At 34.4% G+C, this 72,089-nt stretch overlaps 2 protein-coding genes and 1 long non-coding RNA gene across 9 annotated transcripts; all 3 read left to right on the forward strand.

The window, feature by feature from the left end:
* Positions 1-15,308: 15,308 nt before the first annotated feature.
* Positions 15,309-20,861, forward strand: LOC141692830 (1-acyl-sn-glycerol-3-phosphate acyltransferase PLS1-like). The gene is made up of 11 exons (XM_074497774.1): positions 15,309-15,595; positions 16,036-16,158; positions 16,643-16,682; positions 16,772-16,845; positions 17,070-17,129; positions 18,131-18,208; positions 18,361-18,519; positions 18,757-18,882; positions 19,670-19,762; positions 20,029-20,115; positions 20,311-20,861. The coding sequence occupies exons 1-11, from the start codon at positions 15,485-15,487 to the stop codon at positions 20,512-20,514; spliced, it is 1,155 nt and encodes a 384-aa protein (XP_074353875.1). The 5' UTR covers positions 15,309-15,484; the 3' UTR covers positions 20,515-20,861.
* Positions 20,862-27,780: 6,919 nt separating this feature from the next.
* Positions 27,781-39,672, forward strand: LOC141689004 (uncharacterized). Of its 7 annotated transcripts, none has more exons than XR_012562218.1 (8): positions 27,781-28,056; positions 28,170-28,242; positions 29,232-29,344; positions 29,744-29,891; positions 29,978-30,080; positions 37,019-37,088; positions 37,174-37,669; positions 37,757-39,672. It is a non-coding gene; the product is annotated as an uncharacterized LOC141689004 (long non-coding RNA). The 7 variants fall into 7 exon arrangements; XR_012562219.1 differs by lacking the exon at positions 37,019-37,088 and having other exon boundaries at positions 37,174-37,273; positions 37,495-37,669; positions 37,757-39,671; XR_012562221.1 differs by lacking the exon at positions 37,019-37,088 and having other exon boundaries at positions 37,174-37,273; positions 37,511-37,669; positions 37,757-39,671.
* A 1,642-nt stretch (positions 39,673-41,314) lies between these two features.
* On the forward strand, positions 41,315-57,535 carry LOC141688919 (DNA-directed RNA polymerase I subunit 1). The gene is made up of 21 exons (XM_074493063.1): positions 41,315-41,443; positions 42,068-42,237; positions 42,486-42,645; positions 42,744-43,016; positions 44,843-45,088; positions 45,194-45,376; positions 45,543-45,705; positions 46,081-46,262; positions 47,846-48,097; positions 48,330-48,418; positions 48,500-48,647; positions 48,790-49,005; positions 49,213-49,515; positions 49,684-49,822; positions 50,623-50,828; positions 50,964-51,166; positions 52,760-52,958; positions 53,117-53,376; positions 54,446-54,586; positions 54,846-55,623; positions 56,808-57,535. The coding sequence occupies exons 1-21, from the start codon at positions 41,423-41,425 to the stop codon at positions 57,414-57,416; spliced, it is 4,941 nt and encodes a 1,646-aa protein (XP_074349164.1). The 5' UTR covers positions 41,315-41,422; the 3' UTR covers positions 57,417-57,535.
* The last annotated feature ends 14,554 nt before the right edge of the window (positions 57,536-72,089 follow it).

Below are 72,089 nucleotides of genomic sequence, written 5' to 3' on the forward strand. Positions count from 1 at the left end.
GTGCAGTATTAGGCTTCATATCAACAATATCACCATTGTGATTTCTGTACTTTGGAACATATCTGCTGTCAGACTTAACAGAATAAAGTCTTTTCTGTCTCTGAATCTGTTCCTTTAAGTAGTTTGCAGCAGTCTCTGTTATTCTGTCATCCACTTGAAGTAAGAATAATACATGCTCCAATTCTTCAAAATACTTCAATGGAATGGCATTTTGTCTTATATGATAAACCCTACCATCTGTCATGAAATACAACATGATGTATTCTTTCAAGTAGGTATGGTAAACCATCTGTACAGATTCTAGTTGATTCAATCTCTCAGGAGTTGCTCCAATACCTGGTTCACTCAAGGAAGTTGGATCATCAGTAGTGTTGTGTACTCTTCTTTCATCAGCACTTCCCAATCCAGTTTTATCTCTAGCTTCCTTTCCAGTAACTACTCTTGCTTCAAAACCACTTAAAGTAGTCTTCAAAGATTGAGTCTGTTTTGCTTTAGTGAATCCTGGTAGGAGTGTTTTAGATTTATCTTCTGATATCAAGTTAACTTGAGCACTGTCAGAGGTTACTTGCTTCTTCTGAATATCAGAACTTACAATTTCTTGACTCTGAACAACTTGAGCCATGTCAGAGGTTGTTTTAAGAATTTTTCTTGAAGTCAGAGCAAGATTATGTTTTCCATCAGTAATTTCTTCTTCCTCAGGAGGTACATAAGGCTTGATAGGTTCACCAACCTTTTCTTTACCCTTGGATCTTGGATCTATCTGTGGTTGTGATCTAGCCAAAGTTTCTTCAGTATTTATCCTCTCTTTGATCACAATGCCTTTAGGTTTTGGAAGTAACTTTTTACCAGAAGCTTCAGATTTAGATGTGACTTTCTCTGATTTAAGTCTGGCTTCTTCTTCCTTTAAACTTTCCAAGTCCATCCCTGGATTTTCTTGAAGAAATAACTGTCTTGACATTTCCTCATCAAGATCTAGAAGTTCATCAGAACTTATCCTTTTACCAGCAGCAGAACTTATTCTTTTCCCAGTATCAGAACTTGTTCTGTGACTAGCTTGTCTTGATGTAAATCTTCTACCTTGACTATGACCACTACCCATTCCAGAGTTTCCTTGGTCATCTTTTCCATCATCCTTTCCTTGCAGTGACTTGTTGGTTTTGCATTTGGACTTAATTACCTTCTCCCCCTTTTTGGTATCAGCAGGTAATAAAAGAGAGATAAGTAGTTCCACTGAGGTCTGGATTTCAGTAAGTTGCGATTGCTGAGAAGCTTGATTTGTCAGAATTTGATCAATCTGAGCTTGTTGCTTCTCTTGAGTTTTCTCAATATAAGCAACCCTGTCAATGGTAGGTTGGAAGAACTTTTTCTTATCAAGTTTCCAAACTTGTTCCTGTTTAATAAAGTTCTCCTGAATCTTGTGTAGCTCTGCATGAGTGTTGGAATGAAGACCTTGTAGATGTTTAGTACTCAATGCAGTGACTCTAAGCTGGGTTTTAAAATCATCAGAATTTAACATTTCATCAGCTTTAGTCAAGTGCTCAGCAAGATGTAAAGCATTTGGAACACATGAAACTGAGTTCCATTCCTTAGTCCACTCCTGTCCTGCAGGAGTTTCACTCCAAGGTACTGGTGCATCCCTGATAACAAACTCCTTTAGCAGTTCAGACTTAGGAAGAGTCAGTGGAGGAGTATGTCCTGAAGGACCTGCTGCATCAGCATCTACAGTTGTAGCAGCTTCACCAGTATCTCCAACATTTGCAGGATCAGAACTTAAAGAATCAGTATCTTCTGATAAGACAACTGTATGAGTAGCAATGGAGGCTTCAACATCCTCTAATTGCTGTTCTGATACTAAGTTCTGATCAACAGCCATATCCTGATGCTCACCTAAAATCTGATCATCATCTTGATGCAGAGAAGGTGTTAGTGATAACTCAGGAGTTTGAACAGCATCAGTAACAGGTGTTGTGGAAGGATTATTTGCTGTTGGAGCTTCTAAGAAAAGTATTTCAGGCACAACCAAGTTCTGAATATCAATTTCAGCACTTGTGCCTGGATCAACAAGAGATAAAGAAGGTAAATTAGCCTTGTCAGATACAGGTTCCTGAAATGGAGTTGATGGAGAAGAAGTGACTGGAGCAAATTCCTTGTCTTGTGAGATCAGAGATTCCTGATCCCCTTCCTTAGCTGCTTCCTCCTCATCATCTGAAACTGGCATCTGTGCCCTCTGTTTCTTGTACTTCCTTGTTGATTTGGATTCCTTGGGAGTTGCAGGAACAGTCATACGTCTAAGCCTCTTGAGAAGCCTAGAACCCCCAATTGCAGAATCCTTCTGAGAAGTTGCCTTCTCAGCTTCATTTATCATAGGTTCTGAAGAAGGAACCTGATCTTCAGAATCTGTTTCATCTCTCAAAGTAATCCTCCTCTTCTTCTGAGATGTTTGAGGAACAGTCTTTGTTCTCTTTGGCTTAGAGGATGTAGGCTTCACAGTAGGTGCTGAAGAAGAAGGTTGAGCAGTCTGTGAAGTGGAGAGATATGATTTGAGATAAGTTCTGAGGGTAGGTTGAGTAGAATGAGAGGTAGGGACTGAGGTTGATGGATTTTGGTTATGGTGAGTTGGTTGAACATTTGAGTAAACAGATTTGTAAGTAGCTGGATCAGCATTTACCAGAATCTGTTTCACAGACTGAGGAATCTGTAATTGTCTCACCATTGATTTCTTTGTGTCAGCATTTATCAGGTCGTTAAAGTACCATTTTGCAACCTTAAAAGGTGGGGTTTGAGTGCTGACTAACTGGGGTTCAGCAGTACAATACGTATAAATAAGTTGACAGAATCTAGCAAAATAAACAACATCTCGATCCTCTGTCATCCTATCCCCAATAAAACCAATTATTCCAGTTGCAAAATCAAAATGAGTTTGATGGATAATAGCATACCCGATGTGCTGACTCAGAATTGGGATAGCATCATAATTAGAACATTTGTTCCCAAAAGCCTTGGTGATGCAATCGAAGAAGAAACTCCATTCTCTTCTGATATGAGCCCGTTTCAACTGTCCAAGTTTCGTCAGACTCTGTTCATATCCCAAATTAGTCATTAACCCCCGAAGTTCTGATTCCTCTGGTATAGAGAAGGTACAATCTTCTGGAAGATGTAATGCTCTTCGTACTGTACCAGGAGTGACTACATAGGAAGAATCACCCACTTGGAAGATAATACTGGGAGTTCCTCGTTTACCACCATCATCAAAAATTCCAGTCCTCCAGAACCGCAGAACTTGTTGACTTGAAAAGAATTCAGGCTGAGTTAAGGCGTACCCAACCTCACTATGTGCAAGAAGATCTTGCACAAAATGCAATTCAGATGGAGCGTCAGCATGATCAAGAATTGCAGCATAGTTGTTTGGAACAAACTTTGCTCCATCAATGATTAAATCCTTTGGTGCCATGTGAAAAAATATTGAAATTCAAGTATGCCTGTTAGGTGTTTGAGATAATATCTGTATGAAAACAACGGAAATAGTAAAGTGAAGGAGAGTAAAAGTAAGAAGAGAGATAGAAGATGAAGAAATTAAAAAGATTAAAGAAATCTTCTCTCTGCTGTACTTATACAAAAGAAATATTACCGTTGGACACCTGTCAGACATGCAGTAATAACGGATAGTTACTGGTCTCGAGAAAACGGTAATCATGACTTACCCATTTGCCGAGTTTCAAGGAAAAACTGTTCCATTTATCAAGGGAAACAATTCAAATTTTAACCCGTTATCACTGATTGGATTATTTTGCACTGCAACATTAATATTCTGAAAATGAATCATGTTAAAAATGACCGAGATAATTTCGATGAATAAGTGCTGACAAAGAATCAGAACTTAAATCAGAACTTAAGACAAAATTTAAATGGTCATCAGAATATCAAGCAGGATTTAACAACACAAGATAAAATAACTCAGAGACAAAATCTTGAAGTAAAAACAGTTTTCATTAATATATCAAGTCAATACATAGATGAAATAGAAATTACATCAATACAAGATTTTCCCTAAGCTTCTAATCCTAACGTCAACAGCTTTAGTCCTAGCTAAGAAGCCTGACAAAGCTGAGGATGAAGAAGAACAGGAAGAAGACGAGATTAAGTCATCTTCCTCTTCCTATCTTCGACAAACAAGATGGCGAGTCGAATGATTCGCTCTTGCTGACGGATACGACGAAGGTGAAGGTCTCTTCGAACGGCCACCAGATCACGTTTGATAACCTCTGGAAATTGAATCCAGAGATTGTGAGGGATGTTGGTGATAGGGTAGGGAGTTGAAATTCCATTCAAAAAGACATGCACAGTCTCATCACCGTAATTGTAGAACCAGCCAAATTCAGCCATTTGTGATAGTAAATGAAAAACAAGACTGAATTTGTGATACAAGTGTGATGAGAAGACTAATGTGAAGTGGCTGATTATATAGGCAAGAGAATGCCAGGAGACGCGAAGATATTGAATGCAGACAGGTAGAATTAATTCTACCTCGTCTCCCTAGACTTTGAAAAAGAATAACAGTCATTGGAAAAGGAATGTACACATGTAACAAGAGTGAACTGTTCAAGGACGAGTGCCATTATGTTTTAACCATAGACTATTAATCTTCCACTTCAACATTTCGAAATTAATCTGAGACTGTTACCAAATTTTATTTACAGATAAGTCAAGTAAAGGGTTAGACTGAAAAGTCAGAACTTAGACCTATACCAGAACTTAACAGTCATCAGAACATAATGTCTTAACTCGAACAAGGAATATCTATCTTAGTAAATACTCATACAAGTTCTTAGTTATGAATGTCAGAACTTAATCATCAGAACGTGTAACTAGAACTTGTCCTCAGAATTTGTGCATAAGTGACACAATGACTGTTTATCTAAAATAACATAGACCACCACAGAAATTTCATCATTCATATGGAGTGATGTGTGTGTGCATTAAGCTAAATAACAGACAAAGAGTAAAGTCTGATCTACTTCAGTACATCTTAGAAATAAGTCATAATTAAAATTTTGCTAAAGATCTGTCATTATCCTGAAACCTACTGATAAATGAGTTCATGCATGAGTTCACCTCTACTATTTTTGTGCTAATTTTATGCATCTTTTGAAATTCTATTTTACAGAGGCTTCTCAGTGTAAGTGAGTCACGACTGTTTATTAGAATTTATGCTATTATCAGAGTATTTCTCCAGTAATCATAGAGTGTGAAAAGTCAGCAAGAAAATATTTTGCTTTTCTAATGCATATTTACTTAATACCAGCAATGCACTTGGGTCGTCCCTTTCACATTTTTACTCTAGATCTCAAAGGAGTACCTGATATTATTCTTTGATTATTGTTCTTCTTCTTTTGATAAGTGAGGTTTATCAGCACTTAGTACATTCAGCAGTTTTACTAGAATCAGAACTTAAACAGATGAGTAGCATTATTCTAATTTGTGACTTAGTAATAAGATATACAAAGTAAACTTAACTAAGCTCAGTTATCAGAATTTGCTTGTGTCATAAGATTTCCACAGAAATAACTACTTCTTTCATGGGATCATTTGTTTATTGAAGACTAGTAGGTCAGTATCTAGCACAGTTATCCTCATAGGATAGAATAGTTACTGAAACAGACATATCACTTATCAGAGTTTAGACACATATATCAGACAACAGTCAGTACTTGAAGACATTTATCAATTAATGCACAGAATATACAAAGAGATTAATTCTGTAAATACTGATCATAAAGTCTGATAACATAGAACAAGTTTAAGCAGATTTAGAGAAAGAACCTGAAATCATTCCAAGTTCATTTACCAATTTTGAAAAGGTAGCTTCACACAGTGGTTTTGTGAAGATATCTGCTACTTGTTGATCTGTGGGAACAAAATGCAATTCCACTGTACCTTCATCCACATGTTCCCTGATGAAATGGTACCTGATGCTGATGTGCTTTGTCATAGAGTGTTGAACTGGATTACCTGTCATAGCAATAGCACTTTGATTATCACAGTAAATAGGGATTTTGAAATATGTTAACCCATAATCCAGTAACTGATTCTTCATCCAGAGAATCTGTGCACAGCAGCTTCCTGCAACAATATACTCTGCTTCTGCAGTTGATGTGGAAATTGACTTTTGTTTCTTGCTATACCAAGAAACCAATCTGCCTCCAAGAAATTGGCAGCTTCCACTTGTGCTTTTCCTGTCAATTTTGCAACCTGCAAAATCTGCATCTGAGTAACCTATTAATTTAAAATCTGATTCTCTAGGATACCATAATCCTAGATCAGCTGTTCCTTTAAGATACTTAAAGATTCTTTTTACAGCTGTTAAGTGAGGTTCTCTTGGATCTGCTTGAAATCTTGCACAAAGACAGGTAGCAAACATGATATCTGGTCTACTAGCAGTTAGATAGAGAAGTGAGCCAATCATACCTCTGTAATCAGTAATATCTACTGAATTACCAGTATCCTTATCCAGTTTTGTTGCAGTGGCCATGGGAGTGGATGCACTTGAACAGTCTTGCATTCCAAATTTTTTTTTTGGCAAGTTTCTGGTGTACTTAGATTGACAAATAAAAGTTCCTTCTTCACTCTGCTTGACTTGAAGGCCCAGAAAATAACTAAGTTCTCCCATCATACTCATCTGATATCTTGACTGCATTAGATTGGCAAACTTTTTGCAAAGTTTGTCATTTGGAGACCCAAAAATGATATCATCAACATAAATCTGGATCAAAAGTAAGTCCTTGCCATGGTTGAGATAGAACAATGTTTTGTCAATAGTTCCTCTGTTGAATCCACTTTCCAGAAGAAACTGAGCTAAAGTCTCATACCATGCTCTAGGAGCTTGCTTAAGTCCATAAAGTGCTTTATCAAGCCCGTAGACATAATCTGGATGTTTGGAATCTACAAAGCCTGGAGGTTGTTCAACATATACTTCCTCTTCCAATTCTCCATTGAGAAAAGCACTTTTCACATCCATTTGAAAGACAGTAAACTTTTTGTGAGCAGCATAAGCCATGAATATCCTTATGGCTTCTAACCTAGCAACTGGAGCAAATGTTTCATCATAGTCAATTCCCTCCTGTTGAGAATATCCTTTTGCAACCAGCCTTGCCTTGTTCCTTACAATTATGCCATCACTGTCAGTTTTGTTTCTGAATACCCACTTTGTACCAACAACCGATCTATTCTTGGGTCTTGGCACTAAGGTCCAGACTTTGTTTCTTTCAAATTCATTCAACTCTTCCTGCATTGCTTGCACCCAATCAGCATCTTGAAGAGCTTCTTCCACTTTCTTTGGCTCAGACTGAGAGAGAAAAGAATTGTAAAGACATTCATTCGAAGTACCTGTTCTAGTTCTGACACCTGCCTCAGGATTTCCAATTATTAAATCAGGTGTATGTGATTTTGTCCACTTCCTTGCAGATGGAAGATTTTCTCTAGAACTGGATGCTCCCCCATAATTCATGCTGTCTTCGATTTCATTTTCTGATGCTCCCCCTGAAACTATGCTCTCTGAGTTGGATCCTTCAGTATTTAGATTTTCAGCACTGTCAGTACTTGGCTTATCAGAACTTGACGAATTAGAATTTGACGAGCCAGATGTATGTTCTGATGCTTCTTGAGATGTGATAAAATCTTGAGTATGCTCCCCCTGCAATGGTGCATCTTCCTTTGACGTAGTCACCACAGTTTCAATAACATCAGAGTTTAATCCATCAGAATTTACAGTATCAGGACTTAGACTGTCAGGACTTGAGGTATCAGAATATGAATCTTCATTTTCAAATCTCAGCTTATCATGATCAATGCAATCTTCAAGTCCAGTGATCTTCTTGTCATCAAAAGAGACATTGATAGATTCCATGACCACTTTTGTTCTCAAATTATAGACTCTGAAGGCTTTTGTAGAAAGTGGATATCCTACAAAGATTCCCTCATCAGCTTTTAGATCAAACTTGGATAGCTGTTCAGGATGAGTCTTGAGAACAAAACACTTACATCCAAATACATGAAAGTATTTTAGATTTGGCTTCTTGTTCTTCACCATCTCATATGGTGTTTTTCCATGCTTGTTAATGAGTGTTGCATTTTGAGTAAAACAAGCAGTCTGCACAGCTTCAGCCCAGAAATAGGTTGGAAGCTTTGCTTCTTCAAGCATTGTTCGTGCAGCTTCAATTAGAGTTCTATTCTTCCTTTCAACAACTCCATTTTGCTGTGGAGTTCCAGGAGCAGAAAATTCCTGCTTTATTCCATGATTTTTGGAGAACTCTTCCATTATCAAATTCTTGAATTCAGTGCCATTATCACTCCTCAAAATTTTCACAGAATCTTTGATCAGTTTATCCAGATGTTTGACATGATCAATCAGGATAGATGCAGTTTCACTTTTTGTGTGCAAGAAATACACCCATGTGTATCTGGTGAACTCATCTACTATGACCAACGCATATTTCTTCTTTGCAATAGACATGACATTCACTGGACCAAATAGATCAACATGAAGTAGATAGTAAGGCTCAAGAATTGATGATTCAGTCTTGCTCTTGAACGAAGATTTTCTTTGTTTAGCCTTCTGACATGAGTCACAAAGACCATCAGGAACAAACACTGATTTTGGCAGTCCTCTCACAAGATCTTTCTTGATCAGTTCATTTATCTTGTTGAAGTTTAAATGAGAGAGTTTCTTGTGCCAATTCCAGCTTTCTTCAGTTGAGGCTCTACTCACTAAACAGATTGCAGAACCATCAGAACTTGTTGAAAGCTTAGCTTCATAAATGTTACCACGCCTGAATCCCTTCAGAACAATTTTTCCTTTAGATTTACTAACTATTTCACAATGTTCTGCAAAGAAATCAACATGATAACCTCTGTCACAGATTTGACTTATACTCAGTAAGTTGTGTTTAAGTCCTGAGACCAGAGCTACATCTTTAATAATGACATTCCCAAGATTGATATTGCCATATCCCAAAGTTTTTCCAATGTTGCCATCTCCATAAGAAACACTTGGGCCAGCTTTCTCCACAAAGTCTGATAGCAGGGCCTTATTTCCAGTCATATGTCCTGAACATCCACTGTCCAGAACTAGAATATTTTTCCTGTTGCCCTGCAATCAAAAAGACCACTAATTATTAGTTTTAAGGACCCAGACTTGCTTGGATCCTTTGGCCTTTTTAGGTTTGTTAACATTTGCAGCGGATTTAACATCAGATTTTATGTTAACAGTTTTCTTATCAGACCTTATACTAGAAGGAACAACAGAAACTTTCTTTAAAGAAGGTTTTATTTGATAATAATCATAGTACAAACTATGATATTCCTTACAAGTATAAATGGAATGCCATAAACTACCACAATGAAAACAAGGATTTTGTGGTTTGTATCTAACAGACTGACTCTTAACTCCTGACTTTGTAGATAAGGAGTTAATATTCTTATTCTTCCTGCAAAAAGAAGCCAGATGGTTAGAACTTCCACAGTTATGACATGCTTTCCTAGGAGCATCAGGAACAGATTTATAGTTATTGCTTTTATTCACACCTTCCTTTCCATTCCTGTTTTTCCTAGGTGATTTTACCTTGTTTGCATCCTTAACATCTTTCAGCTTATGCTTAAGTTGCTTCTTCGTCATTAAGCCTATGTTAACTTCAGCTGTCTTTTCCTGTTTTAGTTTGTCAGAAGCTAATTCCTTTTTAACTTCTGATTTCTCATTTTCGGATTTTTCAGTTACAAACTTAACAGGTTTTAACTTCGGCTTTTGCTTATCAACAGGCTTAATTTCTACAGTTCCTTTTTCATTTTCTCCATAGCCTAAACCCTCTTTCCAGTTTCCACTGCTTAGCAAATTTTGAGTTGTTTTGCCAGAGTTAGTCCAAGTTCTGATAATCTCTCTCTCCTTTTCTAACTCAGTTTTTAGAGATTCATTCATTTTTAGCACTTCATCCCTAATATAAAAAGCATTATCTCTATCCTGCTGAGTTTGATGAAACATGACTAACTCTTTTTCTAAGAAATCATTTCTTTTCTTAAAAGCAAGATTTTCAGAAGTTAATCTTTCACATGTTAAAGTTTGATCTCTATAACTAACAAACATGGTTTTAAGATATCTTCTCAACTCATCAATATCATCAGTATGAAAAGCATAAGTAGTCTGAGGTACCTTTGTTTCAGCAGCTTCAGAACTGCTCTCAGAACTTGATTTATCAGCATTTGCCATCAATGCATAGTTCTCCTCACTTTCAGAGTCTGAGGTGTCTGTCCAGCTTTTCTGCTTTGTGACAAGAGCTTTGCCTTTGTCATTCTTGGTCTTCTTGCAATCAGGAGATATGTGGCCTTTCTCACCACAATTATAACATTTAACATTAGCGTAATCTCCTCTGTCAGACTTTCCTCCTTTTCCTTCAGATCTTCTGAAATTCTTCTTATCAGAACTTATGCCTTTCCTGGAAAACATCTTTCCCTTCCTGAACTTTCTGTATGCAATCTTTGTGATTCCTTTCACCATAAGAGCACACAGCTTCATCATCTCCTCATCAGCATCAGTTTCAGGCAAGCTTTCAGAATCTGAGTCATCATCACTCTCAGAACTTGATGACTCAGTATCAGATTTTATGATAAGAGCTTTACCCTTATCTTTCTTTGAGGAAGGTGATTTGGGGGATTCCTCTTCAACCTTGAGAGCAACTGTCCTTGACTTTCCTCCTTTTCTCTTGCTTCTTTGTTCCATCTCAAGTTCATGGGTCTTGAGCATTCCATAGATTTCATCAAGAGTTGTTTCATCAAGATTGTAGTTGTCTCTTATTGTTGTTGCCTTCAAATCCCAACATTCAGGAAGAGCTAACAGGAATTTGAGGTTTGTATCTTCAAGATCATACTCCTTATTTACTAATGACAAGTCATTCAAGAGTTTGACAAATCTATCATATACATCAGTCAATGACTCATTAGTCCTAGAGTCAAAGTGTTCATACTCTTGAGTGAGTATTGTCTTCCTGTTCTTCTTAACTGTTTCAGTTCCTTGACACCTTGTCTCCAGTGCATCCCATATCTCCTTAGCAGTCTTGCAGTTGATTACCCTGTTTGACATTACATTATCAATGGCACTATGCAATAAGTGACGTACCTTGGCATCCTTAGCAATAGATGATATATCTTCAGCAGTGTAATCAGTCTTTTCCTTTGGTACGGTCATTGCTGCTTCACCTGCAACTACAACAGCGAGCTTGGTAGGTTTGTGAGGCCCTTCCCTGATTCTATCAAGGTATTCTGGATCTGTTGCTTCCAGAAACATGGTCATCCTTACCTTCCATATGGGATATTCAGATGGTCTCAATATGGGAACTCTGATAGTCTCATATCGACTCTGAGTTGATATCTTTGATGATTCCTCAGTTTTGGTAGGCTTAGTTGGAGTTTCTGTGTCAGACATGATTGTGTTTGGATCTTTAACTGTATGTGTGTTAACAGATAGCTCTGATACCACTTGTTAGGTCACACTTTCACTGTAGAGGGGGTGAATACAGTGTTTATTACAATCAAATCAAACTTCAAGAACTTATGTAACAGAAAACAAACTTTATTTAAACAATAAACTCTGTTACAATCTGGAACTGTTATCTCTCAGTGATGAACAAAATATCACGAGAGCTTCTAGAGTTATAATAAATAATATTCTCGATAATGATAACACCTCTAGTGTAAACTCTATTTCTGTGTTTATATACTACACAGTTACAAGATATTCGCTAATTGATATGGAATATAATTCTGCTTCCTAAAATATATCAATCAGATATCTTCTATTCCAAGTATTCCATTCTTCACGGAATTCCTTCTTCATGCATATCTCTTCTTATGTTTATCTTGATCTTCTTAACTTTAATCAGCTACTGTCCTTATCTGATCGTCCTTCAGCACTTAAGTTCTGATATCTATCTCCTGATAACATAAGTACTGATATCCCTTAAGTTCTGACTTCCAGTACCTTAAGTTCTGACTTCCAGTATAAGTACTGATCAGTTAAGTACTGATTTGTTCTGTTCAAATAAGATCTGAAATCTAAACATAAAACATATTAGCCATGACATTATCAAATATATCTAACAGGTGATGATACTAATCAGATAACACGAAACTAGTAAACGCCAACTTTTATTGTACGAATACCCTACTACCAAGCATCCACAAAAGAGATAAAAGTTGAATAGACATCAATTATGCTTAGTACTTATATGTCTATAAGAATTGAAAACATAACGGTTTAATGCGCAAGTTATTTATCGTGATTACATAGGGCAAGTAAGATGGTTAAAATTACCTACGAATCATGCATAACAATTATACATGAACCTATGCTAGCATGGAAAGTTCTAAACCTCTATATTCACTGTTGCTTCAATAGAGATTAACACGTTATCTTATATGTTAGCTACACACATAAGGCGAATACGCACAACCAATACTAGGATATCAATCAATCACCACACACCAAGGTATCGAAACAATTTAACTAAAGAAATCCATAAATAAATCTGCTAGAACCCCACGATAATGATTAGTTCATAATCGAACTCATCATCACCATGGGTTCCAATGAAAGCATGATAATAAACAATATAAGAGTACTAGGGTTCAAAGACAAATCAAAAACAAGCATCCAAGTATCGCCTAAATCAAAGAAAATAAAAGTCTTTTCTCCGTAGCCTTCTCGTGCTCTCTAGGTCTTCTTATTGCTCTCCTAAGCCTCCTTGTTGTTAAAAACATTTTTTTATTGGTATATATAGGCTCCAAGATGACCAGAACTCTCAAAATCTTCAATTTCGACTAAAATCAGGATTCTGGTGCAGAAACCGGGCGCAGCCCGCAGGTGCGCTGCTACAGGGCGCGGCCGTACTGGAATAGTGTTTTCAGCGGTGCGGGCGCGCTGGTTCTGGCGCGGCCGCGCTGACATTCTGGAAAAAATCTGACAATTCTTCTTTTGGCCGTATCTTGAGTTCTGCTCGTCAGAATTAGGCGATTCAACTGCCCACGCGAAGCTAACGAGATTCTCTACAACTTTAGAATGTCCTAGGATTCCAATTCTGATCTTTTTTCAGCATATTTCTTTGAAAAAATTCTTTCTTGATTCACTGATGCCTGAAATGCAATAACACAAAAATACATTAAAAATACCAAAATTTTGAGTCCAAAACACCAATTTAAGCCTGTAATGAAGCGTTCCAAGTAGATATAAAATCCACTTAACACACACAGAAATTATAAAATAATGTGCATTTTGAATGAGTAAGGGTATTTTTGACAAATGCAAAAAACTTTCATAACTTGAATATAATACAACCAGTACAAACCCTCAACTGTCGATACAACCAGGTGATAAAATAAATAACATACTAAAAATAATTAAATGATTTATTTCTGATTGTTTAACCACAAAATTTAAAAATTCTTGAAGCTAAAAACGAAATCAAAGACATACCTAGCGATCCAAATTGCACCAACATCTCTGAAAATAGCAAAATTGCAATTGACCATATCATATAAAAACCATTTTAACCCAATATTTAGAAACACCAATCGCATAAACTGGGATTGGAGAAGCGGTACCACATTTATCTACATGCCGGACACTAACTATAGATATGTTGAAGGCCTCGTAACTATCTACATGCCGAATATCAGTTATAGATATGCCGATAGTGTAAATCCGTGAAAGATGAACAATCTTTGGTTGTGAAATGCGAGTTTTTGCAATAATCACCACCGCCCCAGATTCGATGCGGGCTTTGCATATCACCAAAAATATCAATAAACTCGTACTCAACCGATTCAACACCAAATAAACCCAATCATAACTAAAAAAACATAACAAAACACTCAAAAAGAATAGACAAAACACACACTCTTGGAGAGACACACAAACAACCAAAAATGGTTTTATTGAAAAGAAATTAACGAGAACAAAAGAGAATAAAGGGGTTAGGACTTTCCACTGGAGAAAATCAATGGAATCCCCTCGATTTAATTACTTGAAAACGGACAAACCCTAGGAGATGAGATGAGGGAGGCGGCTATTGATCCAACAAAAATACGAGTAGCCTCTTTTAGTTAATATTTAAACTATAAAATTTTTACCCGTGAGAGAACATGACAAATATTTTAAAAAAAAATTATTTTGAAAAGTGCACTATTAAAATGGGATGAAGAGAGCAAATACTACCAATCCATTAATATTATATGTAAATAGATTAAAGGCTAGAAACTTAAATTTATCTATGTGCTTTATAGATTCTAATATTTTTACGTGTTATTTTTGTATCAAAATAATTAAGTAAAATTCTGAGAATTTTTATTAGTTCGTGTACGAGTTCCTAAGCGTACTAATTTTTGAATCAAAATTCATATATTTCTTATAAACAGTAGATCAAAGAACATGTATAAACTATTTATGAACATGTTTACAAATTCATGAGATAAAATTTCTGACTCAATAAAAGTTAGAGTTTGACAAATTCTTAACAAGAAAAAATATAAATTATCGATATATATTTCCCTCTATTTTCTTTTATATGTCGTTTGACTTTTTTTGCACACAATTCTAAGTCTTTTGACTACATAGATAAAATAATATTTTTTAAAATTTTCTTTTTCTAAATTAAAATTTTAGTTATATATTTTTATTCACAAAAAGAACAATTCTAAGTTTTTTGACTGCATTGATAAAATAATATTTTTTAAAATTTTCTTTTTCCAAATTAAAATTTTAGTTATATATTTTTATTTACAAAAAGAAAAAATTTAAAATTATTATTCTAACTATGAGGTCAAAACACTTAAACGTGTGTGAAAAAAATCAAATATTATATAATAAAAAAAACAGATAGAGTATTTTATTTATAACGTATGGGAAAAAGATTGCAGGTTGATCCGGCAATTACTAGGCATGGAATCTTTGGTGCTGAATTTAATACCTTCTCGATTTAATCAATAGACACAGACAGGCACAAAAGATTTTATAGCACAGTAATTTCCAGAACTCTTACTCCTGTTTGAATCTAATTTCCATGTCTAAACTCCAATGCACAAGCTTAGCTAATATGATTTTAAATTTACAAAATTCACAGGGCAATATAATACATAATCTATTTCTAAAAAAGTGATCAATCTTTAATATATTTTTAAATAAAAATATGTGATCCATTGACCCTTGAAACTGCATGATTTATGGTTTGGAAACGGACGCACACACTGATAACACATCACACATGCATACAAAAAAGTTGGCGCTTAAATTGTTGTTATGTTAACGAGTTAACCGTGAAGGAGACACCATTTATTATACTGGCTTGTAGCTAAGCAGGCACCTTAATTGCTGCACACAATCCAAGATCAGCACTCGGGGGACGCTTCTTCCATTTCACACACATTTTTTACACACAGGCTCCGTTATATGACTCTCTCTTTGACCCTCAAACCAGCCATGGCGATCCCTGCGGCATTTTTTGTGGTGCCACTGGGAGTTCTCTTCTTATTTTCGGGTCTAATCATCAATCTCATTCAGGTATGTTATCTTATATCTGTGTATGCAACCACAAGGTGTTCTAGATTCCCAAACTTTCGAAATTCAGTAAAAATGAAATAAGTTCTGGTTTTATTTTTTTCTGTCAGGGGAATAAATTCTGATTTATTATTATTCAAAGTTTATGATTTTGTGTTCCAAGTGTCCTGTTACATATATTTCTGTCCATTGATAATTTTGAAAGTATGGATCCAATGTATATGTTAGTTGAATCTAGTCAGGAGGATTTATCAGGGATTCTTTTTTTTTTTCGGAATGTAATGTTATCGATTGCTGGGGTTTTGTGGTCGAATCGAGTTTGTTTGTTGAGGGTTATTATGTGTATCTTTTGTTCTTTAGGTGAAATTTCCGGGTAGCACTGTTTTTTTTTTCAATTAAGCTTGCATTTGAGAAAATTAAAGAGAAAGAACATTTTCTTTCAGGCATTTTTCTTCTTGACTGTGTGGCCATTTTCCAAGAACACATATAGAAGGATTAACAGTGAGCTTGTAGAGCTGTTGTGGCTGGAGTTCATTTGGCTTGCTGACTGGTGGGCCGGTGTTAAGGTACATTTCTTCTATCAAATGTCCCTGACATTGATTCTAAACTTTCTCATTGTCCATGCTAATTTGTGATTTATCCATTTATCGTGATGCAACACAAAGAGAGATTACTCATTTGTGATTTTTATCATGAATCATCATGCAATACAAAGAGAGATCAGCTCAAAAAGTAGATATTTATATATTTCATCAATCTACTTCTAGTCTACTACGATTCTATCGAACAAGATGAAAATAAGTCTACGGTTGTAGTTGCCAATAAGCCTTGCCTATCAATGTCATTAGCGTGCAGCAGAGGCCCAAACTGCACACACAAGAAAACCAATTCGCCTATAGCTTTCTATTTGAGCCTGAGTATTTTTCCATCACTTTCTGATGAAGATTACATTGCAAAGAAAGTGCTTATCATTTACTTGAAAAACAATGGATAGGACTATATGGGGTATCTGCCAATTCCACTGACTAATGAACATGCTTCTTGTTGCAGATTGAGCTATATACAGATGCTGAAACCTTTCATTTGATGGGTAAGAGAAAATGTTGGCTGTTTGCAACATGATCTGTTACTAAGATTTTCATAAATTCTAAATGTCTAATTACGATGTTTGTGCTTCAGGGAAAGAACACGCACTTATCGTATGCAACCACAAAAGTGATGTTGATTGGCTAATTGGATGGATTTTGGCTCAGGTACTAGAATATCAATACTTCCTTATATTCGTGTAGGTGTCAGTTTATTGATGTAGGTTAGTTCAATAATCTAAAGGGGTTCAGAAATTGATGATGTGAATCATCCGAAAACAAAGATAATAAAGACAGTGCTGTTTGATTCTTTTATGTACCTGATCTTCATTGTTAGTTCCAAAGTCTAACTTATGCTATGCTTCCACTGGAATTATGGTCTCCTTTAACAGCGATCAGGTTGTCTTGGTAGTGCAGTACCTGTGACAAAGAAAGCAGCCAAGTTCCTTCCGGTAAGTGCTATAAAACTACTAGTGGTATGATTTGAATTTGTTCAAGACATTTATCTTGATATTATACTAATGTCAGCGGATGACAATGTTATTTACATGCTCAGAATATACGGACCTTAGGATACTTAAACTATTAAACTAACTGTGAACATTAATTAGGTAAAAAGAATAAAAAATAATATATTTTAATTAAAAAAAGGAATTTGAAACAAATTCGCAAAAAAGGGCGAATCATGCATGAGTCTCCCAGATTCCTTGATGCTAGTATCTTGAACCATCTGGCACGAGGAATAGCATAATGTGGAACGGGCAGGTTAATAGAGCCGAGGCTCGAGGGGAAAAATAAAGAGTAATTTTATCCACTTTAGCACTTTGGTGACGGAAGTTTAAATTTTGCAATTTGTTGGCAAATGGCAAGACATTGCTTTTACTCTTCGAAAAAAATGGCTAAGGGCTACTTCTCTGAAAATATTTTTTCTCAGGAAAGTGACCCTTTTGGCCCACATATTGCAAATTCAAACCCCGGCCATCAAAATGCAAATTTGGATAAAGTTCAGCCACTATTCTGTAATTTACTCAAAAATAAATTATCTCTGACATCAGCTCTTGTAGTGTAGGCATTCAGAAATAGGCGAAGGCTTATGATAAATAGAATTGTAAAAGATGGTTCTCGTTAACATTGTGCCGCATAGGAACGTGAACCTTTATTTCACACCTCCTAGTCACCAAGTATTCCTGCTACAAATTTACTAAACGATGTAGATTTGGATGGCCGGGTGAGAAGAATCGCTTATTCTGCTCAGGCTTTACATTATTAGTTCTTTTAAGTGAAACAAGCCTGGCTAGTTTACTTACAGAATCAACCATAGATTTAGATTTTAATTCTATTTTCTTCTCGGTGTTCCCATCTTCTGCATACTGACTATCTCGTAATTCATTCATTGTGAACACCTTAGATTTTCAGAATTGTCGGGGAATTAGCAGTTGCTCATTCTGTGCAGGTCGTAGGTTGGTCTATCTGGTTTTCAGGAGCTATCTTCTTAGAAAGGAGCTGGTTAAAGGATGAAAAAACTCTCAAGGTATGGATGTATCACAGAGATGAACAAGTCAAATTCATGCAGCTTTCTTGTCTTAGTTCTACAATTTAAGCATTTGTAGGCCTTGGTACTTACCTTAATGTTCTTTCTGTGATTTTTGAAACTTGCTATGCTCTTTCTCTTTTTTTTTGCAGTCTGGCTTTCAACGCTTAAGGGATTTCCCAAGTGCTTTCTGGATGGCACTTTTTGTTGAGGGTACTCGCTTTACACAGGCAAAACTTCTGGCTGCTCAGGAATATGCAACATCAATGGGACTGCCTTGTCCTAGGAATGTTTTAATTCCACGAACTAAAGTCAGGAAATTTCGCACATGAAGTTCTTACTTTCTCCTTTTTGTTTTGTATTCCATATTTTTTGATTATAGAGAACCATTTTTGAACCTCTCCTTCCAACATCTATCATGTCAATACTGAAGTAATATGGTACTGTTTAACAGTTACAGAGCAAAGCTTCCTTTGCCTTTTATATCATTTTACATTTTCAATGGAACTCTGTACAGCCATTTACTTTTGACATCTCTTCTTTTTCAGGGGTTTGTTACAGCAGTAAGTCAAATGCATGAATTCGTTCCAGCAGTTTATGATCTAACATTTGCTTTTCCCGAAGGCTCACCTCCACCTACAATGCTGAGACTCCTAAAGAGGCAACCTTCTGTGGTTAGTCAGCTAAACTTCTTCAATTTTATATTCTTAGCTATACATCTTCTTCAGTTTTGGGCACACCGATCATTATAAAGTTACTTTACAAGTTAACCCCTTCCCGCTGCATTACTTTTCTACCATGATTTCATTACTTAAGGTATTTCTCTTTATTATATTCTAAAAGAGCAGAGGCAATCAGTTCAAGGTATGAACTTCAAATGTGCAAATGCTTGATAAATAATAATTTGGAAATGCATGGTCAATATTAGAAATTTAAATACAATTATACTCTTGCCTCCATGAGCTTGACAACTAATAAAGGAGAGGGGTCTTTGGTAGACTATAATAAGCCGGAGGGAAATAGTAGTTTTTTAATCTGTTTGTAAAGTTAAATACAAAATAATACACATGACAGAGTAAAGACACTTATATAGGGACTTCCCAAAAATGAAAAGGGGAGGTTTAAATAAATTCAGATTGTTAAAGTATAAGATCCTAGTTGTGGTTTTCACCTAATCCCTGAATATTTTGGGGCAATTGGTCACTTAACGGACAGTTGGTATCAGTTAATTATGGTGTTTGACAACCATCTGTATCACATCATCCAACAATCACTCAGGAAACTTTTGCTAAACACACACAGATGTTACCTCTACTCTAAAAGGGAGAGATTGTTTTTGCAAAGACCCCAACTTGATTGCTACAAAATGATGTAGAATATGCACATGGAAGATTTTAAATGTAAATCGATTTTTAGGCACCCCTTCCAATCTTTCAGTGCAGAACATTTCTTGCTTTGTAGGTTCATGTTCACATAAAGCGGCACTTGATGAAAGATTTGCCTAAAACGGACAATGCTGTTGCACAATGGTGTAAAGATGTGTTTTTAGCTAAGGTAATAATTTTTTTTCTTTCTTTTAAACAGGCTTGTAGAAGGCTACTTACCCTGCACCTTGTACAACAACATGTGTTCCCGCAATGCTTAAATGAGATTGTTGAACAAACTATGAACAACTTGCCCATTTTTCTTTATTACTATCATGTCATAGATACAGTACTTTCATTCAGTCTGTCTTGAATTAATATGATCCCTGTATTAGACAGTCTGAAGTTGAAATATGGAATTGTTTTCCTGAGGCCATCTGATATTTTTTGCTGTAGGATAAATTATTAGACAAGCATAAAGCTGATGGCAATTTTGGTGATGGAGAACTGCAAATCATTGGCCGGCCATTAAAATCTCTTGTGGTAAGATAGATATGATCTGTTTGTTAGAGAATATTAAGCCCTCCTCCCAACACATGACAATTTTAGTTTCAGTAGAGTGGTAACTTAGCATTTGTATGAAGCGGTGACTTAACACTAAGTCTCTAGTATGTGCCTTGCATGTATTTTAAATGCAATACGTGAAATGCTGCTAACACTACTACTTCGCAAAAACAGGTTGTGACCTCTTGGGCATGTCTGCTAATTTTTGCAAGCTTGAAATTCTTACAATGGACAGCACTTTTATCGTCTTGGACGGGTCTTGCATTTTCGGCAATAGGCTTAGCTATTGTGACAGTTCTCATGCAGTTTCTGATACAATTTACTCAGTCAGAGCGCTCGAACCCTGCTAATCTCTCGAAACCTCCCAAGTCAAGCTAGAAAGACATAATTTTCAGGGACGGTACAGTCTTCAGATGAGATAAACTGCAGTGACCTATGATTATGTGCAGTAGACCAGGCCACCTGTGAAAGATTTGGCCATATGATTTATATCTTGGGAAAAGGAATGATATCTCGTTTCTGTGTACTTTAAAACATGCAGCACTGGCACAGCTTGTTTTCTTGGTGATAGTGTGATATTTTCTTTACTGTGTAGTGTGACCTTATTTGATGCCTCCTAATCTCCTATCCTAATCCCCAGTTACGTGTTTGAGTTTGCAATCTGCTTGCGAAGTGGGAAAAATAATTATTTACATTTTTCTTACAGTTTAGATTTTTTTCGAAATTATTACAAGTCCATCATTATTAGACATTTCTGTGCTGAAGTTGTGATTTACATAGAGTGCACAACCTTTTCCCTTACTGTGCATTTTTTTTGACAGGACCGTTTCTGTGCATTCTACTATATAAGCTGTTTAGCAATTATTTTAAACCGACTTTAAATTTGTATATTCTATTTAAGGATTGCAAATTTCAATCTCTTTAATTAAAATTAAAAATTTGTTTCTCCTGTACAATAGAAACTCAGCATGTGTATTCATGCGGATTTTTTTTTTGAGAAATTACGAAAAATACAACTTTTTAAGTTTTTTTTTGTAATTTTACGTTCTATTTTAAAAAATTACAAAAATATGATTTGCAACTAAAAATAACCAAATATGCAACTTAACTAAAAATATACTGAAATTTTTTTGGGCTGCAATTGAGATCGCATCTGGTTGCTCTCGGTAGCCGTATTTTTGCGGAAAAAATAGTAAAAATGTATTTTTATAAATTGAAATTAAAAAAGATCGTATTTTTAAAAATACCTCTTTTTTATTACAATAAAAACTGACCAATATTTTTCTGCTAAATCAATAAAATACAGGAGAAAAAAAATTGTGGAACTTGAACAAATTTTAGTTGAATTTGCATCAAAACTATATATTTTTTAAACTAAAACAAATGGGGAAAAAATAATGAGTTTTTTTTTGCTACTTAACCAAAAAATTACTCATTATACTTTCCCAAATCATTTTTACATAAATTATAGACAAGTTCTTGCCCTCTACTTTAAGGATGATATAACCTAAAAAGGTTTTATTTAATAATATTGTAACAAATATTTTATGATGAAGTTGTTTCAATCCACACAAATTTCAACTTTCAAATTTAAATAATATATTTTACATCTTATATTTACTAGCTTAAAACTCATGCGATGTACGGATCACACATATTTTTTTAATATTACATATTTTTTTTAAAACATATATTCAATTCAATTCTTAATTTTGTTCATTTAAAATTTTAAGTGATATGACTTCACGATAATTATATTAGTAGGCGTATATTTTCATAACCTTTTAAAATATTTAAACTTATTTAAAGTGATAGTATTGATAAGGGGAAATATTATTAAAACGAAATTATTATTTTATTAAGGATAAAAATTTAATATCTCCATTATGTTGGGACCTTAAAAAATATATTATTTTAGCATGGTGATTACTTAATCGATTAACTATAACTCTATAAAAGATATTTGAAAATAGTGATTGAACGATATAGTTTTATTGATAATTTTATGTGTATATTTAAAAAAATAGTATTCATGTTTTAATTAAAATTTGAATTTTTAGTTCATATCAATAGGATACGAATTATACTTAGTGTAAAATTAATTTGATTTATCTCGGATTAATGGTTTACATTATTTTATTTAGCCCAATGTCCAATACACCAACCAAAGCAAACTAATTATTTTTAGTTTATTTTTATTTATTTTTTAAAGTTTGAATCAATAAGATAATTTTGTTTTAGATTAAATAATCACTATATATAATTTTATTTTTGTTGGTCGAATTGTATTTTTATTTTAGTTTTGTGTTAGTCTGAATCAATTGTATAATGTGTTTTTTTATCATGTATAAGTAAAATATATATTTTTATTCAAGTTCATTAGTATAATTTTTTAGGGAGATTGATAGTATTGAAAGAATACCCAAAATACACCACTTTCCACCTTCTACTGCCCAGATGCGCGCGAACCGCCCAAAATACCCACGAAATACGCATTTCAGGGATGCGTATTCAGCCTTTTAAATTTTAACAAAGAATACGCATGTTGAATATGCGTATTCACTTTTGATTTTACAAAGAATACGCATGCAAAAAGTGAATACGCATGTTGAACATGCGTAGTCTTTGTTAAAATTTTAAAAACTAAATCTGCATCCCCCACATGCGTATCAGTGGGTAAAAAAGGCAGAAAATCCCGCCAATAAGTATTTTGGGCAGATTTTTCAAAATGGTGGGCATTTTGGTGCAAGACCCGATAGTATTATTATTATATCTTAACCCGAGTCACATTATATATCAACTCAATCTTACAAATTATATTTAGTTTGCTTAAATTTAAATTTAAGCAGAAATAATAAATTAGAATAATATAAAACTCGATATAAATTTAAATTTAAATTGATAAAAGAAGTTGAATTTATTATATCATAATGGTATATATTTTGATATAAAATAGAATTGAAATTGGTAAAGTAGTAAAGAAACTTGACTTCAATATCAATTAAAATTGGAATTAATCGACCAATAATTAAATAAGGGTAATTAAGTAATTTTACCAAGTACTGAACGGCCAATTACCAAGTTTTTAATATTTAGTATATAATAATATAGTATAAATGGACAATAAACTAATGTAATAATTAACCTTCAAATTTTATTCTATTATAATAATAGGGGTTTTTCATAAATATTCAAGTTTTACAAACTTTTTGTAAAAATACTGTCATTTTTTAAAACAAGTTGCAAAAATATTATCTTTTAAAAAATATTTGCAAAAATACGGAGGTTGTATTTGCAACCATATTTGCAACTATATATGCAACCACAAATGCAAATTTGAAAATATTTATTGAAAATTACATTTAGTTGCAAAATAGGATGCTCTGCAAATGAGTGCCCCAGCGGGGCCGATACTAATATTACAAAAGCAATCATGAAATCAACAATAACACCTAGGATTTCTCATTTCACATTTCCCCCAGTTTGAACAAACAAACCCTAATTTGACAATGGACAGATATAGATCTAAACGTTACTACTACGACAACAATCAAGACTACGACCCCGAACCTATGCATCGGAACAACAAACAACAACGTTACAAAAACAACCATTACGCCGCCCGTCGCAGCCCTGACGGCGGCAATGGCGGAAGAAAGGACCTGAACTTGATGGAGGAGGCGGTGGATTGAGGGTGGTGGTGGTGGAGGAGGTGGATTTGAGGGCAAAGGTGGTGGAGGCAGCGGAGGTGATGGATTGGGGGTGTATAGGTGGTGGATTCGGGGGTGGAGGCGGCGTGAAGATGGTGGTAGAGGTGGTGGATTTGGGGGTGGAAGTGGCGGTGAAGGGGGATTCGGGGGTGGAGGCGGCGGCGGCGGAGGGGGATTCGGGGGGTGGTGGAGGGAGAGGTTGTGGTGGAGTAAAATGAGTTGAGGAAGGATGAGGATGATAAAGAGAGTAGATGGATGGTATTTTTGTAATTTAATTATTTCTATGTTTAAAAAGATAGTAAATTTGTAAGATTTTAAGTAAGGTAGTAAAACTACAAATAAATTTCCAAAAGTTGGTATAATGGCAAAAGTTCCACAGCCACAGTTGGCTCTACGCGGCTGTGGAACCAACAAATCTAGGCAGTTCAAAACTGTAGCAATAATTCATTGCGGAAGCCACATCACCTTCCGCAATGAATCATTGCGGAAGCCACGTCACCTTTAAATTAATTTTTTTACTAGATAAATACCTTGCATTATATTCTAATTATGTTGTCAATATTAAATATTTTATTTGAAATACAAATTATTATTTTATATATTTTATAAAATTATGTATCATGAAATAATAAACTTATAATATAAATATTCTACACTTTTTTAGATTATTTGAAGAAACGCGTACCCCGGATGATTTTTGAGTTATACATATTATGGTTTTTGATTCATAAACTCATAAGTTTATGATGAGTTTATATATAAAAAACCGTCTCGGTTATACGTTTTTCCAAATTATTAAATAGTAGTATTACTGAAACGAGTATTATTTAATAAAAAATATAATTTTATTAAGAAAAAATGTTCTACAATTTCATAAAATATTTTTATAAAGATATAGATCTGAACATAATAAGTCTACTTCCGAAATAACTTATCTATTGTATATTTGATAATATATTTATATGTTTCAAATTTTAATGTACAAAATTTTTTATTTCAGAGAAAAATGATAGAATCAATACTCAAAATAGATCACTTATGGTTATCATGTGTTAAAATATTTGCAATGCGGAATTGTGTAATTTTTTTCTAACTGGACTTTATAAATAAAAATTTACCTCCATTTGGAACCTGAAATTTGATGTCATAGTACCTAACAGCTTTTATGTCATGCTTGTTTAACATATAAATTACGTGTTTATATATTATTAGCTACTAATTTAATAATGATAAAATTAAAAAAAAAATGTTAACACAAATTGCAAATGACTGAATAATTTTACTAATGTTTTCTGCCTCTACGAGATAACTCCTTCCACATTTCATATTATTAGCTACTTATTACTAATATTGTATAATGCGTTATCGAATAACTGATCCAAACTTATCAGTCAAACAAGCTGTCATTTAAATCAATTTTTAGGCGAAAATAGTTACAAAATCAGCTGCTTAAAACCAATCCAATTTTAACACATAAATTAAACATTAATAACAGATCAAATCTTGTATAAACATTAAAAGGTGTAATATTTATTGAGTTCAAAAAACAACTTTTGGGTTTTACACATAGATCATCAAACACTCGGAAAACAAGAATCTAAACCAAGAAACAAAATCCAGTAAACTAATTCTCAGGGGACTTTCATCAAACACTTCACTGGCTTTAACACAAAATTAGCTTAAATCAAATAAACTGTAAATACATACAAAACTTTGAATCAAACATAAACACATTCATGTGTATTTGTGTGTGTGGTCGAGTTTGTGTATGTATAAGCGTGTGTGTATGTGAAAGAAGAACAAAACTTCGAATCAAGCCTTTGCGGGAGAAGAAGAAGAAGAAGAAATCGTGTGTGTGCGGGAGAAGAAGAAGAAATCGTGTGTGTATGTATCGTCTTGGTAGCTGACTTGAATTTGTCGTGTTTGTGTTATGTTTGTTGCTGCAGTTGCTGGGTCGGGTGGTGTGTAGGAGAAACAAACTTCCACAATGATTCATTGCAGAAGTAGTAAGGGCATTAATGTAATTTCACGCTTCCGCAATGAATTATTGCGGAAGGTGCTAAGGGTAAAAAGGTAATTTCTGACTTCCGCAACGAATCATTGCCAAATAATTTAATCCTATATGTCCCCATTTGAATTTAACGAATTTGATAAGTTGTCTCCCAAGCCTCTTCCAACCAACAATGGCTGGGGAAGGGCATCATTGTCAAATTCCATTGATAAGAGGCGTATGTATTTAACTTTTTGACACCTAAAAGTATTACTTGTACTTGATAAATAAGTTTAATCTTTTTAGTAAATTAAAGAAAACAAATACTTTGTAGCTATGATTTTTTTAGCGTATTAATTTACATGACAAAAAGTTAAAAACAGTTGAAACGAGTAGGAGGTACTCTCTTATGATTTTTAATATAAATTAAATTAAAAATTATGTAATATTAAAAAAAATCGTGCCCGTTAAAAGAAAGAACAAATAAAACGGGTTTGGACCTAGGAATGTCCGCGAATACGTTTGGGCGGGTTAAGAGTAAAACTTCTTCTTTTGACAAATATATCTTATATCCTTACAAATAAATATTTATTTTCATAAATTCTCGGGATAAGCTATAATCGAAATCGGGATTTGTCATGATAGAATATAAACTCTAACCCAACCCATTTAATTATATTTTTATAATTTTTAATCCAAATATATTTCGGTTTAAATTTTATCAAATTGGGTCGGTTAAAATTTCGACCGGTTTAATTTGATTTGATTCAGGTAGAATAAGCTATCAGGAAAATTAATTTATTTTCTGTCCTTCGTGAAGTAATAAAATGAACTAATTCTCAAAAAGTTTCACCTAATAATAATTTTATAAAATAAAAATTAAACAATATACGTAAACTGATGTTAATATTCGTAGGGATTTGGGTGACTACTGGCTATTTGTTTTTTACCCAACTAAGTCACATGAACTTGTTAAAAATAAGTTAAAAATAAGTCACATGAAGTATCTATTTGTGTACGGACTTATAAGTTATTTATAGCTTATAAGTTTGTAAGTACTTATCTCGGATGGTTTGTCGACCCAATTTATAAGTCGAATTTACAACTTATAAGCTGATAAGTTCAATGTTAATAACGACATACTTTTTCTGAACTTATTTTGATTTTTCACTTTTTTATTAATTTTAATTTTTAATTATATGCTTTTAAGTGTTAAGTTAATTCAAAAGTCATGAATTAAGATAATAATATTTAAAATTATTTGTTTTAGTTCGTTTAGGTAAAAAAAATTATGAGTTATAAGTAAAATTAACCAAACACTTACATAACTTATAAATTTTCAGGTACTTATCACTTTTAAATCACTTATTAATTTTAAGTCATAAGTTACTTATTTTAAGATTTCTCAAACGGGCACGAACTTGTTAAAAAAGTCTGTTTGGCAAATATATTATAAGTCAATAATTGACTTATAAATCTCAACAACTTATTGACGAGTGTTTATCGGACTAATTTATAAATTGAATTTATAACTTATAAGCTAATAAGTTAAATATTAGTAATAACGTATTTTTTCTCAATTTTTTTTTGATTTTTTGTTTTTATCAATTTTAATTTTAATATACTTTTTTAAATATTAATCTAACTTAAAATATAAGAATTAAGCTAATTATATTTAAAATTACTTATCGGTCACTTATTCAATTATATTATAAATTATTTATTTTTAAATTTTCCAAACGGGCAAAAAAAGAGCGTGTCATATTATCAATATATTCCTAATGTTACTAAATTACAATAAATACCCTTCACTACTCTTTTTTTAAAACAAGTTGATGCCCATTTTGGTCCTATAAAATTTATATGGACCATCCATATTACATAATGGGTTGACCCAAATCAAAGTTTATACTAGATTTATATCGTAACTACTCGGACTATATGTGCATCTGGGTAACCCACTTTCAAAAAAATCAACAGATATGGACTACTTGATTATTGCCAATATTCTGATAACTGCCTCGATAACAGACGACCCACGTTGATTTGGTTTGAATTTTGAATATTTGTAACCTTCAAACAAATAGGGAAACACGACATTAAACCATATTTCGTGCTCACCTCTGTGTTGATCATCCCATATTTTCTCTTCAATAGTTTGACCTCTAATTCTTCTCTATTTTAACGAATTTTGATATGTCGTAGATATGGATAAATCGGGTAAGTTGTCATTCTCATACTAAACAACTAGGGAAGTGAGTGCTTATTTTAATTTATGTTTTGTGCTGGTGAAGGTTGTTAATGACTGTCTCTGTGATCATTATCAAATGCAGATTAGGTGTTTGATTTAATGCTCATAAGATATGTGTATTAGGCAAGTGAATCGAATTGGCCCCCGTGTTCAAGGTTAGCTTTCTCCAGATTTCATATATGTAATACAATATGACTTGCATATATTGTTTAACCTTGAGGTTGATATTTATGTTTTGGAATATTATATTAGTAGTGCTAATGGACGATTATGTTTCTCGCATTCAAATCTTAAGTTACCACGTTTAGGGCACAGTCTCTTGCTATCAAGTATCAGCAAAAATCTTTAAATCTATATATTTATACAGATGTTAGTGTTATCATAACATGAACATGGTTATCTGATTCTCAAGTACACATAGTATATTTTTTTATTTGTGAGGTTTGTCAATGGAAAAGAATGATTCAAAATTTGCATATTCTGCCCAACCGTTTGGTTGATCACCATCTCAAATTGTTTATGTATTGTAACTTTTTATTTATTGAAAGATTGCAATCTATTTGATTTGCTGTTTTCACAATTTCAAGCACGTGGGGTACGTTATTGAACTCATAATTTTTGTATATTTATAAATATATATTGTTTCCGGAAGAAATTTGTTTTAGTTTTCTTTATTATCACTTTTCCTTATGTGTATAAATTCACTTATTTCAGGGTCATGGACGTGTGTGTATATAGTCATAGATTTATATTAATCAAATTTATGGTTGTTGAATATTAGGAAAGTAGTTGTTATTGTTATTTAATAGTATAGTACATATATAATGCATCAACGTTACAGATATAATGCATCAACGTTTTAAGCTAATAAAAGGGCTTCAATGGTAACGCACTAAAAGTTTGTCAAAGTATTTTGAACCAGTAATGTATAATTTTTTACTTAATTAAGGTGGACATATATTATATAAACTTATATTTTCTTAATATAGTCTTAATTTAGGGTAACCTCTGTTTTAAGTTCACAAGTTCTTACGATGAATACAATGTTATAACTTTTATTTGCATCGATGTGCATTTGTGTTTCTCAAATCTGTGTGGACTGACCTAGATACAGTCAAGGTACCTGACATTTCTTAATTAATAGGTTCTGATTCCTAGCTTTTATAATGAGAACCTTTTCACAAGGAAGAGAAACCCCGTCTTAAGGGACATTTGAAGGAGCTGATTTCCCGCACCAAAAAGGGAGACCATTAACAGGTTATTTTATTCTGTTTTAGTAAATTAAGGAAATCGACAGACTTTCTTGGTGCTTCATTTATATATGTACTGTTAACTATTTTCTTAAAAAACTTTACATAAATCTTAATTTCCAATTTATGTGCTAAGCATAACAAATAGACCTTTGTCCTTTTAAGTTTCATACACTACTGCGTCAATTCAAAAAAGTACATTACAGAGGAAATGCGGATCTGATGGCTTTTCTCAACCAAGAAAGCATACAAATTTATTCTAATAAACCAATTTTAGTGTTGATTTTTCTATTGTGAGATTATCTGTTTTTTTATTTACCATTCCTGATTTTTTTTATTATTGATACAGAAAGTGATAAAGTAAGCTTTTTTTCTTCACATGTTTTATCTATCTTTTTTGTCGTAGGAACTACGGGATCTTCACTCAATGATGCTATTTTCCAAACACCGTATTTAGAGACAATGCGGCCTATCACAAAAGTAAATATTAGAGGATATGGTGCACTAACAGCTTTTTTCAACCAAATGTTTCAATAAATAGCAGAGTTTCACAGGTATGGATTTTTTTCACAGACTAAATGTTTTGGTTATTTGTAAAACTTCAGATTTTCCACACGTTCTATCTTTCTGATTATTATAGGCATTTATGGATCTTCACTCGGAACTGCATTTTTTTCATCCACCATCTCACAGAAGAATTAACGGACTTCATGTTTTTCACCAAAATGAAGGAACATCACCAGGTCACTACTAGACGCAGTCACATATCTTAATTTCTATCTCTGAATTCATCTTGGTATATTAGTTTGCAGTTGAAGCATATGAACATTTTAGATATCTAAATTGAACGTGTATTTGTAGTAAATGTTAATATAAAATAGTCTATTTATGTACAAGTTAATACTTATGGCATTCTCTTATATTTTAAAATAAGCCTGCGTACCATAAATATTAAATTATAGAGTGATAGAATGAAGTTTATGTGATTACAATCTGTGATTAATACATATAAATCAAACGAGTATGTGCGTGAGTAAACGAAATCAAACAGAGAAAGAAAGGATATAAACAGAAGAGAGATCCTCGAGTCCAGTTGAAACTGTCTCCTTAAAGCTATTTCGCCTCTCACCGTAAGTGTGAGTCGATAGCCTCCCAGGATAAAATGAGGTAGCGGCGGCGTTACGGATAACGAGCACCTTCAGCGAGCTTGAACGGGAACGAAACTATCACCGACAGAGAGAGAGAGGTAGGGTTTGTATTTAGGAGGACGGTGGTGTATATTATGTGTGTTAACCCTAAACCCTATAACAAACATATATAGACTTAGAGAAACGTGTGCACTACTTCTCTTATTTAATTAAACACGTTAATTAAATTTAATTCGAGAGTCAATTATTATCCGTAATTGAATCGAGTTATAACTGTCAAATCAATTCATATTCGTATTTATAAAAATAAATACCAAATAATGAATATTTATTTAAGAGCTCAAGCCCAGTGGAAATTAAATTAGCAAAACTAGTCTGTGACTATTCGAGCCAATTTCCTGCTACATTCGTGTCCGCATGTCGCACACGCGGGCAAGCCCGAAGGCTTCGCAAGCCTCGGATGACCCCTCAAAATCTCACAATTTGCACCCCCCCTGCGTGCGCACGTAGGAGATGGAGCAACACCTTACTAACACTTTTAAACACTACTAAATTGTTGTGCTATATGAAGTAATGGAAATCCATTTTTCATTTCAATGTGGGATACAAGTTTTCACATCTATATTTCCACCTTCAAGGGACCAACTTTGTATGATCACATCTCATTCATCCCTTAACCATTTTGAGTGTTTCAAAGTGCCTCAGAAAGCTCTCACGGAGGAGAACATACTCCAAGCGTCACCCACTCAAGAACGGCTCAAAATGACTTGACAATGTGGGGCTCAATACCCACATTTTCCAACATTCCCCCACATGGATGAGATTGATATTTCAGTAGCACACACCAGACAGACACGGAGTTTGACTTGGTGATAGTTTCTTCGATCAGATATAGCATACGATAGGTAGATAATGCTCCTTGAACATTCGCTCGAGTAAGCATACCGACTTTACTGGTAGATAGTAGACGTGCTTGTCCTTGAACTGTTCGACCGTTTGTGTAAACAATGATATACTTATCACTATATCGTTTCTGACTCGTTCAACTCTCATGAGTATGTCCATTTTGGCCATGGAACATCGTCCTGGTTCTGCAAGAGTTTCTAAAGAATTGTGCCTCGCAATTCTCCTTTGAAGCGGCCCCACTTCTCTCCCACATAAATGATCTTTATCTTATAGAGTAACCCGCGTTTACTCAACTGAATTCCATGTGTTCACTCCTGAACTCCATGTATTCATCAATGATCATTAAAAGCTCAAAGCTTACCCTCGTACCTTACGGGTCTCACTGTTTTCTCATCATAGGAACAGGCAGGGGTTACCCCCACAGTGATTTGGTCATCATGATTTAGTTGTCCCATTGAACCAAGTTCTTGGGATCTCCAGTCAGCAATGGTTGGATGTCCACCATGATGCCGTTAAGCAATAGGCTTAAGGCCCATCCCTCTCGATGATTTCTCAACCACTTCTCTTAATAACCCTTTGGTTAGTGGATCTGCGATACTATCTTTTGACGATATATAGTCAATAGTGATAATTCCGGTTGAGATCAATTGTCTAATGGAACTGTGTCGTCATCATATATGACGAGACTTTCCATTATACATCGTGCTCTGTGCTCTGCCAATAGCGGATTGACTATCACAGTGAATCCCTATTGCAGTTACAGGATTTGGCCATCTTGGAATATCCTCCAGAAACTGATGTAGATATTCAGCCTCTTCGGCGAATTTATCTAGTGCCACAAAATCAGCTTCCATTGTGGAATGAGTTATCACCGTTTGTTTTGAGAATTTCCATGATATTACCGCTACAGCTAATGTAAACACATAGCCACTCGTAGACTTAAGTGCTTTCTTGCTAGATATCCAATTTGCGTCAGTATATCCTTCTAATACTGCTGGATATCTGCCATAGTGCAGTCCATAGTCTCGAGTTCCCCTCAAGTACCTTAGTACCCTTATGATCGCTTTCCAGTGATCAGCTCCCGGATTACTCGTAAACCTACTCAACTTGCTAATTGAATATGCAATGTCTGGTCTTGTACAACTCATGAGGTACATCAGACTACCAATTATCCTCGAGTATTCCAATTGGGAAACAACTACACCTTTGTACTTGGATAGTTGCAAAGTCATATCCACATGTGTCCTAACTTTCTCAAAGTCATCCTTAAGAAACTTCTCAAGGATCTTGTCAACATAATGTGGTTGACTTAATGCGAGACCCTCTGATGTTCTAGAAATTTGAATTCCCAGAATTACATTTGCTAGTCTTGTGTCTTTCATGTCGAATCTTGATTTCAACATGTCCTTTGTAGATTTGATCACTTTATCATTGCTTCTGGCAATAAGTAGATCATCTACATAAAGTGTCAGCATGACATAGCCACTCTCGTTATCCTTGTAATAGGCACAACTATCACATTCATTGATTTTGAAGTCATTGGCCAGCACGACCTCATCAAATTTTTCATGTAATTTCATAGGCGCTTGCTTCAAACCATACAATGATTTCACCAATCTACAGACTTTCCTTTCTTGTCCAGGGACGACAAACCCTTCAGGTTGTTCCATATAGATTTCCTCATCTATGTCTCCATTTAGGAAAGCTGTTTTCACATCCATTTGATGTACAGTTAGATTACGCATTGCAGCGACAACAAACATCATCCTTATAGACGTTATTCTCGTTACAGGATAATATGTATCAAAGTAATCAAGGTATTTTTGTTGCTTGTATCCTTTAATTACAAGTCTAGCCTTACACTTATCGATAGTGCCATCAGTTTTCAACTTCTTCTTGAAAACCCACTTGCTACCTAATGGTTTGCAACCAGTTCGCAAGTCCACTGATTCCCAAGTATGATTCTGCATAATTGAATCAACTTCATTCTTGATGGCCTCTTTCCACATAGGCCCATCAGGTGAGGTAACCGCCTCCTTATAAGTTTTTGGGTCACCTTCTTCGAGCAAATAGATCATAAAATCAGACCTATAGGATTTCTCCGTTCGTTGTCTTTTGCTCCTTCTCATTACCCCCACATTTTCGTCTTCACTTTCGTCACTCTCATTATTGTCATCTACAGACTCATGAGATCGTTTAGACGTCGTAGGTTGTTGGTTTCCTGGATTACAGGGAAATATCATCTCAAAGAATGAGGCATTCCTTGATTCTATAATGGTATTCTTTTGAATATCAGGAATCTCGGATTAATGAACAAGAAACTGATATGCAGTACTGTGTGGAGGATATCCGATGAAGATACAATCCACAGTCTTAGGACCTATCTTCACCTTCTTCGGTGTAGGGATCAGTACCTTTGCAAGACACCCCCACACTTTTAGGTGTTGGTAACTTGGTTTCTTTTTCTTCCACATTTCATAAGGACTTACATCCTTATTTTTGTGCATCGTAATATTTAAAATATTATTTGCGCTTAGGATGGCTTCTCCCCACATCAATTGTGGAAGCCCAGAGCTTAACATCATCGCATTCATTATCTCTTTCAGAATGCGATTCTTCCTCTCAGCCACACCATTTGACTGAAGGGAGTATGGTGCAGTGACCTCATGGATTATACCATGTTGTGAACAGAATTTCCCAAATGGTTCAACATATTCACCTCCACGATAACTTCGTATCGTTTTGATTTTCTCAGTTTGTTGTGTCTCAACTTCTTTTTTATAGATTTTAAATTTATCTATAGCTTCGTCTTTGCTTTTCAACAAATATACATAGCAGTATTTTGTACAATCATCAATGAATGTAATAAAATACTTGTTCCCTCCTCTTGTTGGAGCGAATTTTAAATCACATATGTCGCTATGTATTAGGTCTAGCACTTTGGTGTTCCTTTCCACACGTTTAAATGATGATCTCGTTAATTTTGCCTCAACACAAGTCTCACACTTATGTTTTGAATCAATAGTGAGTTTTGGTATGTATTCTTTTGCACTTAAACGTCGTAAAGTGTCATAATTTACATGTCCTAATCTAGCATGCCATAAATTAGGAGATTCAAGCAAGTAAGCAGAAGAATTCTTCATTTCATTATCGTCCTTAGCGGACATCACATTGAGCTTAAAAAGCCCATCGGTCAAATAACCCTTGCCTACAAACATACCACTCTTAGAAAAAATAACTTTATCCGACTCTATTATAATACGAAAGCCATGCTTATTCAACAGAGACCAGACACAAGCTTCTTGCGAATATCAGGCACATAAAGTACATTCTTCAAAGTCAGATTCTTCCCAGATGTCATTTTTAGGATCACCGTGCCTTCACCCTCAATGGTAGAAGTTGCTGAATTCCCCATGTAGAGCTTCTCACCGGCATCGGAAGCTTTGAGGCTAGAGAAAACCGCCTTGTCTGAGCAAACATGCCTAGTAGCACCAGTATCAATCCACCATTCACGTGGATTCGAACCGACCAGGTTCACTTAGAGATATTATCAACTATGTTTGCTTCTTTCTTCTTGTTGGGCTTCTTGCAGTCAGAAGGCCTATGACCAACCTTATCACAGTTGTAGCACTTCCCTTGAAATTTCGACTTCGAAATCCCTCCCTTGGGTGCCAGCTTTGCCCCTTTACCAAGAACTAGTCTTCTTGGGCTTGGAGCTTTGAGCATGCTCCACCATGTTTGCCTTCTCAGTGGCAACATTAACTTTCTTCTCGGAGCCTCTGTTGTCTTCTTCAATACGAAGTCTAACAATAAGATCCTCCATAGACATCTCCATTCGCTTGTGCTTAGGTTAGTTCTTGAAATCTTTCCATCCAGGTGGAAGCTTTTCAATAACAGCAGCGACTTGGAAAGACTCACTTATGACCATTCCCTCAGCATGAATGTCATGAATGATCACCTGCAGTTCCTGTACCTGACTGACCACAGTCTTAGAGTCTGCCATCTTATAATCAAGAAAACGGCCAACAATCCACTTCTTTGCCCCAGCGTCCTCGATTTTATACTTATGGTCAAGTGACTCCCATAAGGCCTTAGCTGTTGGCTTCGTGCTGTACACGTTATACAACGAGTCAGACAAACAATTTAGCATATAGTTCCGACAGATGTAGTCGGAGTGCTTCCAAGCATCAGCAGCATACACAGTCTGCGCGTTACTCTCAACAGTGAGCAACGGTGTTTCTTCCTTAAGGAAGCGATCCATATGCAACGTGGTCTGATAAAAGTGCATCTTTTGTTGCCAACGTTTGAAGTTCGTTCCGTTGAACTTCTCAGGTTTTTCAGCATGTGCAGCAGGCACAGTTGGCATAACAGGTGCAACAGGCACCATAGGTGGAACAGATGGTACATGCGTCTGTACTACAGGTGTATGCACACCAGTAGGCACCGCTGGTATAATCGGAGGAATGAATCCTGCCGATATCTGTCCAAGAGGAACACTAAACTGTCCAATGACAGTGTGTCCCACAAGCACATGTCCCGAAGGCACATGTCCAACAGGTGTTTGACCCCCATCAGATCCTACGATCTGTGCGTTAGGGTTAATCGTCTGCTGATGAACCCCATCAGATCCAGCGATTCGTGCGTTGGGATCAACCGTCACGTTTCCAGCGTTAATCATAGTTTGGTTCTCCATCGATCTGTTACTCAACAAAACAAGCAGATACAGATGTATCAGTCACAAATGTATAAAATAAAAAAGCTTTAAGATTGTGATTATAATATGTGATTAATACATATAAATCAAACGAGTGTGTGCGTGAGTAAACGAAATCAAACAGAGAAAGAAATGATATAAACAGAAGAGAGATCCTCGAGTCCAGTTGAAACTGTCTCCTTAAAGCTATTTCGCCTCTCACCGTAAGTGTAAGTCGATAGCCTCCCAGGATAAAACGAGGTAGCGGCGGCGTTACGGATAACGAGCACCTTCAGCAAGCCTGAACGGGATAGAAACTATCACCGACAAAGAGAGAGGTAGGGTTTGTGTTTAGGAGGACGGTTGTGTATAATATGTGTGTTAACCCTAAATCCTATAACGAACATATATAGACTTAGAGAAACGTGTGCACTATTTCTCTTATTTAATTATAATTCGAGAGTCAATAATTATTCGTAATTGAATCAAATTATAACTGTCAAATCAATTCATATTCGTATTTATAAAAATAAAATAAATACCGAATAATGAATATTTATTTAAGAGCCCAAGCCCAGTGGAAATTAAATTAGCAAAACCAGTCCATGATTATTCGGGCCAATTTTCTGCTACATTCGTAGTCCGCATGTCGCACACGCAGGCAAGCCCAAAGGCTTCGCAAGCCTCGGATGACCCCTAGAAATCTCACAATGTACACACCCCCTGCACGCGCACGTAGGAGATGGAGCAACACCTTACTAATACTTTTAAACACTACTAAAGTGTTGTGCTATATAACGCAATGGAAACCCCTTTTCCATTTCAATGTGTGATACAAGTTTTCACATCTACATTTCCATTTTCAAGGGACCAACTTTGTATGATCACATCTCATTCATCCCTTGACCATTTTGAGTGTTTTAAAATGTCTCAGAAAACTCTAACGGAGGAGAACATACTACAAGCGTCACCCACTCAAGAACGACTCAAAATGACTTGACAATGTGGGGCTCAATACCCACATTTTCCAACAGTTTATCCTGCTGAAAACCAAAACAACTCAAACTTATATATGTCAATTTGTCACAGTAATTGCTGGATCTTGGCGAGGCGTTGCAGTTCTTAATACACAATCACAGAGAAGACTTGTTGGAGATGATTTTTCATACCAGATACGAAACATCACCAGGTCATTTCATACGACAGACACATATCTTTTTTCAATATATGAAATTTTCTATGTATATAGTTTGTAGTTGTAGCATACGATGTTTTAAGATATTCCAAGTGAAGGTGAGTTTACCAGGTATGTTAATATGCTATAGCCTGTTTACATACAAAATAAAGCCTAACCATTATACATTTCTTATAAAAGATAAATTTTGCCATTATAATTATTTTAAAATGCAGTTTATCTTATACAAAGGTGTTGGACTATAAAATCCAGTAACCTGCGTAATCCATAACAGTCCGACATCAACGACAAATCACTTTAGGTTTCAACTACCTGCTCCCAGGATAACACCGCACAACATTCACGACAAAGACACTGAGTAACATATTAACTTTGATACGCTTAACAAAGGTGCACACTGTTTTAAGCATCATTTTACACTTATACTATATGTGTCTAAATTTTTTATAATGTTAGTTCATCTGGTGTTATTTGTAGATAAAGGTTTGCAATATTAACCAAAGTACAATTACGGTAGCAATCACACTCTACTTGATTCTCGCATAGTGGAGACTCTGTTGCAGCAAAAAGAAAAAGAAATACAGAGAACTGTTTATGTCAGTGTGTCAGATCCTGAAAAAATACAAAGCACGTTCTCTACTTGAAATGATACTCAAATCTGATATAGAATCATTTCATGTTTAAGTATGGTGCACTTTTAGGCTCATGTATAAAGCGAGTGAGATTTCTTAATATATTTTGTGATTTTGTTATGCAATTGAAGTTGTCATCAGAGTGCTACACATGGGAGATGCAAATGAAAAACAATGTCATGAAACGATATATGTGCAATATTTAATTATTGTAGTATTATTTTGAAATTTATTTATTTCTAGAAATATATATTTTCTAAAATTTATTTTCTGCAGATCTTCCGTTTGCTACCACTAAAAGTTAAGGTTGGAGGTTTCTCAGCCGACAGGCCCCTCCTCCCGAGACTCTTGAAACAATAAAGAAAGACATGCATAAACCACAGAAGATATCAAACAATATTACCTTAATGTTGACAATGAGAAATGATCCTTTCGCGATTATACATGATGTTTATTTGGTTAGTACCAGAAGCAAAGCTAATTGGCCGACTGATAAATAGAGGTTATTGTTAGAATGTCAATTTTGCAGATCTCTCTCTCTCTGTCCCCCCTCTCTCTCTCACACACACAAACATACTCGAACATAAATTCTATCACCAACTTACCAGACTCCTCCATAGTAGCCTATTTGTTTTTATGTTTCTCATCGTTTTGAAAATATAATCTTTTTAATGTTTACAATCAAAATAGTGCAATTTTTGTGGACAATCAAAACATTATCTTCAAATTCTGGATTTTCTAGATTTTTTTAGTTACACATCTGTTAAAATGAGCTTTAAGTTAGTCCAATTTGAATTTTATTTAACATTCATAAATCTGCATATAATTATTTTAATATTTCAAAAGAGTTGATTATTACTATTATGATTTCTGATAGTCTATGTTGTCGGCATTTAAGATGACATGGACCAACTGCGACTATTTGTGGGAAAAAGTGTGTGTTGTCAACATTCAAGATGGCATGAATCAACTTCTCTACGAAACTCTTGGTGTGCAATAGGTTTTTTTTTTACCTTTCGGGCTTGATAGTTGAGAATGTTTAACAATGCAGATATCTGGATATCAGCAATAAAGACATGTCAGTGTTTGAAAAGGTATTTGCCGAGTCACGAGAATGTGAAGAGTACTTTTCTTGGAATGAAACACGCAGCTTGCATAATGAAGAAGGGTTTCTGATTCTCTCTGTGAAGAAGGGTTTATTAATCTCTGTAACCAGTTTAAGCAGCACCATGGGGTATTTGGGCAGACACACACCAGTACCTAACATGTTTGGGGGCTAACAAAAAATATAGCAGTTGGGCTGGGAGCACATGGAATAAGAGTATGGAATAAGAGTGAACTATATATCATCTTTTGCGGTTTGTATGCCTTTGGCTCTTGCGCACTTACCTGGGGAGGAGGAGATAGGATATTTTGATAGGTTTCCGTGCTTTTGTTGTGAAATAAGCTAACCTTTAAGATGTGGAGTTGACCATAAATGACCAAGTAAATTCTCTACTATTTCTAGCTAGTGATAAAGCAAGGTACCTGAAGTGGAGAAAATCTTATTATTGATGGAGGTTTACAATATAAAAGTCACTCACTTAATGTCTTCATGTGAGATAGATTGTGTTCCAAAATTTTCACCTCACCTGAACTTATTTCTACATGTAGAATCTTATTAGTGATGGAAGTTTTATATGTAAAAATTATTCACTCGGTGCCATCCTGTGAGATAGACTATTTTTTTAAAGTAGTCCGATTTACTTTTATCAAATTTGATAAATATATTTAGTCTAAAGCTTTACATTAGGTCCTTACTTTGCAAGATGGGCCAGATTAAGAACTGTTGTCTATAATTTTATGAACTGTTAATATGGGTCATGTTAAGGATCTTAATATGAACAGCGAAAAAAGTGTAATATTTGAACTTATACACTTTCATTTGGAGGAAAGTTAGGTTGAAAATGTTTTTACAAATGCTAGTACATGAAGTTTATAGCAAATTTTTATATACGTGTTCCAGGACATGAGTTAATTAGGAAAAGTAACATAAGTTGCCGTTAATTTGAGTTAATTAGCAAATAATATTCCGTCTTTGTTATTGTTTTGCTTTTATTTTGGCAGGTCCTGCAAGCTTTTGTTTTATCAGATCCTTTTCTCCCCTGATGGCTGCACACAAGTGTTTAGGTTAATGTCCGGTTTTAGCATGTTTTATTAATATTTTTTAGTTTAACAAAATGAAGTCATATTTGAAAAGGAAAATAAGTGCTTTCGTTTGATATGTTAGTTCTGAATTTTGATGAAATTTTATTTGATTTTTTTATGAATGGTCAAAATTTATCTTACACTTATAATTATTTTTTTTTAAAATTCTTTTAATGTTGCAAAATCAATATACATGAACTAATCTCAATATGAAAGAATAATTCTTATATGTGATGCAAAATTAAGATTTATACTGTCTATAATTTTAAAATTATTTAATTTGAAAAAAAGTGTAATTATTTTTCAAATCTTCCCAAAAAATAAATTAAAATTGAGGTCATATAAATAAAAAAATATGTAATTTTTTTTGTTAAACCATTATATACTGGCATTTATACACTGAAGGAGAAATTAAAATTTATGAACTATTACTTTTATAACTTTTAATAAACAATTTTATAACGAAAAATAGATAAAATACTTGGTAAATAATTCTAGGTAAGGGGAATTAAAACTAAAGTAATTATAATACACAATTACAATAATTAACATAATTGACATTTTGATGCATATTTTACTTCTTTTTTATTTATAACATTTTACAATTATCACAATTAAGTGAATATTTTATTGGTAAAATGTTAGTATGTTAAAAATTATTTACGTGAGCAAAGGACATGTTATATTTAACATTTATTAACTTAAATATTCTTAAATTTTCAATAAATTTTAACAATATAAATAAATTAATCAATTAAATTAATCATAACTACACTATAGTGATTATCACATAGTTTAATAAAACACTATTTTAACTTATATGCTACTCAAGTAGATTAATGAGTCATCAATATAAATATATAGTTTATATTAAAAGATAGCATTAAAACCTAAAACTAATAATAATATTTTTAATTAATTTTACATATAGCAATAAATTTACGTGTGCAAAACACGGGATATATTAGTAGTGTTAACTAAAGTTCCATCATACAAGGCAAAAATTGAATGAAATCAAAATATAATATTAAAAATAGGAGTTTGGGTCGGATTAGAATGAATAATTTACACATAAAATCCTAACCCAACCTATTTAAATGGATTTTAATAATTTTCGAACCAATTAAAATTCTGTTTAAATTTTAGTCATAGACCCGTGAGTCGGGTTGAGGAAGTCCATACCCGACCCAACTCCTAAAACGGGTGTGTGGGTCATCCTCTCTCTTTTTAAAAACAAAAACACAAACGAACTGTAAATTTTGTTCAGCCGCTTGGCTCTCCTCTCCTCTCCTCTCTCTATAGGCCTCCAAAACTAGTATTCCCCATGGCGGCGCTATCTAATCAGGTATACATACATACATACATATACACACATATGTCTCTCTGTGTGTGTTTTTATATTTTTTCCGAGTTTTTATTATTGATTCTTTGTTGTACTGTGGGGCTTAACTGAATATAGTTGTTAGTTACTTTCAGTTTGAGAATTTTAGATTAAAATAATTTAATACTGCTGTTTTTTTATTCTGTTGTTTAAGTTTGTTGCATTTTTATGTTTTGTGCGGGAAGGCGGTTAGGTTTTTGTTAAATTTTGTCGCTGTTACGATAATTTGGATCTGTTGTAGTTTTACTAGTTGGTTTAATTGAGTTTATTGTAGTTTATAATGTTATTATCTCGATTCTTTTATGTATTTATGTGTTTTGTGCTTGGAGGTGCGTTGATAGGTAGTGTAGTATTAGCTGTCATTGTAATTTGGCTTTGTCGAGGAGGTTGTTACGGGACTTCCGTTTAGTTTTTATAATAATCTATGTTCTCGATTGTGTGTGCCGATTTGATAATTGATACTTGTTTTTATATGTTACTTACGTGGATATAATCTTTGATTATCGAATTTAAGGAGCGTGTTTAGTAAATGAAGATATTTGTAAATTTTTTGTTCAGGTTTTTAATTATAAATTGGCTTTGTTGTAGGTGACGTCTGAGTCAATAGAGGCTGTTCGGTTTAGTTTCATGACACCTGAAGAGGTCAGGAGGCACAGTGTTAAGCAGATTACAAACCCTATTTTACTTGATCCTCTATCTGAACCTATTCCTGGAGGACTTTATGATCCGGCAATGGGTCCCTATGATTGTAACAAAGCGTAAGTATTAGCAACCCGAGTTAGGTATATTTATGTTTACAATTTTTAGAAGTGTTAGCAGAAAGTGAACTATTGTAGGAGGTTTAGTTCACTATGGTTTTTAAGATCATGGTTCAAAGTATGTTTGAATGTTTCTCTTATCTTTTACTGTAAAACAAGATTATGGCTATTTATTAAAGCATTTTCAGGTAGAATTTATATGCTGCATATGGCATACAGTTGATATATGTCTGTCTTTATTTGTGCAGTTGTAAAACGTGTGGACAGTTATCTAATGATTGCCCAGGTCATTGCGGCCATATTGAACTTGTTCACCTAGCCTACAATCCTATGCTCTTTGATAAACTTTACAATATCATAGGCCACACGTGTTTCTATTGCCTCAGATTTAGAATGGACGAAGAAGTGGTAAGCGCATGTAGCATAATTTTTTTATTTATCATATATTTTCTTCTTATGATTACTATTCAATGTTCGTCTTATTTCACTTCTTGATTTCGATCTAGGTCAATTTATGCATTTCACAATTAAAAATGATTGCAAAGGGTGATATAATTGGGGCTAGAAGACTGGATGAAGGACGTATACTAGATACGTCCACCAGTATAGAAGATGGCGAAAGTTCCGATTTTCAGGACGAACAATCTTGGTCTTCTCTTCAATTTACAGAGGCGAGTTCTGTCCTTAAAAAGTTTTTCAAGCCGAGGCCTATCAAATGCAAGCGTTGTGGAGCTAAAAATCCCAAAATCAGTAAACCTACTTTTGGATGGTTGCATATGGTATGATTAGTAATATCTCATGATACTTTAATTGGACGCAGTTTGCTTGATAATCTTGCTTTGTAAGAGCTTTTTTCTTTACTCTGGAAAATATTGATGTTATTACTTTTTGTTGTTTGGCTGGATATTGTGGTATATTTTGCTTTTAAAGGTTAATGACTGAGTGAAGTTTAGGCATGATGTTATTAAAGATGTGTTTTGCTAAGGGCAGCCCCATTTCCTCTTATATCCCAGTTAAATAGAAAGTACTTTTACACATGAGGTTTTAAAATAGTGAACGATATTCCATGCATTTAGTTTTGTAGAATGAATATGAGCAGCTCCGTTTTTTGTCTAGTAAATTCGACCTGGTTACATCTTTTAAAAACATTGTAGATTGTAGAACTATGCAGGATATAATTAGCCATTGTGAAGTATAGCATTAAAGCTGTACTCTTTGTGACGTAAGTGTTATTTGAAAAAGAATATGTTCCTTCATTCCACAGCAGAGTTATGAAAGTTTGCACAATCCTAGGCCATTCCAGGATTAGAAAATTTGTACATTTAGATTTTCTGAAGAAGTCGCAGGAGAAGAAATGTCTCCATTATGGACCCTGTAGTATATTCTCTTTGTAAATTGTATGTCCATGATTTATTATAAGTTCACTCGCTCTGAATCACATGTTTACAACAATGGTACCATGCTTCTACCAACTTTGTATGAACTGAAGTGCTTTCTAAATGTGCATTTAATTTCCAAATTGTCAGGTAAAAGGCTAGTTTGACAGAAAGATATAGTCAAATAGTTCAAGGTTTAATTTTACAGTAGTAAGCATTTAGGGTCCAAAGTGATTGGAATATAATGAAATATCGAAGATATATTATGATGTGCATGGTGTATATGCCTTTAAGTGTAAATTTTTATATAAATTTAAAACATTATATTTAAAATGTTTACAACTATTTCTTGGCACTGTATAAAGGCTTTAAGGTTGATCATCTTCTCCCAAGTTTCTATATGTCAAAAGTTTGTTACCAAGATCTGTAGAGGAAAGGTGAAATTTATTATCTGTGATCTGTGATTTCTACACTGTAAGGGTTTTAATCATATAATAATCTGTAAGGAAGGCATAATAGTGCACTGTAATCTGATTCGCCAATTGGTTTTTTTTAGATCGCTTTAGTGATTTATCAAAGTCTCTCACCAGTGTTGCTGTTTACCTGGTAAAATTTATTTAAGATTATTATCGTTGGGATGACTCTTATACTAGTGACTAGTGAGGCTACAGTACTACACCATAAAGAAGACAAGAAGTTGAATTTTAAGATTTGAACAAGCTTAGTTGTATATACAGCGCGGGTGTACTGTACCATCCCTTGTCCAATACAGTGATATTACAGATATAAGATACATATACATTGATGCTTTTCCTAGGAGTCGACTGCTACCTTCATAATGCTATGACGGTTTGACATAAACTAGGGATGCATTTGGAACAATTTTGATTAAATTTGTATTTTTAAATGTACATCTCAGAATGGAGGGAATATATAATTTGGTTGGTTATAATGAATCCTTGACAGTTTCAGCTGTTTTTTTTCAAATTCCCTCTCTTCGTCCCTCCAGTGAAAGGTTGGAAAGCTGTATAAAAAGTATATTTAAGCTAAACAAGTACACGATGATTAAGGTAGTAAGTTATGAAATGGGGGTAGTTAGCAAACCTGATTGTGACGCTTCTCTTTAAAATGTTGGTATTGGCTTGAGCCTTCATTTCAGTCATGTAAATTGGTTTCTGCCATTTGGTTGTTACGGTATTCTAACAGACTTTTTCTGTTGATCCTTGCAGAGTGGCTTGTCTGCTGTCGACACCAGAGCAAATATTATTAGGGCTGTCGGTGAACTTTCCATTGAGAAAGTGAATGACAATGAATATACACAGGAAGCTGAAATTGACACGGCTGAATCCGATTCATGTATGACTACCTCTGTTGAAACAGAAGACTCTAGAACAAAAAGGGTACAAAAAGGAAAGGGAGCTTCTCATTCTTCTAACCAGAAAGATCCATTTTCGAGAACACTTTTACCATCAGAGGTATGTAATGCCAGCATCATATACACGAATCTGTGACAGTTCTGTTCCAGTATATGTTGATAAGAATATGAACTTGCCAAAATTCTCAATTTCCCTGTATTTCAGGTTCACGGCATAATGAAAGTTCTTTGGAGTAATGAGTCGGGCATTCTCTCATATATCTGCGGCGTTCAGCATGATAGTCTTAAAGTAACAAATGGACAGACACTAAGCCACTCCATGTTTTTCATTGAGGCCCTTCTAGTACCTCCTACTAAATTCCGCCCCCCTGGTATAACTGCTGATGCTGTAAGTACATACTTACATTAGCAGAATTTTGATTTCCGAAGATTTTATGACTTTTACAAGTGTTTTCTTATTCATACACTTGTGATATGAGATGCGCTGAGCTTGGGTACAATATGTCTGAACAAAACAATTGTTCTTGACAGCATTTCGATATATATTCATGCAGGTGTGTGATCATATTCAGACTGGTCACTTAGGCAAGGTTTTGAGTGCCAACATAGCTCTTGGTAATGCTCTTGCTAACAGATCCGAACAATCCAACATAGTTCGTCGCTGGTTGGAACTTCAACAGTCTATTAATTTTATGTTTGATAGCAAGACGTCCCTGAGTGAGTCCTTCGTTATCTCATATGTTTCCACATCTTTTGCATATATCTTCAATTTCTTTTGTATTAGTAGAGCATTAAACGGCTACATACTTTTTGTTGCCTCATGCCTTTCCTGGGGATTATTTGTCTCTTGTTTTTAAACTGGAAAATATAGTAGTATTATGGTATAGTACCATTAAAACATCTTCAGTTCTTGGTAATTGATGTAAATATTTGTGCAATGCTAGTACACTACTATCATGTGGTTTAAAAAAATATCATGAAAATGAAGATTGTAGTGCATGTCACCTTCTTTGTAGCTTTTTTTCAGTACTGGCAATTTTCCAGTAATGATTCTTATTATTTAAACATTAGTTAATATTAAGCTAATGGCAGATCGGAATGCTACTCCTGGAATATGCCAGTTGCTGGAGAAGAAGGAGGGCATCTTCCGTCAGAAAATGATGGGGAAGAGGGTTAATCATTCATGCCGTTCTGTTATATCGCCGGATCCATATTTAGCAGTTAATGAAATTGGAATTCCTCCCTATTTTGCATTGAGGTTGACCTATCCAGTGGTATGAACTGAAACTTATTCTGCATCTTTTTGTGTTTTTGTTAGTCTATACGTGCAGTTGCATTTTGGTAAATTTTACTTAATTTAGGGGAAAATATTTGTTTTAGTCTCTACAAAGGTAGAAGTGTAGAACTCGTTATGCGTATGATCTATTATTTTTTGCTAATGAGAAAGCATATACTTAAAAGTTACAGTAATTCCTGGTTTGTTTAGAGAGGATCCACTTTTATGTATGCATTATTGGATTATGTTGTACTAGCAAAAGATCAATTGCTTCCAATTATGAAAATCTTAATTCGTGTATGTATTACATATTTTTACATACACTACATCTTGGTGTATAGATATAGTGTTTCTGCAGTAATTCAAATTTCCTTTGAGATATTATTGTTCTAGGGTTTGAGAGAAGCATTTGGTTATAAGGTGTACCTGCTGAGGGAGGAAGCGGGTTTTTGATGTAAGATGAGGGCTTAAAGTGGTAAAGAGGAGAGTGTTTATGTTGAAGACCAAGAAACACATCCATGAATTAGTAATCGTCCTGTTAAAAGTTATTTGATCAATTAATGGCTTTTCCCTATGCCTTGTTAGAGTTGGTCATCTTACGTGGTCTTTAAAACTTGGTTTATGGATGTATCATGTTAGAGTCTCAAAACCCTCAATATATTCATTATCGAATATATTCTGCAAGTCCTTTGTAAATATGTGTAGCCCCTCGGTTAGTATGTTCTTGTGATTTGCTCTTATTCTTAAAGGACTTTTATTATTTTTCAGTGTTAAAATTATTAATGATCTAATTAGTGTTTTTCCCAACATATTTTGTAATTGAGGCAGCGATGAGCCATCCAACATTTTTGAACTTGAAAGTAATGATTCATACCTGGTGCAGAAGCATAGAATTCCTAAAAAGTCTTCCAGTAATTATTTGCAAATGAAACAATATAATAATAAGACCCAGCAATTAAATCACCACAACGTATAATAAGGCATCAAATTATCTCTAAAGAAATATTTATCGTCAGTTTAGGAGATTTCATTAAGAATGTTCATAACTCCAACATATTGGATGAACTGTAAATTATAGTTACCTGTGATTTTTTCTTTTTCCTTGTGAAGATTTTTTAAGTCTCTCTTGTGGTCGATAAGTTCTAGAGTTGTATAGTTTTCCATGGTTAATCTGACCTGGCTCATTGTCCTTATTGTTGACTTAGTTTATTCCCCACCATTAATTATTTTTAATACATTTGTGTGCCTTTTATGACTAGATGTCGCTATATTTTTTATTCTAAGAATTTGGAACCGTCACATGGAAAATTGTTAAACAAATCTTATGTAGTGATTACCATGAATAAATTAAATAACATAGGCATCCATTATATAAATTCTACCATTTATTTTCAGTGCTGGAAATATGTAAGATATTTTGTGCAGATTCATGGGTATAGGACAATTTGTTATCAAAAGATTTCTCCTAAAATCTTCATGTAGCCTATTGCCTTTGTGCATGAGTTTCGGATTTTGTTTTTCTTTAATTGATGATTATCCGTGCTTCAAAGTTCGAACATATAATCCAATATGCTTTTGCAGAGAGTGACCCCATGGAATGCGCATAAATTGAGGGAAGCAATCATCAATGGCACTGAAATCCATCCCGGGGCGACAGCTTTTGCTGATGAAGTCTCAATTTGCAGAGTGCCTTCAAGCAAAAAGGCCCGTGTTTCTCTATCTAGGAAGTTACCGTCTTCAAGAGGTGAAGCATCTTCAAAGAGCCTGGAAACAGAAGGAAAGATTGTTTTTTGCCACATGAAGGACGGGGATGTTGTGCTTGTTAATCGACAGGTGTTCAATATGTACCAATATTCCTAGCCGGTCCATTTTTTTTGAACTTTATGTTGCTAGTGCTAATATAAAAGTAGAATTGTTTTCATTGAGAAAAGATACAAGATGATTTTTTCCCTTGGGGCTTTTTGTCATTTACAATATAATTAATAGTCATAAAAATATTGAATAAAATTGTTGTGTCCCATCAACTTTATTTTACTGTATTGCTTATCAAAATGTTGATTTGCAGCCTACACTTCATAAGCCTAGTATTATGGCACATATAGTTCGTGTATTACCAGGGGAGAAAACTATTCGGATGCATTATGCAAATTGCAGGTTCTTTCTTCTTTTGCTAGATAAACAATATAATGTATTTGTAAGTTGCCTCTGTTTTTACTGTTGTTGATATGACTGCAGTACCTATAATGCTGATTTTGATGGTGATGAAATGAATGTTCATCTGCCTCAAGATGAAGTTTCGCGTGCTGAAGCTTATAACATTGTAAATGCCAACAATCAGTACATTGTCCCAACAAGAGGTGATACCGTCAGAGGCTTGATTCAGGTTTTACTACGAATTCGTAGGCGACTGTTCAATTCAAGGAAATATTAACTTGAATTATTTGCCTTTGATACACAGTAGTCAAATCATTTGTTGTTTTTTTAATTTTGTAACATAACTCCTGTAATTCTAATTGATTTGGCAGGATCATATTGGAGCTGCTGTTCTTTTGACAATGAAGGATACATTTCTGACACGACATCAGTATGATCAACTTCTCTACAGTTCTGGTGTATTCTCTGCAGGGCCCAATTTATATTCTAAAAGTCTGTCCAAGAAAATATCTAAAGTAGAGTCCTATGGTATACAGCCTGTCCTGCCAGCTGTTTGGAAGCCAAAGCCTCTTTGGACTGGGAAGCAGGTGATACTTTATATTAACTTAATCTACAACCTTGGCCATATAATAGCGACACATAACCAATTATTTCCTCATTTTATTGAGGTGTTTATGTTCCAACTGGTTAAGACTACACGGATATTTTGTTCGTCTGATATGTTCTAATGTTAAAGAACTATGATAGGTCTTGTACCTAATAAATGTTTGATCTCAGTCTATGTCTCTGCGTAGGTCATAACTTCACTATTAAATCATCTAACTCGTGGGTGTGAACCATGCACCCTTGAAAATGAAGGAAAAATCCCGTACCAATATTTTTCAAGAGACAGCAGTAATAATAGACCGAGCAAAGACGAAGAGGCTGGTGCAGAAAATAAGTTGTTAATCAGAAGAAATGAACTTGTTCGGGGAGTTATTGACAAGGCACAGTTTGGCAAGTATGGTCTCGTTCACACAGTGCAGGAGCTATATGGTCCTGATACTGCAGGCATATTGCTTTCTGCACTTAGTCGCTTGTTTACTTGTTTCTTACAGGTTTTTTTTTCATTTTATCTTGTACCTTGTTTTCACTCCCATTTATGTTGTTATTTCACATGTGTTCATTTTGTTTTAACACACTGAGAATAATGCCTACATAGGCACATAGGGAGAGAATTGCATTCTTCATCTCACTGTTGGTGCTTGATTTTTTTGCTTCTTCAGATGCATGGTTTCACATGCGGGGTAGATGACCTGATATTATTACCACAGTATGATATTCAAAGGAAGGAGGAACTTGAAGGTGAAGATGTTGGTGAGGAGGTTCATTGTGATTTCGTAAATTTTAAACGAGGAAAAATAGGTATGTTATTGAAAAAGTAAAAGTACATTATCCTTGTATTTCAGACATCATATATCATTTTGTGTTTCAAAGTCAATTTTATAGATGTAAAACTCTGCGAGCATATATCATCTCTGCAAAGTCATATACTGTCTTTTGTTCAATTTTAAAAAGTAGTGCGTGCCATACAACTAAATTACAATAGCATTCATCAGTGACTATGAAAGCTGTAATTATCGTATTAGTACTAATTTACTATAGCATTCATCAGTAACTATCAAAGGTGTAACAACTTACCGTATTAGTGTGGATAAAGCTTTTCACCAGAATTGTTGCAGTGTTTTAGTGTAAAATTTATTATATGAATGCTTATCAAGCTCAATAAAAATGATATTTGATGATCACATAAACTGAGAGTCGATGATAATCACACTTTTCAGATTGATTTTATCTAGTGATTAGTTGTTTAAGTTTAATGGAGAGTTTACTCATTATTATTAGTGCAGTCGTACGTTCTAACCTACACTATTTTACAGCTGTTGCATCATTGTTTCACAAATCTATTAGTAATATGTAAAACCATGTGGCTGGTCTTGCACCACCGGCTATCATTATTGGTGTTTCTGCAGAGGTTTTGATTATGTAAAACGCTTGTAAAATTATCCCCCTTATTAGGAATGAACATTGTCCCACTCCTTATTAGGGATTAACAGTGTCCCGTTATTGCAAACATATAGCTATTTTCTTTACTTACTGAAACTCAACATTAGATTCAAAATTTTCTGCAATGTATTAATATTACGGGTTATGTTATTTCCCAGGTCCAAAAGAGCTGCAATTTGAAATTGAAAAAGTAATGCGGAATAATGGGGAATCTGCAGTAGCGCGCTTAGATGGAAAGATGAAAAATGAGCTGAGGGAAAAGTGTTCTAAAATAAACAAGGAACTGTTACTTAACGGTCTCTATAAACCCTTCCCGAAGAACTGCATTTCTCTTATGACAATCAGTGGAGCAAAGGGTAGTTCAGTAAGTTTCTTTTGTAATATCATTCAATCATCCTGCATCTTCCCTCGTTCCCAGAACACAAACTATTAGATGGTTTAGCATAGTCACAAGGGTAAGACAAATAAGTAATACCATATGGCATGATGCACTGTACAGGTCAATTTTCAACAGATATCTTCTTCACTAGGTCAACAAGAGTTAGAAGGAAAACGGGTTCCTCGAATGACCTCTGGGAAAACCTTACCCAGCTTTTCTCCCTGGGATTTTTCATCTCGAGCAGGGGGCTACATTACTGATCGCTTTCTTACTGGTCTACGTCCTCAAGAGTATTACTTCCACTGCATGGCTGGTCGTGAAGGGTAACTTACTCTCTTTCTCTAACCTCTGCATAGGTTTGCATTACTAGACCCGGCTTCTATTTATCATAAAATCGGATACGGCGACACGAGAAACGGGTACTCGCCAATTATCAAAGAGTCATGTATACGGGACACGGCAAAAAATACTTATACATTTTTATTTAAAATACTAGATTATAACCGTGCTTTCAAATTTTTTTAAATTATTAATTATATTTTAATATATATATATATATATATATTTGTTCACTAATGAAATTTGTAGTTTTGAATATATAATATCAATGTTTAATTATAATATGTTGTTAAAGGGATGCGAACCTGAACCTTTAGAGTAGTTTATATATTAAAATAAATAATATTATTTTAATATTGCATCCAACGTTCTCATTCATTTGTTTTAAAATGTAACGGTTGTTATTTAATGTACCGTACCGACAACCGACAAAGAAAGGGTGTCTAGATTATAATAGTATAGTATAGATAGATTGATACGTATCTAGTATTTGTATATATGTATATGTCAAACATTTTAACAACTTCATTTATAAGTGGAGAATATTTTTTCACAATAAAAGCCTTCTCCAAAGTAGAACTAATGTCAACCCTTCCTCTTTTTTGCACCGCTGTTATGTCTCGTAAGTTTATTAAACCACTCATTAGAAGTAGACCTGAAGTACAGACACACAGTTATACACTGAAACTCTAGAAATACATACAAAAAACGCAGATGTATATGTATAAGAGCATCTCCAACAAAATCTTAGTTCCCTCTTTATAAATAATATAAGCAATTGGCTCTTAGTAATTTAGTACATGTTTATCTCAACAATACTCTTTATATTGACTCATAATTAATATTTTAATACTAAAAACATTTTGAATCCATAAGAATGTAAAGAAAGTGGAGAGAGAAAGAGAGTGTAGTTATGAATATCTATTATAATATTAGTTAAGAGTGAAATAGTGCTCTTGAAATTGAGGAGATAGAATAGAAGAGACTCTTTGTGATTTTAAAGAATTAAGTTCGATACTGCTGCAACTACTTCAATTTTTTTGCTTCTTATGTTAAGTAAAATGATCAAGATGTGAACTACATTTGACGTCAGTAACGTTCTATGGATGAAAATTAGCTTTGTAAAATTCCACATCTGTTATTAGGGCCAAGTGTAGATGTCTATATTAGTCAGGCCTTCTGCCAATTCATAAGAAAACAGCTAGCTAATAACACGTGTGATGCACGGATGGTGTAATATTTTTATCGTATTATTCATATTTTAATAAATGTTTCTTCATTGGTAGAAAAAAAAAATTATTGAAGAAAAGTTTATATAATTATATGTTTGATGGTATTTTGAACCTTTATCATTTGCTGTATCTTGAAAATAAATAATATAAATTTTAACTGGAACTATTATTATTTTCTACGTTTAGCTTCCCGGGTACCATGTTACGGCTTCAAAAAACGTAGAATGTAGATCGATGTAGTAAATTGTTTATTTTTCTTCACGTTTTGGGCTCAGTTGATTATGAATAATTATTCAGCCCGCCTTCGTTTTTGGACATCCCTATATCTTATATTTAAATTTACAGGTTAGTTGACACTGCAGTCAAAACATCTCGTAGTGGATATCTGCAGCGGTGCCTGATTAAAAATCTAGAGTGCCTTAAAGTTTGCTATGATTATACAGTACGGGATGCAGATGGTTCTATTGTTCAATTTTGTTATGGGGAAGATGGTGTTGATGTACATCAGACGAGCTTTCTCGACAAATTTGAGGCACTGGCAAAGGTGAGCACTCCATTATTTTTGCTCAATATAAAGTGTATCAGAAGCTCTTTGGCGAATTGTAGATAGAAATAGAAATAATGTAGGAAAACTGATGTTGCTACAATATATTTGATAAGAGAAACTTATTATTATTTCTTTTAATCTTGTCACTTTCTTAGAATCAAGAGATTATTGGTCAAAAGTTTCAGCAGAAGCTTGAATACAATGCATATATCAAAAAATTGCCTAATAAGCTGAAAGATAGAGTGAATGAGCTCACCAATGTATCGGTGGATGGGCAATTTTTCCCGGAAGTGTTGAAGCAGCGTGACTTGTTAATGTTAATGAAACAAAAGTATCTCTCAAGTCTCGCACAACCTGGGGAACCGGTTGGAGTGATTGCAGCACAATCTGTTGGTGAGCCATCAACACAAATGACGTAAGATTTGTGATATTATTTTATTCTATTCTTCACTTTATTTCAGTTTGCATTTATATTTAAGGAATGCGTCGGAGATCTATACCCAAGACCAGTTTCAGAGCCAGGAGTTTGGTTCAGGCAGAGTCAAATTTTATATTCAGTACCTTTATGTTATTTAATTATCTGTTCTAGAAGCTCAAAAAAAACTAGTCAGAGAAACAATTGAAGTACTTGGTAGTAAAAAATTGACTAGTCAGAGAAATTAATATTTAGTAAAAAGAGCAAATGATGCAACAAATTTAACAAAGATTAGAAGTAATCAGAGCACGAGTAATATCAACATAACATAACAAAACAAAGAATATCATGTAGACAAATACAAAAAATTACTGTACGTTGGTGATAACAGTAATTTTGTATACTATGAACCTACAAAATTTAAAAGGAAATATGTGATCAATAAGGTCTGTCAATATTATGTTACTAAATAATCGCGTGTTAAGTAAGTTAATGAAAGTTTAGTTTGTTATTTAAATGATATATCTTTGCTTATATTTATAATTCTTTTGAAAAACTACTTATAGGCAGTAATTTCATGAAGAATCCCAATGCTGACATCCTGCTTTTGGATGGCTTGGTAGACTGTGTTCATTGTGGTTCAACTAAATTTTAGTTATGATAATAATTGTATATTAGAAAACATAATAGGATACTTCACTAGTTAGTACCCGTGCAATATACAATAATATCATTTTCGTTCATTTTAAAGTAATGTAATCGGTATTGTGAATATGACACACTTGGAAGCTTGTGCTCTGATTTATTAATAGAATAATAGCTGCGTTTTAGTTTAGAAAAACTGTTATCTGTACAAGTACTCAACAAACCTGTGGCATTTTACCAAAAATAGTACCAAAAATAACTGTTAGATAACAATCTCTGAACAAATTTTTGAAACCAATATAATGTGGCCAATAGAAATGAGACGGGAGGGAGCATAATATATCTCTGTTGTGTTTTCCTATAACCCTCCTGCCTTATTAACTGTTTTTTGAGTTATGAATGTGGTTGTCGTTCTGTATTACAGGCTGAACACTTTCCATCTTGCTGGTCGCGGGGAAATGAATGTTACACTTGGTATTCCGCGTTTACAAGAGATATTGATGACTGCAACAAGTGAAATCAAGACTCCTATTGTCACATGCCGTCTGCTCGAGGGGAAGTCAAAGTGAGTTGTTTCTAATTCTTGTATGTGTGTCTTAACCTGTTGAGAACCCCCTTTAAATGTAGGGCAGATAGCTTTCTTTATCAAGGTTCATCCATCAATGCCTGTTGACTTTGTCAATCAATTTCTTGGATAGAAGATAGCTTTGTGCACGTGTCTTACCAATGTACAATAACTGTATTAGCCACTCACGGCTATACACAAACTCTTGCAAGTGCAGATTTTAAGTCAGTTTTTTGTTTTTGTTTTTTTTTGTGTATAGGGATGACGCCAAGGCCCTTGTGGCAAAATTGAAGAAGGTCACTGTTGCAGATATAATTGAGAATGTAGAGATATGTGTTGTACCAATATACATTTATAAGGACAAAATATGCAGATTATATAAGATTAAGATTAAGATTAAGAAGCATGAACTTGTTTCTAAAGAAGACTGTCAAGAAACGCTTGAGCATATGTTTTTAAGGGAGTTGGAGGATGCCATAGAAAGCCATGTCAATTTGCTGTCAAGAATCAGTGGTATTAAAGATGTCACAGAAAATATTGAATTAACGAGTGCAAGTGAGACAGGGGATGCTGTTTCAGGAAACAAATCGCAAGAAGGCGATGATGATGATGATGATGAGAATGGTGATGATGAGGGTGATGATCTTGGATTGGATGCCCAAAAAAGAAAACGACAAGCTACAGATGAGATAGATTACGAAGATGGTATTGACGGCAAATCAAATGAAGTGGAATTAACTGAACTTGAGAGTGAGATTGATCAGGATGATGATCAAGCTGATGATGAGATAGAAAGTAGCATTGGTCATGTTGAGGATGTCGATGTGGAAGATGAACCATCTCATGGGTCACATGACAAAGGTTTGATAACAGAACCTTCATCAACCGTTGAAAAGGTTCGATCAAAATCTAAGAAAAAGAGACGGGGATTATTAGTGAGGAAGGATTCAGATAGGTCATGCTTTGTGAAAACTAAAGGACGACATTACGAAGTCCATTTCAAGTTCATAAATGATCCTCATATCTTGTTGTCTCAGGTACTTTTACACTCTGAACACGTTATTTGTTTGGTTTCTGGTGATAATAGGCATGTAGCGCAGCCAATGGATTTAAAAAAATATATATATCTAGTTAAAAATTTTGACCGTCTTAACTTGTAATTATTTGCATTGTTTTTGTATTTTGCATTTTCTTCTGAAGCAACAATCTTGCATACATACTTCCTCTTTGACAGTGAAATGGAACTGTAGTTGATTTTATGCTCTTGACCCCCTCACCTTAAGATAATAAAAAATGGCCAAACTTTAATGATCCAAAAAGAATTGTAAACACAAACATTAGTGTAATATAATTTGTTATGGTTCCGAACTTATTATTGTTTTATTTGGCTGATTTTGGCTCTGTTTGGGGTTATTGTTAAAAATTGTTATGCTGTTAGAAAAAGTGTTAGAAAAAGTGCTGTGAACAGTTTTTAAATTGTTTTTCAGCAAAAAGCTGTTGTGCAACAGCAATATCAAACACACCCTATATCTAGTTTCTTATATCCTTGATGCTACTCCGTGATAGACTGATAGACACCGAGCCAGCAACAAATATTGCTGCAAGTCCTTCAGTTTTATTAGTTTAAAATGTATGTGTTCTGAGTTTAAAAATGTTGGCACGCATTCCTTTTAGCTCTAATGTTCTCACACTTAGCCACTTCTTTCCTTCCCCAAAACTTTCAAAAATCAAAGTAGGGGCTATGTTTCTCGGACTCTTTATTTTACCATTGAGCCCTGTGTCGGACACTCGACACTCGGACTTGGACACTTTTTTTAGGATAAAAAGATATATTTTTTTCAAAATGCTGCCAAGTCTGATACTTACATGTATATCCATATCAGATGCTTATAGCCAAGTCCGAGTAACAAAAATTTTACCAACTTACATGGATTTGTTTCATCAACACCTTCTGAGCACTTGTATTACTAGTTTAAGTTGAACATATAAATTAGCAGATGTTGTGATGTAATATATGAATAGAATATACTCCAGGTGAAATAATCCTTGTTACTTGTTCACTACTTCTCAGTAAGATGCACTTGTTTTGTGGTTCTATTATAGTGCAGGCATTGCCTATTACATGTGTGTGCATACTTTTTTCTGGGCCAAGTAACACTACTACTTAAAAATATTTTACCATGACCAACATCGTAATGTACTTGTTCTGCTAATAATGCAGATTATTCAGAAGGTTGCCAAGAAGGTTGCTCTCAGCGGTTCCGGGAAGATTGAACACTGTCAACCGCTTTCATATGATGTACTTGAAAAACAAGTTTTGTGGGAAAAGGAAGAAAACAGTGCTGCAAAGAAAAAGAACAAAATTCAGAAGGATCTTTCTACTCTTTGCGCGCTCAAGGCTGCTGGAGTGAATATAACTGCATTATGGGAAATGCAGGATGTACTTGACGTTAATCATATATATTCAAACAACATACATCTTATGCTGAAAACCTATGGAGTGGAAGTTGCCAGGAAAACTATAATAAAGGAGGTGCAGGATGTGTTCAAGATTTACGGAGTAGAGATTGATTATCGGCATCTAAGCCTCATAGCAGATTACATGACTCACTCTGGTGAGTATAGACCAATGAGCAGGCATGGAATGATATCTGAATCACTATCACCTCTTCTGAAGATGTCTTTTGAGACCCCTTCCAAGTTCATAGTGGAATCGGCGTCTCATGTACTGACTGATAATCTGGAGACACCTTCCGCAAGAATCTGTCTTGGCTTACCAGTAAAGCTGGGTACTGGTTCTTTTGATCTAATGCAAAACCTACAAATATAGTTGCATATTTAAGTTTGCAGTTTTAACCTTTTTTCTTGTAATTTTTAAATATTGAAATATCTAGAATTTGTTATTGAATTTATTTATTTTTTTGGTAAAAGGTTCTTTTCTCAGTTGCACTTTAGAGTATAGTGTTACCATATAGAGATGTTGTAGAACCAAAGAGAGCGTATCGAGAGGTTTAATTTTATTATACTAGGTTGTAACCAGAGTAAGAGGAATCTGAGTTAGGGGCCTTTGTTTTTATTTAAATGCTTCTTAATGGAACAAATCTGGATCATTAAGATATTAAGATCATTTGGCAGGAGAATATTTTTAACTTAATGCTACAAATTCACTTATCGCTAAGAATTAAAGCACCCGCCTGACCATTCAGAAAAGTGTCTTGTGTATTACTCTAAAGCCAAAGCACTCATCTAGAGTATTGTGCTCTCGCAGCTTATTGTGTTGCCGTTTTAAAATAAAACTAACTTTGCTTTTTAAAATAAGATTAACTTTGTAACCCGTGCAAAGTAAGGCATACTCTATTTAAAAATATTTTAAAATTCGTATAGATGCTTGATAAATAAATATATAGCATGTTATGATTTATGAGAATTTAGTCTTGTGTGTAATGATCTCTATTGTAAATATATGAGTTTTCGGTTTGTATATTTTATGACAGGTGGGATATAAATTTCTAAACTCACATATGGACCGTGTTCATAATACATTAATAAAGTAGATATGTTATGTTTTGAATTTTTTTTTGAATAAAAATTTTATGTTTAAACCTTTTTTCAAAAAAAATAAATTAAAAAAACATTATGAAACTATATTTTAAAGAAGTCTCGAAATGCGTGCAAATAGTGTACGTAAACTTCCCCACGGGACGAAGGGAGTATATGTTAAAAATGTGAATGAATTGTTTTTTTTTAAAAAAATTACCTAATGCATGTTGTTAAAAGTGCGATAAGTGAGTTACATGATCGTTGATGTTGACGGAAATATATATTATGAGACTGATGATCTCATGAACGATGTGGCGTAATATTAATGATTCTTTAAATATTTTCCTTATAGAAATGAAAGTTCTTTATTTGTTATATCTAAATACGTTTGAAATTTTTTAGCACTACTTCACATTTAGCCTAAAAAATTTCAGTCTGATTTTTGTTTATATTTAATTTATTGCCATTATATAATAATGATATTTTATTATAATAGTTCCTTGTATTATCATATTAAGATAAACACACCATAAACACCATATATATATAGTTATAAATTGTTAATTTTAGATAATGAAGTAGTAATAAATATATGTAATAATGAGTCATACTAATGAATACTACATGTACTAAGTTAGATGCAATTAATACATTCATATTAAATAAAATAATTATTAACATACAATTATGAGTAATTTAATAATTTTAATATGAATAAAATGTCATATCCAACCTTTTAGTTGCTCTATGATATATATAATAGATAAATTATTATTTTTGTATTTTAAAATAGATAAAAAGAACAAAACATCTATACTAAATATAATAGAGGAAACATTAAATGTTTGGTATTTGGTCGGTCGTTACTTGCTGAAATTAATTAATTACCCTTACTTAATTGTTCTAATTCTAATTATTGGGTCAATTAATTCTAATTATAATTGATATTAAAGTCAACTTCCTCTATTGTTTACTAATTTCAATTCTATTTTCTATCGAACTCTAAATTATTATAATTTATATTAAATTCAACTTCTTCTACCAATTTATATTTTAATTCATATCGATTTCTATATTATTCTAATTTGTTACTTCAGGCTAAATTAAATTTAGGGAATTTACCAAAAATACTATTTTTTTCTAAAATTATTTGCAAATTTACTAACTTCTAAAAAAAATTGCAAAAATACTATCTTACTCTCAAAATATTTGAAAAAATACAATGTTACATAATATGTTGCAATTTAGCATAAATAGTGTAACTGTTTAGGTTGTATTTCGGGTTATATTTTATGTTGTAAATATGGTTGCAATTTACGGAACGTATTTTTGCAATTTTTTTATAATTTCAAGTTGCAAACGTGTTTGCAAAAATGGTTGCACGTATTTTTACAAATATTTTTAAAAAATGATAATATTTTTATAAGAAATATAAAAAATTGATATTTATGAAAAAAATCCCCTAAATTTAAGCAAACTGAATATAATTATTAAGATTTAGTTGATATATCAAGTGAATCGGGCGAAGATAAAATAATAATACTTTCCGTCCTCCTAAAAAGGTTATACTAATGAATTTGGATAAACAAAATAATATATTTTATTTATCTAGGATAATAAAATACATTATACAAATGATTCAGCCTAACGCAAAACTAAAATAAAAATACAATTCAACCAACAAAAATAAAATCATAATACTAATTGTTCACTCTAAAACAAAATTATTTTATTGATCCAGACTTTAAAAAAAAATTAAAATTAAACTAAAAATAATTCGTGTGATTTGGTCGGTGTATTGGGCATCAAGCTAAAATAAAACAATGTAAACCACTAATCTGAGATAAATCAAATTAATAATAGTGTTAGGAATATGTGTATTAGTTTGATGATAAGTTAAACAAAACACTTAGGTAGAAATCTAGTGTTTGTAGCCTCCACGGATAAGACCATCTTGGCTATCCGTTGAAGGAGTAACTTTACTTAGCAATAAGTTTAATATTGTAGCACATTTCATTCCAGGATTCAAGTTGTAATTCTTAGATGTTGTAGAAAATTATCAGTCATGTTGACTACTAATGGATATGCAAATAGGAGGGCTAATTGTAAATATTTCATGCCTTGTAAGTTTGTATAAGTGAAGAAGTATCAACGGATATTGAAGACATTCAACGGATAAGAAACAAAGTTTCAACGGATGTCTCTAATGCTTCAACGGATAATATCCATCAACGGATAAGTGCTTCAACGGATAAAGACTTCAACTGATAATGCATCAACGGATAAAGTTTCAACGGATAAAGCCTCAAGGGATAAGACATCAACGGATGCTTAGTTCATTAGCAGTTAATAGTGACAATTCACAAGCTGACAGAGGCACATGGGTTGACAGAGACAAACTGGAATGTGGAAGCCTCTAGGAGGAATCAAGAAAATGCAGCATTTCCATTCTGATGCAAACAAGGAAGTATTCAAAGATTCACAAATTATCCTAGATTGCATTGGATAGAGAAATGAAGAAGAAACATGTGAAGAATCTTTTTAATTATATTTTACAGTTTTGTCTTCACTTGTAAACTTGGTGATATATAAACCAAGTAGCAGCTAGTAATTAGATATGCAATTTTCCTGAGCTGTTTAGAAATATCCAGAGAGAAAATCATCTAGTTTGTACAAGGAAGCAGCTGTGATTTAATTCTTTGAATCACAGATTTTCTAAATAACACATCTCTGGTGGAACAACAAATCCACCAGAAAAGTTTTTAAGTTCTTTGTGTTCTTTACATTTGTGTTTGAATATATATCTGTCTGTATCAGCTTCAAGCAATTCACACACATTTGTTCACTTAAACACTTAGCCTTAGAAACTACTCAAAACTTGAAAAAGTTTTGAGATTTACATTCAACCTCCCTTCTGTAAATCTCATTGTTAGTCCACTGGGAATAACAATTGGTATCAGAGCGTGCTCTTAACATACAAAGAGTTTAAAGATCTATTATGCTAACATCATGAGTAAGAAGGATATTGGTGTAAAGATTCCAATCCTGGAAAGAGATAACTATCATCACTGGAAGGTGAAGATGCATTTACATCTTCTCTCTCAAGATGAAAGCTACATCAACTGCATTGAAAATGGTCCTCAAATCCCACACAAGGTGGCCACAGCTGCTACTGCAACAGTTGTTATTGGACAGTCTATTCCCAAGCCAAAGGCAGAATGGACTGTTGAAGATATTGAAGAGGTCCACAAGGACAAGAAAGCCATGAACATTCTGTTTAATGGCCTGGATCAAGATATGTTTGACAATGTCATCAACAGTCAAACTGCTAAGGAAATTTGGGATACTGTGCAGCTTATCTGTGAAGGCACTGAGCAAGTTAGAGAAAACAAAATGCAGCTTCTCATTCAACAGTATGAATATTTTCACTTTGAAGAAGGAGAATCATTGAATGATACCTTCAACAGATTTCAGAAACTGTTGAATGGATTGAAGCTGTATGGGAGAATTTACCAAGTCAAGGACTCCAATTTAAAATTTCTAAGGTCTCTACCAAAGGAATGGAAGCCTATGACTGTTTCTCTAAGAAATTCTCAAGATTATAAGGACTTCACACTTGAAAGATTATATGGAATTTTGAAGACATATGAACTTGAGATGGAGCAAGATGAGATGTTGGAAAAGGGAAAGAGAAAAGGAGGATCAGTTGCACTTGTAGCTGACAGTGAGAAAGTTGAAGCCAGGAATGAGGAAAAGACAATGCCAAGTCTCAAAATTGGCACAAGCAAATCAGAATCAAGCAAGGGTAAAGAGCAAGTAGCTGAGGATGAAGATAATTCCAGTCAGGATGACTCTGATGATATTGATGAACATCTGGCTTTTCTGTCCAGGAGATTTGCAAAGATGAAGTTCAGGAAAAATACAAAATTCACTAAGACAAACAAAAATATGGTGGACAAATCAAAGTTCAAATGTTACAACTGTGGCATTAGTGGATACTTTGCAAGTGAGTGTAGGAAGCCAACCTCTGATAAAAAGAATTTTGAGCAAGTTGATTACAAAAAGAAGTATTTTGATTTGCTCAAACAAAAGGAAAAAGCTTTTCTCACTCAAGATGATTGGGCAGCAGATGGGGTCAATGAAGATGATGATGTGGAATATGTCAACCTAGCCCTGATGGCTAATTCTGATGAAAATGAAACTAGTTCATCAAGCAACCAGGTAATTACTACTGAACTCTCTCAGCTTTCTAAACATGAATGCAATGAAGCCATAAATGATATATCCAATGAATTATATCATTTGCGTGTTTCCCTTAAATCACTAGCTAAAGAAAACACTAGGATCAAAGAGAATAATGTGTTTTTAAGTGATAGGAATGCTGTGTTAGAGAATCAGGTAATTGAGCTTGAAAAGATTAATCTTAAATGCTTGACTATTGAGAGTGAACTAGAAGAAGCTGTTAAGAAAGTAGAAATTCTCTCTAAACAGTTAGAAAGTGAGCAAGAGGTAATCAAAGCCTGGAAAACATCTAGGGATGTTAGTGTTCAAATTGCCAAGGTTCAGGGAATTGAATCATTCTGTGAGGATGCCTGGAAGAAAAACAAAAAGGAGTTAGAATTAATTGATGGATTGTCAACGGATGTGGAATCAACGGATGATGAAAACTATCTGTTGAAGGAAGAAAAGGAGCATCCGTTGAAGGCTCATCAATTAAAACAGGCAAGTAATTTTAAAAATAAAAATCTCAATAAGAAGAATGATTCAACTCTCAAGAATTTTGTCAAAGAAGGAGCTATCACATCTAAAGATGCCAGTAAGGTGAATATAGGACACATGACTCTAGATCAGCTGAAAAATAGGCTTAAGTTGGTTGAGGATAAGAAGGAAACTAAAAGAAAATCTAAAAGAAATGGGAAGGTAGGGATTAATAAACATAACAATTACACACCTGATAGGTATGCTCCTAGAAAAAGCTGTGTGCATTGTAAAAGTGTTAATCACCTATCTGATAATTGCAAATCTGTTAAAAATGCTCCCATGCCTTCAAATCCCTCCATGCCTAACATGTCTATGTTATCTCTGCATGCTATGCCTGTTATGTCTCATCAGAATCATTTTGCAAACATGCCATATATTAATAATCCTTATTTTACTGCATTTAGTATGCCTCACATACCATACAATATGCCTATGTGGAATAACATGTTTGCACAATCTATGCCTTATCAATCAAATGTGCTAAATGATTCTGTGAATAACCCTACACTTCAACCAACCACATCTGAGTTCAAGGTTGACCCAAAGTTACCTAAGTCAAAAGATGCAGGAGGAATGAAGTCTAGGAAAAAGACTAACAAGGCTGGACCCAAGAAAATTTGGGTACCAAAATCAACTTGATTGATTTTGTTGTATGCAGGGACAAAGAAGGAATCTATGGTACTTGGACAGTGGATGTTCAAGACACATGACAGGAGATTTCACCCTGCTCACAGAGTTTAAGGAGAGAGCTGGCCCTAGCATAACCTTTGGAGATGACAGCAAAGGATTCACTATGGGATATGGCTTGATTTCAAAAGGAAATGTCATCATTAATGAAGTTGCATTGGTTGATGGTCTCAAACACAACTTATTGAGTATTAGTCAACTATATGATAGAGGGAATACTGTTTCCTTCAATTCTGAAGCATGTATTGTCACAAGTAAGAAGGACAATAAAGTGGTTCTAACTGGAGTTAGAAAAGGAAATGTGTACCTAGCTGACTTCAACTCTACAGATGCAGAATCCATTACTTGTCTTTTCAGCAAAGCAAGTGCAGTTGAAAGTTGGCTATGGCACAAGAAGCTGTCCCATTTGAATTTCAAGACAATGAATGATCTAGTCAAAAAGGACTTAGTTAGAGGAATGCCCTCTAGTGGAATTCACAAGGGATGGACTGTGTGATGCTTGTCAGAAAGGAAAGCAAAAGAAAGTATCATTCAGTAAGAAGCTTGAATCTGCAATTGATGAACCATTACAACTGCTACACATGGATCTTTTTGGACCAGTCAATATATTGTCAATTTCAAGGAAAAGATATTGCCTAGTGATTGTTGATGATTTATCTAAGTTTTTATGGGTCTATTTTCTTGGATCAAAGGATGAAGCTAGTGAAATCATTATCAATCATATCAAGCAAGTCAACAATCATCCTGATTTCAAAGTAAGAAATATTAGGAGTGACAATGGAACTGAGTTCAAGAATTCAACCATGAAGTTGTTCTGTGAAGAAAATGGGATCATGCATGAGTTCTCAGCTCCAAGGACCCCACAACAAAATGGTGTGGTGGAAAGGAAGAACAGATCACTAATTGAAGCTGCAAGGACAATGCTTGAAGAGTCAAAACTCCCAACTTACTTTTGGGCTGAGGCTGTTAACTGTGCATGTTACACTCAGAATATTTCTCTAATCAATCAGGCAAAAGGCATGACTCCCTATCAACTATTCAAGAGAAGAAAACCAACTTTAAACTTTCTGCATGTCTTTGGTTGCAAATGTTACATCTTAAGGAATCAATCTGATCACAAAGGGAAGTTTGATGCAAAGGCTGATGAAGGAATATTTGTTGGTTATTCTGCTGGAAAATCTTATAGAGTCTACAATCTAAGAACCAACATTGTCATGGAATCTGTGCATGTTGTGTTTGATGATAAAAAGATTGATGGACTAACAGATGAGGGACATCATGAAGGACTCAAATTTGACAACATTGAGATATATTGTGATGATAGTGAAGATGAGAATGATGAAGAAGGCATCTCAAGAAGAATTCAAAATCTGCCTTTGGATAATGCACAGAATGCTGCATCCGTTGAAAGTCATAATTCAGCTTCCGTTGAAAGAAGCAATGCAGCATCCGTTGAAAGACAAAGTGCATCATCCGTTGAAGTTCATAATGAAGCATCCGTTGATCACAGTCTGTCAACGGGTAATCAATTCACTTCATCAGTTGATAGAGCTCCCAATTCCTTTCAAATGATCAGCAACTCAGGGGGAGTTTCAACCAATCAACATTCTATCTCACATCATGACAATACTGAGGCAACCTCATCTAGAGCTAATCTACCACCTCAAAGGAAATGGACCAAGAATCACCCTTTTGAACTGATCATTGGTGATGCTACATCTAAAGTGCAAACTAGAAGGGCTACTCAAGATGAATGTCTGTATAGTAGCTTTCTATCACAGGAGGAACCTAAGAGAGTGGAAGAAGCTTTATTGGATCCAGATTGGATTTTAGCAATGCAAGAGGAGCTAAACCAATTTGAAAGGAACAAAGTATGGAAGCTGGTACCCAAGCCAAAGAACAAGAGTTCTATTGACATAAAATGGGTATTCAGAAACAAGATGGATGAAAATGGCATTGGCATAAGGAATAAAGCCAGATTGGTTGCTAAAGGCTATTCTCAACAAGAAGGAATAGATTTTGATGAAATGTTTGCTCCAGTTGCCAGACTTGAGGCAATCAGAATCTTTCTAGCCTATGCAGCCCATGCCAATTTCAAAGTCTATCAAATGGACGTCAAGAGTGCATTTCTAAATGGGGAATTGGAGGAAGAAGTTTATGTAAGCCAACCTCTAGGATTTGAAGATCCAAACTTTCCAGACTATGTGTATTATCTGTTGAAAGCACTCTATGGACTAAAGCAAGCACCTAGAGCCTGGTATGAGACCTTGTCAAAATTCCTTCTAGATAATCATTTCACAAGAGGTACTGTTAACAAAACTCTCTTCTTTAGAAATGTTAATGCCTCTAAAATACTTGTTCAAATTTATGTGGATGATATTATATTTGGATCTACAGATGATAAGCTTTGTAAAAAGTTTTCTAAGTTAATGCAAAGTAAATATGAAATGAGCATGATGGGAGAGCTAACTTATTTTCTTGGTTTACAAGTTAAACAAGTTAGTGATGGAATTTTCATTAGTCAAACTAAATATATTTATGATCTTTTAAAGAAGTTTGACTTAATGGATTGTTCATCTGCAAAAACTCCCATGACCACTGCCACCAAGCTTGAATTAAACAAGGCTGAAAAGTCCGTGGATATTTCAAGTTATGGAGGCATGGTTGGCTCACTTTTATATTTAACTGCTAGTAGACCGGATATAATGTTTTCTACATGTCTCTGTGCTAGATTTCAAGCTGACCCTAAAGAATCTCACTTAGTGGCTATTAAAAGAATCTTCAGATATCTCAAAGGGACTCCAAATCTAGGAATTTGGTACCCTAGAGAGTCTCGTTTTGATCTAATTGGCTACTCAGATACAGATTATGTAGGCTGTAAAATAGACAGGAAAAGCACAACTGGTACCTGTCAATTTCTAGGGAACAAGCTTGTGTCATGGTTCAGCAAGAAGCAAAACTCTGTTTCTACATCAACAGCTGAAGCTGAGTACATTGATGCTGGTAGTTGCTGTGCACAGATACTATGGATGAGGAATCAACTATTTGACTATGGTTTGACTGTTGACAAAATTCCAATATTCTGTGACAACACAAGTGCCATTGCCATTACTGAAAATCCAGTGCAGCACTCAAGAACCAAGCACATTAATATCAAGTATCATTTCATTAGGGAACATGTGATGAAAGGTACAGTGGAACTTCATTTTATTCCAAGTGAAAAGCAGATTGCAGACATATTTACCAAGCCACTTGATGAATCAACATTCACAAGATTAGTAAGTGAGCTAGGTATGCTTAATTATTCATAATTTATGTCATCTATGTAATCTGCCTTGAATCCTGAAATAAATTTACGGCAAGAACAAAGTTGGCTTTAAGTAAGACTTGTCCTATCAACGGATATTCCCTATCCGTTGAAAGCCAAAATTGTTCTATCAACGGATGTTCATTATCCGTTGAAAGACAAATACATTTCTGGTAATTTTATCCTTCAACGAATAAAATGGTGTTGATCATCAACGGATAACTATTTACCTTATCCGTTGAAGTGTCACATCAGTTACTATAAGTAAGTCACAGCCGTTGATTCTTTTACTCAACCGTTGATACAGATATACACTGTTGTATGTATTTGTGTTAAAGGCAGTTTTCATAATTTCTACAGTTTTCTTACCTCTTAAACGGCTGTAATTTATTTAAAAGTATCATTTAATCATTTTATTTTCGTTTTAATTCAAGAAAGTATAAAAGCCCAATTAAACTCTTATTTTCACTTTACGCTTTCTTGCAATTCTTATTCTCCTTCTCTCCCAAAATTCTCAAGTTTTTCTCTGCAACCTCTACTCACAACAATGACACCAATAGTCAAAATTATGTCTCAAACAGGATTTGTTTATGAAAAGAATAATTTCGTAGCCTTGGTTGAAAAGAATGAAGCCCATTATGATTATCACAAGATGATGGACTTCATCAAACACTGCAAACTGAGCTATGCAATGCTGGAAGCTCCAACCATCTACTGTGAGGTGATTGAGGAGATTTGGACAACTGCAGAGTTCAACTCCACAGATATGACTATTGCCTTCTCTCTCAAAGGTAAGGATTATTGCATTAACTGTGATGATATACAGTCTTGGTTTAAGTTTCCTGAGAATAATGCCATAACACCACACACTGATAAAGATGTATCTGCTATGTTAGATTCCATAGGCTATGCTTTTGATTCTGCTAGTTTAGGTAGTATTAGAAGGAAAGGCCTTAGGAAAGAATGGAGTTTTCTTGGAGATGCCTTTATCAAGGTTTTCTCTGGGAAGATTAGCAATTTTGATGCCATTACTTCATCTCTTGTTAATATGCTCTATATGCTACTTTCTGATAGGTACTTTAATTTTAGCAACTGTATCATGCTAGAATTAGGTTCCAGATTAGGTAACAAAGCTAATAGACCACATAACATCTACTATGCTAGATTCTTTATGTTATTGGCTAACCATATTGCTGAAGGATTGGTTATATCAAATGAGAATAATAAACTCAAATGTTGGGCACAAGAGAAAAGGGTCCTTGCAGACCTTTTGAGAATGAACCTCAACAGCCATGTGCCATTGATATATTTGCCAATCATGAATGCACCACAGGTAAGTGAGGTAAACACTTCTATAACTCATACTATCTCCAACCCCATTGTTTCTTTGTCTTCAAGTGTGGCAATGGGATCTGTGTCTTTGCCCAAACAGGTTCCTACCAAAGCCACCAAAACTAAAGTTTCAAAACTCAAGTCAAAAAAAACTACCTCTGTTGTTTCTCAAAAGACAACAGTTGTAACAACTACCATAAACCCTGAAGGGAGTGAACAGGGTGTGAGTGGTGAGGGGAGGGGTGAACATCAAGAAACCCCCCGGGATAAGGTGGGAGAGGTGAGTGGTACCCAAGCCAGCCAAGCCACAGTCTCTCAAAAGACTGTGGTGGTTCAAAAGGAGTCTAACACATCCCTAGTTGCATCCTCCCAAAAGGGTGCAACTATTGAAAATAGTCCCCAACCAGGGACACAGACCAAAAGAGGGAGGGACACTGAAGCCACACATTCACCAATTATAGCCTTTTCAAGGAAGAAGAAGGCCAAGACCCTAGTTTCCACACAAGGGGCACACACAGCACAGATATATCCACCTGTATCTGTGCCTTCACAAATTCAGCTTGATGTGATTCCAGCAAATGTGGAGTCACATCCCCATTCTCTCATAATAGAAACACACCAATCATCAAACTCTCCATCACCCTCTCTGGATGTGGATATGATATTGTTAGGAATATATGTGCATTAGTTTGATGATATGTTTAACAAAACACTTAAGTAGAAATCTAGTGTTTGTAGCCTCAACGGATAAGACCATTTTGGCTATCCGTTGATGGTGTAGCTTTACTTAGAAATAAGTCTAGTGTTGTAGCACATTTCAGTCTCTGAATTTGAGATATAAATTCTTAAATGTTGAGGGAAATTATAAGTCATGTTGACTACTAGAGGATATGCAGATAGGAATGCCAATTGTAAGTATTTCATGCCTTGTAATTTTGTATAAATGAAATGGTGTCAACGGATAACTTAAAGTCCTTCAACGGATGAGAAACAAAGCTTCAACGGATGTCTCTAAAGCTTCAACGGATAACATCCTTCAACGGATGAGTGCATCAACGGATAGAGCTTCAACTGCTAACACATCAACGGATAAAGCCATCAACGGATGAAGGCTTCAACGGATGTTCTGTTAAATAGCAGTTGACAAGTGGTAGTTGTACCTACAAACAGAGGCACATGGGTTGACAGAGACAACTGAGATGTGGTAGCCTATTTCAGGAACATCAGAAAAAGCAGCCGTTCTACTCTAGTATAAAGAGGCAATAGTCAACAATGCACTGGAGTAAAATGGAGAAGAAACAAGTGGAGAACTTATTTTATTATTGTACTTTTTATCTTTGTCTTCACTTGTAAACTTGGTGATATATAAACCAAGTAGCAGCTAGTAATTAGAAATGAATTTTTCCAGTGTTGTTTAGAAAAATCTTGAGAGAAAAATTATCTAGTTTGTACTAGGACACAGCTGTGATCAACTTCTTGAATCACAGATTTTCTGAAATACCATCTCTGGTGGAACAACAATCCACCAGAAAAGTTTTTAAGGTCTGTTGTATTCTTTACATTAGTGTTTGAATATATATCTGTCAGTATTAGCTTAAAGCAATTCATACACTTATTTATCTTAAACACATAGCCTTTGAAACTGCTCAAAACTTGAAAAAGTTTTGAGATTTACATTCAACCTCCCTTCTGTAAATCTCATTGTTAGTTCATTAGGAATAACAATTGGTATCAGAGCAGGCTCTTGACTCACAAAGAGTTTAAAGATCTTGGAAACTAACAAAGATGAGTAAGAAGGATATTGGAGTAAAAATCCCAATTCTTGACAAAGACAGTTATCACCATTGGAAGGTGAAAATGCACCTTCATCTACTCTCCCAAGATGAAGGTTATGTAAACTGCATTGAGAATGGTCCTCACATTCCCCACAAAGTAGCCACAGTTGCTACAGCCACAATTGCTGTTGGTCAATCCATTCCAAAACCTAGAGCAGAATGGACAATGGAAGACACAGAAGAAGTCCACAAGGATAAGAAGGCTATGAACATTTTGTTTAATGGTCTTGACAAGGATATGTTTGATAATGTGATAAATTGCACAACTGCCAAAGAGGTTTGGGACACAATTCAGCTACCGTGTGAAGGTACAGAACAAGTAAAAGAAAACAAAATGCAGCTTCTCATTCAACAGTATGAGTATTTTCATTTTGAAGAAAATGAATCTTTCAATGACACATTCAATAGATTCCAAAAGCTGTTGAATGGACTGAAGCTGTATGGTAGAGTGTACCAGGTGAAGGATTCAAATCTTAAATTTTTAAGATCCTTTCCAAAGGAATGGAAACCCATGACTGTCTCCTTGAGAAACTCTCAAGATTATAAGGACTTCACTCTTGAAAGATTATATGGAATCTTGAAGACTTATGAACTAGAGCTGGAACAGGATGAGGTATTGGAGAAGGGAAGAAAGAAAGGAGGTTCAGTTGCCTTGGTAGCTGAAAATGAGAAAGAATGCAGACAAGAAACTGTGAGATCAACATTAAACTCCAAAGATGGCACAAGCAAATCAGAATCAAGCAAGGGTAAGGAGCAAGTTGCTGAGAATGAAGACAACTCCAGCCAAGATGACTCTGATGGTATTGATGAGCATCTTGCATTTCTGTCCAGAAGATTTGCAAAGATGAATTTTAGGAAAAACACTAGAGCCACTAAACCTCATAAGAACATGGTGGACAAATCCAAGTTCAAGTATTTCAATTGTGGTATAAGTGGACACTTTGCAAGTGAGTGCAGAAAGCCAATTTCTGAAAAGAAGAAATTTGACCAAGTAGATTATAAAAAGTAATATTTTGATCTGCTCAAGCAAAAGGAGAGGGCTTTCATTACTCAAGAAAAAGACTGGGCAGCTGATGGAGAAGAAGAGGATGAAGATGTGGAATATGTCAACTTGGCTCTCATGGCTGATTCTGAGGAAAATGAAGTTAGTTCATCAAGCAACCAGGTAATCACTACTGATTTAACACAGCTTACTAAAGAAGAGTGCAATGATGTTGTTAATGACATGTCTACTGAACTGTATCATTTGCGTGTGTCTCTTAAATCTCTTGCTAAAGAAAATAGTAGGATTAAAGAGAACAATTTGTTTTTAAGTAATAGAAATGATGTGTTAGAAGATAAGTTGATTGACCTAGAGAAAATTAAGCTACATTATATATCTGTTGAAAATGAACTAGCTGAATCTGTTAAGAAAGTAGAAATACTTTCTAATCAATTAGAGAGAGAGCAAGAGGTGATTAAAGCCTGGAAGACATCTAGGGATGTTAGTGCTCAAATTGTCAAGGTCCAAGGAATTGAATCATTTTGTGAGACTGCCTGGGATAAAAACAAAAAGAAAATGGAATTAATTGATGGGCTGTCAACGGATGTGGAATCAACGGATGATGAAAATTATCCGTTGAAGGAAGAAAAGGAGCATCCGTTGAAGGTTACTCAATTAAAACAGGCAGATGTTTCTAAAAGTGAAAATCTAAAGAAACTCAACAAAAAGTTTGGTTCAACTTCCAAGAACTTTGTCAAAGAAGAAGCAAGCACATCCAAAGATTTCAGTAAGGTGAATATAGGACACATGACATTAGAACAGTTAAAGAATAGGCTCAAAGTGGTTGAGGATAAAAAGGAAACTAAAAGGAAATCTAATAGAAATGGGAAGGTAGGGGTTAACAAACATAAAAATTACACACCTGATAAGTATGCTCCTAGAAAAAGCTGTGTGCATTGTAGTAGTGTTAATCATCTATCTGCTAATTGCAAATCTATTAAGAAAACTCCCATACATGTGCCCTCTTCCATGCCTAATATGTCTGCATCACCTCTGCAT

The sequence above is a fragment of the Apium graveolens genome, chromosome 10, assembly GCF_009905375.1.
Source record: "Apium graveolens cultivar Ventura chromosome 10, ASM990537v1, whole genome shotgun sequence".
Classification (NCBI taxonomy): domain Eukaryota; kingdom Viridiplantae; phylum Streptophyta; class Magnoliopsida; order Apiales; family Apiaceae; genus Apium; species Apium graveolens.

Bases quoted from the DNA above. Each gene is read 5' to 3' on its own strand.
- LOC141692830 (XM_074497774.1), top strand. From the start codon at position 15,485: ATGACTCTCTCTTTGACCCTCAAACCAGCCATGGCGATCCCTGCGGCA. The intron at 15,596-16,035 runs GTATGTTATCTT...ATTTTCTTTCAG, and splicing joins TAATCATCAATCTCATTCAG to GCATTTTTCTTCTTGACTGT. The intron at 18,520-18,756 runs GTCAGGAAATTT...CTTCTTTTTCAG, and splicing joins TTTTAATTCCACGAACTAAA to GGGTTTGTTACAGCAGTAAG.
- LOC141688919 (XM_074493063.1), top strand. From the start codon at position 41,423: ATGGCGGCGCTATCTAATCAG. The intron at 42,646-42,743 runs GTAAGCGCATGT...ATTTCGATCTAG, and splicing joins TTAGAATGGACGAAGAAGTG to GTCAATTTATGCATTTCACA. The intron at 49,006-49,212 runs GTGATACTTTAT...GTCTCTGCGTAG, and splicing joins CTCTTTGGACTGGGAAGCAG to GTCATAACTTCACTATTAAA.